At 39.4% G+C, this 61,790-nt stretch overlaps 3 long non-coding RNA genes across 3 annotated transcripts; all 3 read right to left on the reverse strand.

Annotated features, from left to right (window-relative positions):
- Window positions 1-2,084: 2,084 nt before the first annotated feature.
- Window positions 2,085-2,506, reverse strand: LOC145424506 (uncharacterized). Its single transcript, XR_013905592.1, has 2 exons — window positions 2,366-2,506; window positions 2,085-2,166 (listed from the first exon to the last, which is right to left on the reverse strand). It is a non-coding gene; the product is annotated as an uncharacterized LOC145424506 (long non-coding RNA).
- A 16,083-nt stretch (window positions 2,507-18,589) lies between these two features.
- On the reverse strand, window positions 18,590-19,539 carry LOC145424117 (uncharacterized). The gene is made up of 2 exons (XR_013905086.1): window positions 19,417-19,539; window positions 18,590-18,838 (listed from the first exon to the last, which is right to left on the reverse strand). It is a non-coding gene; the product is annotated as an uncharacterized LOC145424117 (long non-coding RNA).
- Window positions 19,540-35,014: 15,475 nt separating this feature from the next.
- LOC145424429 (uncharacterized) lies at window positions 35,015-40,595 on the reverse strand. Its single transcript, XR_013905511.1, has 3 exons — window positions 39,459-40,595; window positions 35,605-35,700; window positions 35,015-35,529 (listed from the first exon to the last, which is right to left on the reverse strand). It is a non-coding gene; the product is annotated as an uncharacterized LOC145424429 (long non-coding RNA).
- Window positions 40,596-61,790: the final 21,195 nt, after the last annotated feature.

Consider the following 61,790-nt stretch of genomic DNA (forward strand, 5'->3'; position numbering starts at 1 on the left):
TACGCCGGTCAAGCACATCCCGAACATGCTCAATGGGTGACATGTCCGGTGAGTATGCTGGCCATGCAAGAACTGGGACATTCTCAGCTGCCATCTGCCCTGAACAATGTGAACCATGATTCATCCGTGAAGCGCACACCTCTCCAACGTGCCAGACGCCATCGAATGTGAGCATTTGCCCACACAAGTCTGTTACGGCGACGAGCTGGAGTCAGGTCAAGACCCCGATGAGGACGACGGGCATGCAGTTGAGCGTCCCTGAGACGGTTTCTGACAGTTTGTGCAGAAATTGTTTGGTTGTGCAAACCAATTGTTCCAGCAGCTGTCTGGGTGGCTGGTCTCAGACGATCTTGGAGGTGAACCTGCTGGATGTGGAGGTCCTGGGCTGGTGTGGTTACACGAGGTCTGCGGTTGTGAGGCCGGTTGGATGTGCTGCCATATTCTCTGAAACGCCTGTGGAGACGGCTTATGGTTGAGAAATGAACATTCAATGCACGGGCGACAGATCTGGTTGACATTCCTGCTGTCAGCATGCCAATTGCACGCTCCCTCATTGCTTGTGGCATCTGTGGCATTTTGCTGTGAGACAAAACTGCACATTCCAGGGTGGCCTTTTGTTGTGGGCAGTCTGAGGTACACCTGTGCACCAGAGGCGGAGCCAGACATTTGAAACACCCGGGGCTTAGCCCAAAAGGATAGTATGCATGTGGGATTTTTTTTTCCCTTGGGGGGGGGGGGGGGGGGGGGGGTAGAAATGACTGAAAGATTAATTGGCTCTGTTTTGAGTTTTGTTCAAAAAAGAATGACTTCATATAGGGAAAAATATATATCACATGTGCAGAACACCTTAAGCTAGTTTCTTAATTAAGCAGCGAGGCAGAACAAAATCAGGGCTGTATCAAGACACGAGGACTAAACCCCAATTCAACCAGACCAAGAACTGATCCAGAATTAAAACAGGACTACAACAGTTCAAAATCAGGACTACTTGGGACTTAACCAAGACAGAACCAGAATCAGAACTAGATGATAGTAGCACTAAAAATCATCATAGACCTGCACTACATTTATTTTTTAATTTTACCAAAGTACAATATTTAGATTGAGAAAGGTTTATATAATTATTTAGCCTTGTTGTGCAAACAAGCCTTCATAACTTAATAAATATAGAATTTGAAAAATAACAAACCTAAAAAGAAACACTAGGTATGAGATACATGAGTACCTATGATACGGTGATACTTTTGGTAAACAACCATTTGACTAACATGTGTGTCTCACCTGCTCTTGTTCATCTCTGTTCTGTCCTCATTCTCCATCTCCCTCTCTGTTCCTCTCTCTCTCCCTCTCTGTTCCTCTCTCCCTCTTTGTGCTGACAATCATCAAATATACAGTTGAAACCAGATATTTACAAACTCTTCAGATAAAAACACAAACACTTTTAAATTGTAACATCAAATCAGACTAAATGTTTATTTTTTTAGATTGATAAATATAAAAAACATATTTGTTGACTTTAAGAGTAAAGAGAGAAATCGTCTGTATTTCTTAATTGTAAATGGCACCAAATTGTATTCAAAATTGAGCCACACTTATGGAGCTCCACAGTTCTTTTCCTGGTGTTTTGTTGACATCTCCTGATGTTCCCATGTCACAGAAACAGGCTCTGTGTTTTGCCTTATATGCATCCACAGCTGTGCCACCAGTTTACTCACATGGACTCTACTAACCTATCAGAAGCTTCTTCAGCTCAGGATGGAATCGTCTGGAGTTTCTTATTAATTAACAATAAACTTAGTGTACATGTACTCCTAAATTTGATGAAAGTGATAAAAAACAGAAAGCTCTGTCTCTCTTTATTCTGACATTTAACTAATTCAAAAGATATTTCAATATTTATCTAAAACAAAAGTTTACTCTAAATTGATGTTGTACAGTAAAAATGTTTTATGTTTTCTCCCTAAAGTGTAAATATCTGGTTACAAATGTGAATATCCTGCTGTGTACTGAAATTCCTCTTGTTTTGCATACAAATATACTGAACAACATACAAAGCACAATATATAAAATAACATTTACCTGAGTTTTTCTTTGAAAGAACCCTCTAGTGTCCATTCTTATATTTCAGTACATAACTGAAACCGATTTAGTCGGGGAGGGTAAGAACTGAAAATATGAAATAAACACACGTAAGCTAAGACTCTAAAAAAGATAGCATTTGTTCGGCTTTTCATTTCGCCATTTGTTGACTCACTTGAAGAGCAAGTAACGTAATATTGGTCAAGTGATCAGTTTGATATCAATCTTTCGTGATGCACCGTCATATTTACATTATTTGTACAGTACGAAGGATTTTCTTTGGTACCTGGTCAAACTTAAGCTCTCCTTAGTATGGCTGGCTCCGTCTCTCCAACAGCGCACTGACGGGCAGCAGCTGCCCCGCCCCCTCGCTCAGTCGCTTAGTGCCTGAGCTTGGATCATACCAATATCAGGGGGGGATTCACGCACAGTCGTAAATTCCCACAGTGTGCACTATGTGCTTCGAATATTGTGTGTACTTTTTGTTTTATACAGTTGTCAGCCAGACATCTATGAAAAAATTACACTCCAAAAGACCCCGGGCTTCTGACAAAACAACCCGGGCTTAAGCCCAGTAAGCCACCCCCACGCTCCGCCCCTGCTGTGCACTACTCATGATGTCAGATCAGCATCCTGATGTGGCACACCTGTGAGGTGGGATGGATTATCTCAATATAGCAGATGTGCCCACTACCACACATTTGGACTGATTTGTGACCACTGTTTGGGAGGGATGGTTATATTGTGTATCTGGAATGAATTTTAGGTCTCTACGTCCATCCCATGGGGAATGGGAGCAGTAACAAAGGTGTTGCGTTTATATTTTTGTTCAGTGTATGTGGATGAACTTCTGTTTCAGTGAGGTTCTGGTTGGACTCTGAACGTGAGCAGTTAATATGATTTCATTTTAATTTAAATGCTTAGTGTGAAGAACCCACGGCAGACCCACCGACATTTCAGTGCTTTTCAGCATTATTTATTACAATGGCAGACACGGTTGCTGTACAAACCACAGCTGCAGCTCCCCTCTCACAGCTCAAAACTACAACAACAACACCACCGGACCAAGTTCAGTCTTTTAATCCAGTGAGGCGTGATTGCGGATGCCCTGCAGGTGCATTCGCCTACCCTGCAGCGGCATCACTAACCACACCCCACCACACTGTGAAACTGCAATTTTCGCTGATTCATCATATAATTACCAGTTTGATTCTGTTCAGTCTCAAACTGATAGCAGACCATTTTATATTGCTCTTATCACTTTATCACTTTGGCGACGGCATCTGACTGTGAGTGATCGCACACCTGATCCCCAACTTCGAAGCAACTGTTGCAAAGGCAACAACATCATATGTTCGTCCCACGGTGTCTCAATTATTTTTGATTGTATTACAATTTCCGACCAATGTTTTCCCTAGTGTGGCTATAGCATAATGGACTATGGAGGGAAGCTGGAGAACCCAGAGAGCACCCATGCAGACACATTAATTGGCCAGCTGGCTGTCAGGTAGGGAAAAAAAAAGGCGGTATCTGTGGTTTGGGACAGTTTTTAGGTGAGCTGAAAACTTCACCTTCACTCCCCTGGAAATGAAGAGGGAACGCGAGCATAGAAAGCTAACTGAGTAAACACTGAGCTCACTGTGTGGTCAAAGCTATAGAGCCCAGCGTACAGTAAAGAGGCAGTTTTCAATGAGCTTTTCCATAATTAGTCTTGTTCAGTTGTCCAGTTAAACTTGATCAATGCGATTGATAATTCCCATGTCGGAGTGGTCCTTCTGGCTGCTGTTCCCATGGCAACCATATTTCTAGCCAGTCATTAATGTCTGAGCTTATTAAAATCTTTGAAATGATGTGGACATTTACACATCAGAGGAACATAGCCAGAGAGAACCTGTTGCAGGTTCTTTTGTTCTGCTTTGTTTTGACAGTCCACAATGCTGGCTTAGTGATCCATGTCAGTGTGGGCATTTTGGGTTTGTCATGCTCTGTGCTCTCTAGCAATCTTTGTTCCTCTGACTCCTCTGACTGAAACAATATCTGTTTTTATATCTGGATATCTGCAAAATGTGAGTCATAATAGCTTTACAAAACTATTTAAGATCTTAAAAAAATAATCTGCTTTATAGTCTGTCCACATTTGGTTGAAATCACCTGGGTCCCATCAAAGATAAGCTGGTAAAGAATGGATGAATAAATAAAACGTGTCTCCTCTGAACTAGATGAAACAGGAATCAATAAAAAAGCTGATATAGAAAGGTGACAGCGTGCTGTGCCTGCCATGAAGAATGAATTCACATCATGTCCATCCTCTGACGGCTCCTCTTCCTCCATCAGTGATTTACACAAGCGCAACATGGATAAGCTGAAGAGGAGCACGGGCCGGGAACAGCAGCATAACAGTTTGACAGTCACTTGCTCCCTCCCTCCTCCTCTGCACCCATCCCGCCTCCCCTACACCCCCCTCCTCCACTCTGGTCATTCTCGGAGGAGTTGTCCCCTGCCCAGTGGCATGTGGATGTGTATAATGGAGATGGATGGTGGCTGGCTCTGCCACACCGTGGAACAGACGGACTCCTCCCTAAACGCCTGTCTGCCAGCCTCCATCAGTCTCCCTCCGACAGCCCACCGGAATAGAGCCCAGGCTTGATATTGGCCTGCTCAGGTGTGGGCGGCCACGAGTCTGTGCACTATTTCGGAAGACTGCCTTACTTCAAAAGTGCGCTATTAACATATTTAGTGGGAAAAGTTGTCTCCAAACATGGCTGACAATTACAGCTACTTTAGGAGAATGCTGTCAAGAATTTACAGAGTGTGTTTGGACGTTTTTGGCTCTTTCTGTACCGACTTCTTGTAAACATTTTCGAAGGGAAATCGAGTTACAAAATCAACAAGAAGTACTGCAGAAAAGCAACACACAGGTAAAAACTGGGTAGGCAGGTTACAGAGAACAGATTCCATAATTGTTTAGGGGGGTTGTAAAGCTATTGTCACTCCCCCTCCTGTGCCTTGCTTCTCCCTCTTCAGGTTCTCTCCTGGGCTTATAGCTGCGTAAGTGCTTAAACTGTGTGTGCATATGTGTGTGTGTATATGATTATGGGTGTCAAGAAAGGTTTTATTATGTCCTGGTTCCTTATATGTTTCCGCCTTTGTGTTCTGTCACTAAGTTAAGGTTCATGCCAGGTGCTGTGAAGCTGAGTCATGATATGGGCCAAGTACTGAGGCCCAGTCTTGTTTAATTAAGCTGCTGGATCAATAAACTCTTTGATTTCTCCTCTTTTTTTCCTGCCTGGGATACCATCTGTTCACTGTGACTCAAGCAAGACCAGTACAACCTTTCCTCGATCCTCTGAAATACCTATTAAAAATCCATTAAGGCAGCACTGGAAGATTTTAGAGTGTAAAATAAAGCATTTCAACCACAAGATAGACAAGGCCTAAAAACGCAACAATGATTGATTATCTTATCCAGCTATTAACCAGTATTGATCAGATACCACAAGAAGATGTAGACTTCTTCCAAAAAATTTAAGTTTCTCTTTGCAAAGTCTGCACTGACTCGTACTTAAATGTTCAACAGAACTGGCTTCAACAGTACAGACTGCTGCATTGTCTTAATTGCAGTTCACACTTGGCCCTGCTGTCCTAGAAGCCTTACTGCTAATAGTCACAGAACATGTTGTGCAACTCTTTACAGGAACTGAGAGTTCTGGTTATCGTCAAGAGTGAACAATAATATTGTTCATGTTGCTGAATGGAGTCTGTCAGAAAAGTCTTTTAATGTCTTTATTCAACGATGACTGTTTCACAGGTTGTGAAACATTTGGGATGTGGGAAAACAGCTGCTGTTTATTACTGGATTGTTCTATTTCTCTTGCAATGGGAACAACTTGACAATAAAACGAGGTACATTCTGTGACTTCCTTGTTTCCTGTTTGATTTGGCACAGATTTTATGCTGGATGCAACCTTCCTGTTTATCTGGGCTTGCTTGGGACTGGCACTTGGAGTATGCCAGATTGCGACCCCTTAACCCTGTGTCCTTTTGGTCTTGATCTTTTTCACAGGCAATTGTGTTAACCATTACACCAGTGAGGCTGACTTTTCTCTGCATCTGCAGTGGTGACAGGCATGGCTGGAGGCATTTTTGTTCCTAGTTTCTCATGAACTAAATATCTGAGTACCAACTAGAAGGAATTTTGTAATATTTCCACCAACATCTCCTTGGGTTGCAATCAGATAGTCAAAAGACAGTAAAAAAAACAAACAACCTTTGTCTTTTCCAAAACACTTTTCATCGACCTCGATGGAAAACATCATGGCATCAAGGAAAGTAGAAATTTGAAAGGGAGAGTGCAAGGTGCACTAGTCTACTTTATTATGCAGCCACAGATATTGCTGACATGTTTCCCATTTTGAGATACAAAAAGATGGACCACTAAAAGTGCCTATTTGACCCTATGTGGCTGAATGGTGTGTTCTTTTCAATGTTGTTGAAAGGAGAAACTGCATTATCTCCTATTTCGCGTTCTGTTGTCAACAATCCCTGTGAAAAGCTTTCAGCATGTTCAGTTCACTCCGTTTCTTAATCTTCTCGACCTCTTTGCACTCCCTGTGACTCTCAGATGCAACCACATTTGTTCTTGTAACAACATGCGTACATTTGAGAAATGCTAAGAATTTGGCATTATCTACTTGGTTACGAAGGAGAAAATATAGCATATTATTAACATTTCGTTATGCGTCATTGACAGTGACTCTAAAAATATTGTCTGTATGCATGAGTGTGGGTATGGACAGTTCCAGCTAAAGTACAGATAAAACATTTGTATATCGCTGTATATTTCATGCCTATTTAAGGAGGTTAATGTTAGCTTTCTTGTTATTAATGGTGTCAGTTTGCTCTTAAGAGGCATGTTAGTTTCCATGTCCACAAGTCCATGGGGGAAATTTGGGTCCAGATAACCCAAATTTCCTTATCAAGCAGTGCGCAGATGACCATGTGACTCCACTGACTAGTTCACGGAGACATGACACTAGTGCACGAACTACCCATGAGACTTTCAAACGAACTTTCTTTGAACATAGAGTGTATAATAACAGATCACTAAAGAATGAAGGTGTCTGTATTCATGCTATAGCAGAGCATAACCCCTGCTTAAGTGCTGACTCATGTAGTGTACATAAGAAAAACCAAAACCCTGTTGTGGACAAAAAAAAAAAGGATGCAATAGTGGATTGAGAGTTATTAAAAAGACTACTGCAGGCTGGAAACCTAAAAAGTCAGCTCAAAATTCTGTAAAGTCATTTAGAGTTGAGGGAAGCTGTCGAACTGGGTGATCATTTGCTGCAGGTTAACTCCTGTCACGCTGGTTCCACTTAGTTATTTGTCAGTATATTGATTATGACCTTTTTAAGGGAACAGACCTGTTTTTTTAAAGATCCCGTTCAGCTGCAAACTGTTCAGTTCATTCATTAGATTCTTTGTCACCCACACTGCTGACTCCATGAAACAGTCACCAGAGAGGGAGAGAGCAATATTCCACTGTATCAGCCACAAAAGGTTTGTCGGATTGCTTATTGCTGTCGAGCACTTACCTGCCATTTACACGCTGATTCTGTTCATGTAATGAGATGTGAAGGTGGGTGGTGATCACTGGTGCTCCAGGTACGTGCTGCCTGTGCTTTAGCTACTAACTGACTGGCTAATTAGTCAACATTAGCTGCGAATGAAAGTACCAGCTGTTAAACATTATGAAGTCCAATTTGCATGTGTTTAGCTCATTGGAAAATCAGGCATGTTTGCGCGTTTCTTTTCGACATTGAAAAGGTTTTCAGACCTTTGTGGAGGAAAGACAGCAAGCAGATCTCTTTCAGCTGGACCACAGGGTACCGAATAAATGCTTTCACATATACTGAGCACCGGGGTGGGGGCAGGTTGAAAGGCATACTTGGCAATATAAGCTGTTGCTAACTGACATGCTTTAAAATAGAGATGGTTGAAGGCAAGTTTGAGCATGAAAAAGTGGATTATAACCCTTTGAATGCATTTGACAGCACAGATTGACAACATTTTTCTTAATAATATAATGAAAGGCCCTTGTGAGGATATTATGCATCTACTACTTTTTAAATGAGAGCTGCAGGAGGCTGAGGGGCTAATATATGTTGTGCCACCGTCTTTCATCAGCCTTGGACAAAAAAGACTTCATTTCATAGAAAACTTTCTATGAAAGTTTCTACATGAGGTCAGAAAAAAAGGAGAGCTGTAAGTGAAAGTAGGCCTCAAATCTGGAGAGAAAAAAAGGAGGCATCACTGACTTATTAGACTGCTGGTCTTGGCACTGGAGTGAGACACAGGCCAATAAAAATGCCGTCTCTTCTGTGGGATTAACCCGGCGCTGATGGACCTGACAGGCTGTCTCTCGCTCTGGGATTCCCATTTTGGAGTAAAGCGAACTGGTTTCTGTGGCTATATTCAACCATCCTGGCTTATCACTCTTGGATACTCTCTACCCAAATAGGCCCTGCAGTGTTCACTGGTTGATGAGCAGACTCCCTGAAACAAAGAGCTGCTGCAGAGCAACCTGAGAAACTGTGACACTAATACAAACATTACAACCAAATGCTGTCACCCAGTTTAGTCAAGAGAACAGACTCAATGCAGTGGATTGCTTTGCTTTTGATGCTGTCGGTGTTTTAGTTCTTGGACAGGACATCTTTAAAAAATATCTTTTCTTTTTCAAATATATGGACCTGGATTAGTCTTAAACCTGCATAAATATATATATTTATAGATATATATATATATTTGGATTCTGGCTAACTTAGGGTTAGCATGCTGTCTGTGCAGATGCTCAGCTGCGCCTTTCGCTCACCTGACTTCCCTTGCTGTTACAGGTAAGAGTCACAGACATGTTTTGATTTTGTGCCATACATTTGTTACTTTACTTGGTAGCAAACATTGTGTTTATAGCTCCAGGTGCAGAAGCCTCCTTTGGCCCCTTTGTTATGATTTGTTATGATCTTAGCATTGCCTCTGTCATAATCTTTTTGCTGTAAATGCTAATTTTTTGATGCATTACAGGGAATCTTGGCCTGAGTGATAGCTTTAAAGTTGGGCCATTACTGCTTTTTGGGCTGCGTTTACAGAAGTGCTGCTGCTTTGCCTTTTTTGCATCTTTTTGTGTCCATTTTGCATTGACTTTTTGTGACCTTCCGTGTGCTGTGATTATTTATGCACCCCTGGTTTAAGTTGCACAACAGTGTGAGTGTGTGTGACAGTGAATTGCACATGTGTACTGGTTTTTCAGGCCCTGTCCTCATCTGGCTTCCCATTCACTCACTGGTAAGCCACAGCTCTGACTTTTACAGTATGTGTACAATCGATTGTTCTTTTATGTGATATATTTTAAAAGGTTGTCAATAAATTGTTTGTTTTACACTGAACCTCTGTCTCAAGTACAACGGGCCTAAGTGCCTTCTTGACAATTGTTTCAAACTCGATATTCTCTGGGTGAAATTCCCAGGGTGCTGCTGTCAGGTTTGAGTGTGACATCATTGGTTTCTTGCACTTTTCCTTATTACTCTCCACCACCTCGTGCTGCCACAAAAGGAACTGAACTGCTGGAGCTGGTTCTCTACAGGGCCTGGTTACTGATTACCTGATCGAGCCCTAAATACACACTTTGTGAAAAAGAAAAGTTTTAAACCTCATCTGAAAAGTGCAGAGAGGTTTCTGTCTGCTCCCACTGAAGAGAGGCCTGAAAGCTGAATTCTCTGCCTCCCATCCTACTTTCAGAAACTGCAGGCCCCACAAGTAAACCAGCAGCCTGAGAGTGAAGTGCCTGATGATTCAACACTTTGTTGACTGCAGAAATGAATTTAAAATCCTTCTAATCACTTACAAAGAGCCAAAGAGGAGAAGCTAATATGGGAGAAATGTCAATGTCACTACTCTCATTGCAGCATTTTGGATTAAGTGAAGCTTTTCAGAGAGATTTTAAAGCAGCCTGGTAATGAATTACAATGAATTAGAAGGAACAAATGCATGAACTCCTTTTTCAGCATCACTCTGACACGGGATGTTTCACATTTTAGTGATATAAGTAAGCAGTCTGACATATTAGTTTACTGTGTGCACTGAAGGACATATCCTGGTCAAAAATGTTAATGGAGGCCAAGGTAATACCGGTATCTGGTTAGACACTATGTTTCTAAGATTTTAAGGACGAAATGTATTAACCCTGATTTTTTTTTTTAATTTAGTAGTTAATTGGATAATCCAAATTGTCACTAGGTGTGAATGTGCGAATGAATGTGAGTGCGAATGGTTGTCTGTCCCTGTGTGTTGGCCCTGTGACAGACTGGCGACCTGTCCAGGGTGTACCCTGCCTCTCGCCCTATAGGCTCCAGCGCCCCTCGCGACCCTGAAAAGGATAAGCGGAAGCGAATGGATGGATGGATGGATTAATTTAGTAGTACGAAGCTAGAGGTTATCCACGTGTTTAAGGCATCCTGTAGTTTGACTAGTTGATTTGTGCCATTTGGCTTCATCGATATACCTGAATAATGAAAATGTACATACAACTTTTGTTCCTTTATCCAATTCAGCGTTCTGGGGAGGGGGGGGGGGGGGGGGGGGGGGGCGTCCTGGAAAAATGAATCATGATCATTGTTAGAGTCAGACAAGCGCATTATGCAGAGTATGCTCATTGGTCAGCATTTAGTTACCTGGAAACTAAACCAATGAACATTTCCTTAATTTCACTGTCATAGCCACATCCCGGCTGTCACAAGGCTTGCCCAAGCCTGCCCAAGGCTTTAGAAGAGGACTTCAATAACCTGTGGGTGAGGTCACAGTGGCTGCATCCATCTTTTATACTGTCTATAATTACAACAGTGTCGGGACTGCCTGCTGCACATGTAGCAGAGTAGTACCACATGTGAGCAGAAAGAGGTGCGAATGAGCGTCTGTATGATAAGCTGCTGAGTAGTTTGTCAGATATGTCGCTGAAAAGTTGTCAAAGCATGACTGCATCATTTTTACTTTTTTATCCACCCACCCACCCACGTCTTCCACTTACCCACTTCAGGGTCACATGGACTGTTGCAGCTGCCTTAGGATGAGAGGCAGGGCTCACCCTAGACAGCTCACCCAGAGCCTTCTTGCAGCTTGCTAACCACTGCACTGCCCGTTTGATACAGAATTTAAATGTATAGAATATCAATATGGGCTATTATATTATTTTATTTACTTCCTTCATCTTCTGCTGAAAGGCATTCTGAACTAAATACTAACTTATTTACAGTAATTTAAATATATTTCCGTTAGTTGTACATTTAGTGCACTTTTAACCTGCTACACCAGCTCTATCTTCGTACCACAGCAGTTGTGTAACTTTCTTTGTTTCCGTGCTGTGTGCTTGTGCAGCTGAGCTTTTAATTTCACGTTTTAGCACAGAATAAGGGATGAATCCATTTTCCAGTCTGCGAATGCATATTAACCTGTTCGTGGGCTAATGCATTAAACCTTGTTAATGCAAACATTGCTCAGCATTTCTGCCTCACGGATTTAACTCCCTTGCGCAAGTGGAGCGCGTCAGCTGCCGGAGGCCATGCGGGGACCGTGGTGTTTTAAGTTGTACCTCTCTGTCACACAGCCTCTGGATTGTATTGGAGTTCATACTGTGATCTCAATGTCAAAGCTCTTGTGGAAAATTGGCTTCACACAGTAATGGTCCTTAACTGGTGTTTCTGTATCATCCATCAAGAGCACAGAAACCGGCCTCAAAATGCATCATCATTTCTGCGGGGCACTGCTTTTCAACCAAATATGTGGCTTCCATGTTGCCTGTAGTTCACAGTGATAATGTGTCCCCTAAATGACACAGCCTTACAGTGAGTCATATTTTTTTCATGCTTACCAGGGGCTTAAATCCAGTGATATTGTTAATAGACAGCTGGATGCAGTATCATGGGTGTGTGGACTTCTGTTAGGAAAGTAGTTTTTGAGCTAAAAACATTATCGCCAATAAGCTGCCTGATCATTTAGACCTCAGCAGGAATTTCCAATCGTGTTTTTGGTTAAAAAACACATTCAGAGGGATCTATAAGATCAGGCTGCAACACTTTAAATGCCTCCCACGTGACTCCTGTGATTGGTTTGCATACTAAAATGTCCTCCATCAGGACTTAATGAACTTGCAGTAGCCAATCTGTTATTTTGACTGCATTTAATTCAGACTTGTGCTGTGTGGGAAGTGTTAGAGATCTGGCAACGTGTCTGTAAACATGACTTGTTCAGCCATACAATTCTGCTTATTTAGTGAATCTTAATTGAGTTTGTTAAATTAAAATCACCTAAATGGCATTTAAGTAGAGTGAAATGCCACAGAGTGCTTTAGCCTTTTTCTTTCATGGCTCTAAGAAACAGAGGTGTCAACATTTCAGGGGGGGGGGGGGGGGGGGGGGGGACTCAACTACCTCCACTCTGAGCTCTTTAATACCTCTTCAAATTATGCATATTAAAACTTATATTTCAGACCCACGCAGCTACTTGATCACACTTTATTATTATGCTTCCACACTTGACAAATCAAGCTGTAGTTACATTTTTCTCTATATTTAACCTCTCACTCTTGTTTGCATTATACTGTATATAAAAACAACAACAACAACTTTCTTCGATTTTTCTTTCCTAATTGTGTAAAAATTTACAGTTTGAACCTTTGCGGCTCTAAACTTGTTAACTGATCTGTCACATTTCAGACAGCTTTGATGGGTTTCTCTTAAAAATCTTAAACTGTTAATTAAATTTGCTGTCCTATTTTTTTGTCATTTATTTTTAGTCTTATTCGTTGCAATGAGACAAACACATGCAACGTGAACATAAAACACTCAGTGCTATTACATGCGATTTCTATCCAGAACTCACTGTTATAGTCTTTTAGGAGACTCCCAGTTCTGTCAGGAGAAAGCAAAAACAAACTAGATGGAAAACTGCCACAAAATAGAAAAATAACACCGTCAATGCAGAGGACAGGTTCCAAAGTAGAGATATACAGTACAAAAATATAAAAATATACTGTATTATATGCATAAGACAAGCTCGTTAGTGCTGCAGACTTTTAGCTGCACATTCATGATATGACTCTCCACAACATCTAAAAAGTGCTCTGTTTGATTGAAATCTGGTCAAGGTGGAGGTCATTTAAGTAAAGTCCTATTCAAGAAACCAATTGTTTGGAGCTTTGTTTCACTGTATGTTATCCTGCTGGAAATAGTCAGCAGAAGATGGGTATGCTGTGATGATAAAGTGAGGAACATGTTCCAAAAGAAAAAAAATACTCAGGTAGGCTGTGGTGTTTAAACAATGCTCAGTTGGTACTAAGAAGCACAAAGTGTGGCAAGAAAAATATCCCTCACACCATTCCACCACTATGACCAGTCTGCACCATTCATACAAGGTAGGATGGATGCTTTCACTTTTTTAAATACATGTTTCTGTCCCCACCATGTGAACACTGCAGCAGAAATCAAGACTGGAGTGGCACCTGGTGTGGTCTTCTGCTGCTGTACCCCATCTGATTGGCACAGTGTGCATTCAGAGATGCTCTTCTGCATATCTTAAATGTAGCAAGTGGTTATTTTAGTTACTTTTGCCTTACTATCAGCTCTCCTTTGACCTCTGACATTAACTAGATAATTTCTTCCAGAAAAATGCCACTCGGTGGAGATTTTCTCTTTTCTGAGTGGATAAGACGTTTCTTAGATACTAAGACCACCCCGTGTGACCTCAACAACCATGCCAGATTTCAAGTCACTTAAAGCCACCTTTCTTCCACATTCTGATGCTTGGTTTGAACTTAAACAGGTCATCTTGGCCATGTTTACATGTCTACATGCACTGAGTTGCTGCCATGTGATTTGGTGATTAAATATTTTCATTAATGAGCAACCAAACAGGTGTACCTAATGCAATTGCTTTTGAGTGTAGATATTCAATCAATCAATCAATCAATCAATCAATCTTTATTTATAAAGCACTTTTCATACAAAAAAAAAAAATGTAGCACAAAGTGCTTTACATAGTTAAAAGCAGCCCACCCCACCCCCCAACTCACTCCCCACACTCTCATTAACATAAATGATGTGAATACACACATATCCCCCCCCCCCCCCACACACACACACACACACACACATACACACACGCGCACACTTAAAGAGTAAAAATTGGGCTGGGCTCGCATGAGCCAAGTGAGGAAACACTATAACAGGGAGCCGTCTGCACCGGGAGCCGGTCACAGACCGCAGCCTCCAGGCTGGGCACACAGCAGGAGGGAGGCCAAGGAGCCCCCCAGCCAGGCTGAGAGGACCCCCAGAGACCCAGCAGCCACAGTCGATCACAGCCCCGGTGCAGAGAGCGCCCTCTGAGGAAACACTGGAGATATGACACAATAGGATATATACAGGGTAAAATGATAAAATAAATAAGAACAGGATACAATATAAATATAAATAGAGTAAGAAGATTAAAAAATGAATAAGAATAAAATCAACAAATATTAGGTAAAGTCTAAATTAATAATAGAATAACAGGATAGAATAAATAAGCATAAAATAAATAAACGCTAAGTAAAAGCTAAATTAAAAAGGTGGGTCTTGAGCCTGTTCTTAAAAACATGTACGTTCTCTGCAGCCCTGAGCTCCTCCGGCAGGCTGTTCCACAGACGAGGACCATACCACTGAAAAGCTGCCTCTCCGTGAGTATGTGTCCTGACTTTAGGGACAATTAAAAGGCCAGCACCAGAGGACCTCAGGGTCCGCGAGGGTTCGTATGGTAAAAGCAGATCTGAGAGATAAGAAGGCCCAAGACCATTAAGACATTTAAAAACCAATAAAAGAACTTTAAAATCGATCCTGAAACACACGGGGAGCCAATGCAGCGATTCTAAAACCGGTGTAATGTGGGCCCGCCCTCTGGTCTTCGTCAGCACACAAGCTGCCGAGTTTTGCAAAAGTTGTAAAGTTGAAATATTCTTCTTAGGAAGACCAGAGAGCAGGGCATTACAGTAATCAATGCGACTGGTAATAAAAGCATGCATCAGCATCTCCGTGTTGGCCCGAGAGAGAATAGGGCGGACTCTGGCTATATTTTTTAGATGATAAAATCCAATTTTGGTTACATGTTTAACATGTGGGATAAAACCAAGCTCAGAGTCAAAAATAACACCCAGGTTTTTCACTTGTAGCGAAGGACATAGTGAAAATGCCTGTAATTTAGACAAGAGTTTCTCTCTCTGAGCCTCGGGACCGACGATTAAAACTTCAGTTTTGTCCTGGTTAAGCTGTAAAAAGTTTTCTGCCATCCAAGATCTTATATCTAAGATACAGTTAAAAAGGGCATCCATTGGTCTGGTGTCATCAGGAGACACGGAGATGTACAGCTGCGTGTCATCAGCGTAACTGTGGAAGTTCACTCCATGCCTCCTGATGACACTGCCGAGAGGGAGCATATACAAATTAAACAGTACAGGGCCTAGAACCGACCCTTGAGGCACACCACATGTCATTTTATGGATCTTAGAGGAGCATGTATCCATACTCACCATAAAAGTTCTGTCAGAGAGATAGGAAGTGAACCAGTTATGTACAGCACCAGAGAGGCCCACCATGTGTTTCAGTCTGTTTAAAAGAATAGCGTGGTCTACTGTATCAAAGGCTGCGCTTAGATCCAGTAGCACCAGGACTAAGAGCTTTTGGGAGTCCCAGTTACATCTAAGATCATTTAAAACCTTTAGGAGAGCCGTCTCTGTGCTGTGGTTCACCCTAATGTTAATGTCAATATTAGATATTGATATAATTAGACTTATGAACAAATTCTAGATTCACATACAAGTCTGTGAAATTGTGCTATTAAACAGAGCAGGAGTGGTTATTGACATTTAGTTGGTCATGTTGAACAGTAAATGAAGACAGCGTACACAAAACAACTGCAAAACCTAAGAACAAAAAATGCTGGCAATGCTGGTTTAGGTTTGACTTTGGCCTAAAATAATGCACTATTGACATGCCTACTTTATAGATATATGTATTTACAGATGTATTTGACAGAATAGGGTAACTTAAAAAACACAGGACAGATTTAAAGGGTCAAACATCAACGTGAATGAAGGTTGCTCTGAAATCTGTGAGTTTTTTGGATAGTTGTTAACATGTGCCTCTGCCTCACTGTGTTGATTAGGGATGGGTATCGTTTAGGTTTTATCCGATACCGGTGCCAAATCGGTACTTTTGAAACGGTGCCGGTGCTCAAACGGTGCTCAAACCGGTGCTTAAAGAATGGAGAACACAAAATTGGTCCAAAAACCTCTCATGTTCAGCTGTTTTTTGTAAAAATATAACAATGTTAGCCTTTTCTGCAGCTATGGGGCATATATGGTATCACTCTTGGCTGGAAGCAGTGCTTAAACAATGGAAAAAACACAAACTTTGTCCTAAACCTCTCATGTTTAACTGTTTTCCACTTTTTCTTTGGTCATTTTAGCCTTTTTAGCCAGGGTGAAGGGAGTATCTGCCATCAAACAAGAAGACAGCCGCATGTAGCTATGATGATGTTTGCTAGTTCACCTTACATGCATTAATGTAATAACGTGGTTAGCCTACTCAACGTAAATTAGCTACTCACGCAGAGAAGAACGGCTGCTGCTGCATCATCATCCGTCATCATTTCTGCTACACTGGCAGGGCTAGGGGCCAGGACTCTCCTCTTCGTGTTTTTGGGGGATGTTGCATAACAGGCAACCCACCCGCAGTAGATGTGCTCGGTGTGAGGTCTCGCAGCAAGCTATCAAATACGGCGCATTTCTGGGCTTTTAAAAAAAACGCTATGCGTTGCCAGGTGTTTCATCGGATTTGAGGTGTTACCTCCTTTGACAGTATCACAGTATCAGCTTAAAGCACTTGTTGCAGGCTGCTGAGTTTGCATATTTTGCTATGAAGTACAGCCAGACTTTTGACCGTTTCGCCTTGGACATTTTTAATCTGTAGCTCTGCTCTAACAGAACATACGTACCTGGCCCCGCCTACTATCCTCGGAAACGTAAAATGATTGGCTAGAATCTAAAGTATATCACAGCTCAGGAAAAAAAAGCACCGAAATAAAGCACCGAAATGTGCGCTGCTTTTCGGTCTGGTTACTACCGTTTATGTCAGAACCGGTGCCATCATGGCACCGGACACCGGTACCCATCCCTAGTGTTGATTAGACATACAAGTGCACCGTGATTCACAAAAAAACCCTTTTTTCTCTTTCATTGCAACAGTGCTGCAATGACCAAAATGCAGCCAGAGGCCAGATATGACAAACGGAACTTGTGAGCAAGTAGGGGAGATTACACTGGTTTCTAAACTCTCCATGGGGACAACGTTAAGCAGATCCAATGGATGAAGTAATTCAATTTGAGCCCCTGAATAATAGCATCATTTGCAATAGAATTAGCATCTGCCACTATCAATCAGCATGGCAAAAGACTAACACAAGCTGCACCCACCAAGGACACAGGCTTTCTGTAAAATTCACCTCCTTTATTAAGTTAACTTGGCATGAGTCACCTGACATAACAGAAGCAATGTGCAAGAATTTATGTGGATTTAAAAAGATGAATGTGTTTTTCAGACTTTTGTATGTATGTATGTATATAAATTTTTAGAATTGATGTTGGTTGTTGTTTAAGTTGTGTATAAAACCCCGAAGCCTCAGCCTATGATTGCATGAAGCCCTGAGCTGTAAATTTAGAATAAAAGAAACACGGGCCTAATGCTGGGGGGTCCCAAGTAGCATGCTTCGGTACTCTTTGGCCAGTGCTTGGTGTGTCCACTACTAAAGATTGAATTATAGTTTGGGCCAGGCACAAAGACAAGCTGAGCTACAGTCCTGGAAGATAAGCTGATCTCACTGCAAGCCCATTTCAGCCAGTGCCTAAGGTACTCTTTCACACTTTCAATGGATAAATCTCTTATATGGTTGTTAAGCTGTTTTAGCCTGCCCATATATTTACTGTGGATATGCAAGCCACTTTGAAACGCATCTCCAAGTCTGTACTTGTGACATTCCTGGGTCTGTTGACCCAGCGTTTTGAGTTTTAGTTTATTTGGATGTTATGTTTAAGTTCTTTAGGGTACACAGCAAATCCAGCATGTCCAAATTAACACTGTCGGATTTGATTTCAACACTATTAAAGTGTCTATATGGGTCCACACCAGAGAGTGTTAATTTAACTCTTTTTGGAGAGTTGGTACATTAACTCTGATTTAGTGTTAAACACCAAATCTGTCTGGAGTTGATAATTTAACACTTGGTGTTAAGAGTTTATATATTAACTCTCAAAGAGTATTTTAGTTTAACTACGTAAGAGTTATCTTCTAATTCATTCTAAAAAGCAGGAATTTTACTGTTCTGAACTTCTAGAAATTTCTTTTGGAAATAAACATTTACTAAAAAGATGCAATGGTTTTTGAAAAACATTTATTCTGAACTGTGCACCACAATTTCAAAACATTTTCTGAAAGATGTAACAGTATACATGTTCTCACTTTCATTAGAATTTTGTTTATCAAAAGGTCTGACATAGTAAATGCAAATAACAGCATTCTCAACACTTATTTCTTCAATACAATATGCATGTCCTTCATTCATCACTTTGTGGAACTTCAGCGCACTTCTGCTCTCCCCCATATTCCATCTTCACAAGCATATCCTGTGCAGAGATTGAATAAAAATTAGTTGACACTAATTAATGGCACAAATAATCCAGTAAACAATTGCAGCACAGTAAAAAAAAGGAATCCTCTTTGAGCCATTACTTGTGTAAAGTATTTTCCCAAAAGACAAAGACACAGGCAACAGGTAATACTGAACTAAATGTAAAACGTCAACCTTTTTCATTTTTACCTAAACCGTGTGCACAAATCTCTGAAGGGATCTATGCTAACGTAGAATCGAGTCAGGACATCAGTTATTGCTGTTTGCTCGTTTTTTTTTATGGGCGATCGTTTTCAGGCTTCAAGTAGCACCATTATACCAACATTTCACATTATAGACATTGTTTTAGGTGTATTTGACCAAAAGTTTGACTGAAAATTCACATGCAAGCTTTTTTTCAAGGCTGTGGTATTTGCCCGCAAACAATACCTTTCAGCTAGCTAAAACAGATTATTATGCTATCACCGAGCAACACGGCTAATGCCTTTCACACAGCTTTGTCTCAACTCCAAAGAGCCACAGAAGTAAAAGCTCATAATAATAATTGAAACAATCTTTGAAAAAATGACTTACCAAGCATGGCAAACAACTCAAATATGTAGAGCAAAATGTTCTGAAACGGCTTCACTTCAGCTTCGATTGGAGCCGTGCTGGGGGCGGAGTCTGTGAATTCACTCTATTGGTGTCATAGCCCCTCTAGGAGTTCAGAGTTAAGAGGTCAGGAGTTAATGTTTCCATTGTAACACCTCCAGATTTGACAGAGAAACACTCATTTTTAACACTCGATTTTAACTACTATCATTTTACACCTCAGAGTTACATTAAAAGAATGTGACTCTGCTTAGAGTAAAATTAACTCTACTTTTGCAAGGAGACTATTAACACCAAAAAATTTAACACTTTTGAATTTGCTGTGTAGCTAAGTTAATTTGTTTATTAGTTTCTCTTTGTGTTTTCTACCCCTGTATTTAAGTTTCCCTCTCCCTGTCAAGTTTATATTGCCTTGTCTACGTCTCATGTTTCCTGTTTTATTTTGAAGGTCAGTGTCCTATGTCAGTGTAGTCAGCTTTAGGTCGGCCCCCCGAACTAATGAACTGTGGACTTTTGTGCCGTCACCCTTCGGGTCGGCCCCCTGAAAGGTTTAAGAACTGTCTCCTGAGCTTCAGTGCCTTTCATAGACTTTTGTTTTGCACTTTTTTGTTAGACTTTTGCTCTGGCTTTGGTCAGTTTCAGAAAATTCTTCTTTTTAACTTTGTACTTTTTCTAACATTTTTAACAATCTATCAATTATTTTTAAACTTTATTGAGTGTTTAATGCTCACATTCCCACACTAGCTGCAAAGAGGTGCGACAGCTTTGACTTTATTCTGCTGCATGTTCTGCAAATGACACACTGACACATGGAAGGACACACAGTACAGTGAGATGACCAAAGTTTAGCTGGATTGACACAGACAAATTCTAATCAGTGCAAAATACTTTTAGACTTCTGCTTTCTTGGTTTCATTGGTTGACTCTCTTGTCATGATGTGTTGTAAATCTGACTTTCCTAATGGCCTGTGCATAGATGCTGGTTTTCAAATCATCTGGCTTGACAGCTAAATAACAGTGTGGGTTTATCGTCGGTATTTATTGTGTAAAATTTGGTTTTTCTTTAAAGCAGTGCACCACTGTGGAAGAGTATGTGTGCAGACTATGAAGCTGAAACTTATTTTTGTGGACTATAATGACAAATTAAACCAGAATTAAATCTGATCTAGAAATATGTAGATCCATATGCTGTGGCGACCTCTTGGGAAATATGGGTCTAGTTAAAAGTACCTTCAGTTTATATGAATCTTTTTCATATGGGTGTGTAGTGTACTGCATTCACCTCATGACTTCTTCCATTTTTTCTTGGTAATTTTGAACATAATTAGCAAAACAAGAAGAAAAAAGAATTAAAATGCACATTTCCACCTGAGATTTATCAGTATATAATTAATTTACATATATTATTTATGACAGGGAAGTGCAAAAACAAAAAAAATGGTGGCGGTCACTGTCCTGGGTGCTTTATTTGTTTCTGGGTTTTTTTGTTTTTTTTCAACAATAAATTATGATGGGTCATTAAACATTTCCTATTTTCCAAATTAACCTTATCAAAAATAGTCAGTAATTACTGTCAGCAATGCCAACATCAGTTACACATGCCGCATAAATGAATCATTTAGCTCTTGATTCATTTTATTGCTGCGACTAATTATATACATACAGAAAAAGTAAAAAGTAGATAAACATGTCAAATTAAAAAGTGTTGGCACCCACTAACCTGAGAATACACATTTCTTCCTACTGAGTGATGGTTGATTGTTGAAGGGTTTTGCTGACCGATCTCTAGGCCTGTGTGACTGTGGGCAAACTCATTAAACCTGATGAATTTAAACTCTAAGATATTAATTACTAACCATGCTTTCTACTCCCATAACTCTTAAATCCCTAACAATTTACCTCCAACCCATCCCGTTGGGTTTGCCTTGGCAAGCATTGGTGTCTTATTCAGCACATCATTTCATGCTGCTTTTTTAATGGTTGCTTTGTGGAAAAGGGTTGTAGTAACAGTCCTGACATTGATGTTGTCAGTGACTGTCTTTGGTAATACTGTAGACCACCATGTTTTGGAGGCAGAGCCAAAGGTCTGCCTTGGAAGAGGGGTTTTTGCTCAGTTGTCATTGGCTAGAAGGAAATGAGTCACGTGACAACAGTGAGCCCCAAATACTTTATTCATTTGTCTTGATCAAGAATAAACTTTAAAGTCAGTACAGGAGAACAAACTTACACAGCAGTCAGCTCAGTATTAATTACTCCACTGACTGTGCTGTCACTTTCAAGCAACGATGGCCCATTTTTCCTACAGTGCTTCCATGATCTGTTTCACATGCCTCTGTGAGTGTCACGGTTTGCCGGGGCAAGCCGTGTGGAATATGAATTAGGACCCAAAATGCGGCAGCTCTGGTGCAGATGAGTGTTTGACAACCGAAAATACAAACAGCAATGGTGTGGGTACCATGAAACAGGAAAACCTAAACTGGGTAGAACTAATAACACAAACCAGAAACGAGGATGCAGGGAGGTCCGGGGGAAATACATACGGGAAGACGCAGGGAGACCGAGGGGAAACAACACAGACGAACCAGCGATTACTAAGACAGAAAATACAACTTAAATACACTCAGAACACAGGGAGATTACACACAGGTGGGAGACACAGCTGGGAGTGATTAACATGACGAGACCAGGGAGGCAAACTGAAAACACTCACATAAGACGCAGACCTTCACAATAAAACAGGAACACACGGGGGGGAACAGGGTAAACACCAATTAGAGGAGAACAGAACCAAAATCTCGAAGAGAAAACACAAAACGCTGGGTCAAAAGGACCCAGGATCATGACAGTGAGGATGCTATCATCTGTTCAGCATTTTTAGAGGGTTGAGTTTCCTGTCCCTCGGGCGAAGTCTCAATGTGATTTCAGCTAAATTGAAAATTCCTCACCCGGCTCTATAAATTGGTACCCTTTCAGTGGTAAAAATTGGACAAATTAGATGGTGCTGGCTGCATTCAAAAAAGCAGGAGACATGTTTCTTTGTACAGAACTTATTTCATTGCGGAGAATGCAGAGTTGACAGACGTCGCTGCACAAGGCCATTATTAGTGTCACTTGCCAAGAGAATGTACTGCTGAGCATTGAAAGCTTGTGTTTTCTCTGCTTGCCTTTGAATTAAATAAAAACTAAAAGCAAGTAACCCACGCTCTGGTTTTTGTCTGAGCCATTGAGATTTCACATTTTTCTCAGCATACTAACTCTCAAAATGACTATGTAAACTGGACCAAATTGCTGGACAACTGGTTATAAAATCTTAGTGCTGGAGCAAAGATGGTTATTTGTAATTTCTAATTTAATAAAGGAAGAAATAAGACAAAGGAGGGGAGATGAGAAATGCTGGTGCACACCTTTTCTGTCTGAGCTCAAGTATTGTTTGCTGTGAAGTGTCACAATGTGATTTTCTGAGGCTTAACATCTTCTTTGATCTATTATCAGTAGCTTTTATAGCTGCTACAAAGAGAAGCCACACAGCGCCTTTTAAAAAAATCTACTGCACTGTCAGAAATGAAGTGAAAATCAAGACATGCTTGGGGAAAAAAAAGGGTTTCATATTCTTCTTCTTTTGTGCAGTTGCTGTCACAAGACAGGACTGTGCTTGCCTGTGTGAGGGCATCCATTAAGGGCAGGCTGTGTTGTCTTATTCTCTGAAGAAAAGACAGTGTTGTGCAGAAGCTTGCTGTGAGATGACCGGGTCAACCTTATCACTGACCGAAGCTGGCAAAACGTCAAAACATCCCCCTGCAATCCGCTTAGGAGAAGGAGGATCAGCACTTGTAAAATGACTGGCACTGCCTTTAGCAAGGTTTTTTAGGACTCAGCAAAAGGCAGCTTACTAAAAACAACTGATGTTCAAAGGAGTTAATCAGCCCTGACAGAGGTTTGAAGATTTCTAAATTCATTAACTGTTTTCAGTAGAGTACATGTAGAAAGTTTCCACTTTCTGTAAAAAAAATTTCTAAAAGCCAAAATTGCGAGCAAATTCAAAAATGGACAGATTGTGGAGCCCAGTGGGGAGTCCAAAGGCTTGTTGAGTGGTCTATCTAACGGTGACCTCTTCTTGACTGGCCTCTTGTGTCAAAGGAAAAAAAAAATGCTTACAAAGTGCCTCATGGCTAAAACTTCTCCAGCCTTGTATGAATAATTCAGAGTTTTCTGGGAGTGAAATAGTAAAATACTTCTTTCTTGCTTTTACCTCATCATTTTGTTCCACCTGCCAGTCAAAACTCATCCTGGCTGACACCTTTTCAGCCTTTTGCTATGGCACGAATTAGATCAACCATGAACAGAGGCATGGCTAAATAAAAAAAGTACAGCCTCTGGGTGAAACACTTGCCAGGTCTCTTGGAGAGCGATCTGACAATGAGGCTTCCAAATCCAGAGGGCTGTTATTTATTTATTTGCTGAGGACGTACGCAGACTATGTGAACAGGAGAAGCTCTTAGCTTTGTATTTCAATTTGTGGTAATACAGATTGGACAATTTGCTGTCACAGAACAACATGTTGAGTTGGTTGTCTGAAAGAGTTCTGCTCCTTTTCACCTTTGAGGTGTTTGAATAGTTTATTTTCTTTCATGTTTAGAGCTCCTTCAATAGGAATCCTTGCTGAATACATATTTCATATTTCTGATATTATGGAGGAAAAAGAAGTCCTTCATACTCATAAATGAAAAGATCAAAGAAACTTTTCATTCATTCATTCAAATGAAAGACAAAAGATGGGCAGGCCTCACACTGAGGCACTAATCACAGGGGTGTAACATGCATGTGTTCACAGTGAGCCTGACGAAGCAAAACAAAACAGACACATGACAATCTGTTTCTGTGCTGATTGTCAACAAAGCTGTGCCGTGTTGTTCCCCAAAGTCTTCCCTCTAGTTGCACTGCTTACTGATGACTCCCTGGAGTGCAAAGTTTGGTCTGTGTTACTCTGGAGCAATATGGCTCGTGGCAAAAAACACTGCAAGTGTTACAAGCTGGGGTTTGGGTACAAAAAATGAGCTTGTGTAACTAAATACCAAAATCCCATCAAAATCAAATTTGTCAAATCTGAAAATAGACATAATTAAAAAAGCACCACAAAGTAAAGTGATCTCGTTCCTTTCATCATACAGACAGCTATTTCCATCCATCCTTTATATTGCCATGTCGTAGCCACAGTCTGCCATTGTTGCTGAAAGCTGCACTTGTTTCATATTCATTGGAAACTATAGCTGTCTATTTTATGGGAGTGGCAATTTCCCTTTAACAGGAGTGGTTTGTGGATGTACATTGTAGAAACTGATAGGAGACAGCATGTGAGGTAAGCTGCTACTTGTAGAAAAACTAACACAAAAACCGTCCACGTTTTGATAATGCAAATTGAAGGCAATTGTGTGTTAATGAATAATTAGCTACAACAAACTCAAGGCTCAAGGACCTGCACTTTTTTAAACCTCCCAAATACTCCAAGTAGTTATATCAACCTCCCATTGCATAAACCACTCTGAGGAGTTAATAGGACTCAAGCTAATTGCTTGAACATGGATACTTGTTGAATGTTATTTCATTAATGTTTTAGCTGCATTTCAGTGGCAGCTTAAAAATGTCTGTGACCCTAATGTTCAGGTCTGTTGCCTACACCCTTAAAGGGGTTTATTTGACTTTTGTAAATGTTTTATTAAAATTGAATTCGTTTTTGTGGGCTGATAAATAAATCTTTTGTCAGAGTCCTTGAGTTATTTCAGAACTCGTTTTGGCCAACAGAGAAGAACTGGTTACCTCCATAATTCTGATATGAAATGACTTGCTGTGCAAAAGCTGCTAGAAATGTTGTTTATGCATAAATATGTTATGGTCTGAGTCTTGTCTGTCTGGGTGGGTTATATCCTGTAGTACTTCAGTTCAGAGGATTCAAGAGCTTTCATAATCCAGCAATGATTTTGTGAAAGTAGCAGACTGATTAGTATGCTAGTGGCACAGCTTCAGGGACGGTAATGTAGGTTTTAGTCAGTTATCCAACCACTTTGGTCCAGGCTGAAATTTCCCAGCAACTATTAATGTTTTTGTTTTTTTTAAATGTCCTTTAATAGCTGCCTTTCTTGAGATGTACTAGAGATATTTAAGCGAACATCAGAATGAACTGTTGCACTTTGTTGATTGTCTGAATTGCAATCTAGTCCCACCATTATGTAAGAATTTCATTTTGTGTAATGCGATCACAGCAGTCATTTGTTTCCACTGTATTAAAAACCATAGTACAGAAGTGTTCCTGAAACAAAGCAGCTCACAGGAGTGGGAGCAAAAAGGTTTAAGAGAAGTCATAAACAAACAGAAGCAGAAAGCTAGAGTTCAGCACTCATCTTAGACTAAATTTGAATCCTACTTTTACTCATTGTTTGCTTTCTCAAATCATATTAAGTATAACTGGATCCTCAACATATCCGAAAGCTCAGTTTTTGAGGCTTAAAAAAAGAAAAAGAAAACAAAAAAACAAAATGATTAAAAAACAAACTATTTATGAGTTCCTTTTTTGTAGGTTACTGTACTTAACTATTCACTGGTTAGTGCTAATTAGAAAAAGGCAGTAAGCTAACATACGAAACTAAGATAATAAAAGAAGTATAAATTATTCTTACTATGTGCCCATAGTCATTTTTTCCCCATATTTCCATACAAAACTTTTATGGTGAACATGCTTAACATTAAGTAGCACTAACGTGCTAAACATCAACACCTTAGCAAAAAAGGTTTTGAGCAAGTAAAGACAAAACAAGGAGATACAAGTGCTACCTTTCTCCAAATAATGTTGCACTGATCAGATAGCAAACTATTTGCTGAATCATTATTTGCTGGTCTGGAGCATTCAAGTTTGTGTTAGCTCAATGCCACAAGCTTCCCAGGAATGAGAAATTCAGTTTAAAGTCAGACTGTATAATACTCACAGGAGTGAATCCCAGAGTTACATCTCAGGATCTACAGGCTTCAGTTAGGATGTTAAAAGTTAAAATTCATGACGGTACATTTAGAAAAAGACAGAACAATTGTGGCTTGTATTTAAAAAGTTCTCTGGAGAAAATCTCATCTCTCTGAAAATGCTTTGGTTTCCAAAGTTGCATTTGAACAAATCAGAAGATAAAGGGGACAACACCAAAGTGGAGAAAACACCTCAAACCAACTGTGAAGCACGGTGGTGATCTGGGCTTTTTGCACTCACAGGACCTCGACACTTTGCATTCGTTGAATTTACCATGAACTCCTCTGTACACCAAAGTCATTTAGAGTCAAATGTGAGGCTGTTTGTCAAATAACTAAATCTTGGCTGAAACTAAATCATTGAGCAGGACAATGATCTCAAGCACAGCAGCAAATCTACAACAGAATAGCTGAAAAAAAAAAGGATCAAAGTGTTGCAACAGCCCAGTCAAAGTCTAGACCTCAACCTGACTGAAATGCTGTGCATAAATGAATGATCGGAAACCTCACTGAACTGAAGGAACACTGGGAAGAGAAAAAGAATGTGCGACAAAGGCTCCACAGTGATATGAGAGGCCGATAAAGTCTTACAGAAAACCATTACTTCCAGTTATTGCTGCTAAAAGTGGTTCTACTAGCTGCTGAGTGGAGCATACTTAGTTTTTCAAATGACTATATCATAATAGGTTTCATTTAAACATATTCTGAAACAAATTCGCATCTATACAAATATAGATATAAATTTGTAAGGGCTTAATATAGAACGTGTCCATATTTTGGCATTTATTCCCTAAGATGCAAAATGTATTCAGTACATTTCAGCGTACTGCTTTTAGCAGATGACTTTGCCCAGTGTAAAAAGTGCTTGCTTTTCCTTGGATGTTCATATTATTCAGAAAAATTCCAATTTTGCATTTGTAACAGGAAAATTGAAATTGGTAATTATGGTAGCTCCAATAGGACTGCTGTGGCCAAAGTGCAGGTACACAGAGTTGCTAGCATGGCTGCAGACTCTCTTATTTTCTGTGCTTTATCTATAAAACTCTCTGAGGACATGCCTGTACGAACCAGCTGTAGCACAGAATGACAAATCAGTGTTAATACAAAAAGTATTTACTGTGGCAGGTGTTCTTGTTGTCTTTTCAGCAAGCCGTTTTTTTTTTTCTTTTCTGTGTGAGGAAAATCTTCAAACATGACTCAAAGGAAGATGTAAAAAGCAGATCAGCACTAATATCATATTTCTCTGCCTCTAAATAAAAGCTTGAAAGCAGTTCTCAGCAACAGTGCAGAGATACTTGGATGACGCTTTCTTGTAAAATGAGGTTTGTAATTACCAGTGTCGCTGTGCCCTGGGGCACAAATGACACGCTAATTATAAATAATTGGAGCTATGCAGATTGAATAACTTGGCAAAAACAAGTGCCCTTGTTTATAGTAACAATATGAGAGTCAACCGTCCATCTCATTACATTGCCAGTCAACTTGGGGAAATTGGCCAGGTATTGTGGAACCTGTGATGGTGTGCAAATGCATTTTCATTACCAGTTTTGACCTGTGCAGACTGGGGTCATGGATGAGCACCGTTGTGATTTGGTGCTTTTTGCTCAAGGACATTGAAGCATCATGTTTGTTAAAAAGAGTAATCAAACTCCGCTTTCCTGCACAACCTTGATTAGCTACGTTGTTTATTTTCTCTCAGCATTTTTTTTTAAATATTAAATGGAAAAAAGCTCTAGATAATGCGTGTTTTAAATCCAAAATGTGAGTTTGGCTTTAAGTTAGAGCTGCAGGTAAATGTCAAAACACCAGATTAATATTAAAACTACTCTCTAAAAAGAAATCGGCACATTTCACATCTGAATCAAAATAAATGCCCATATGCATTTATTTTGGCACTTATGGGAGTGAAAGGAAATCCATCTGTAGCAGAATTAATGTGTTATTTTTGTAATCTTAGCCTAGATTTGCGAACATGAGCACCAGAGCCAAGAAATCATCAAAAGGAAAAAACTGGAGCTCCTCTTCTGTGCTGTCAGAGGAAGGAAGGCAGACCAACTTTTGTGGATACAGTGAATTCGCCAGAGGAGATCTTACAGGGATGCAAGCACACTTTCTGTCTTAAAAAAAGAAGAGGTGGTGGTATAATTAAAGAAAGCTCATTTGAATGAGAAGAGTTCAAAACATTCAGGGGGTTCATAAAGTCAATCTGTGACTCATCGGCTCTCATGGATGAAGCTCAGATTTTTCTTTTTTCCAAGGAAAAGAATGCAGATTCAGCTTTGCAAAACAGAAGCTTTTTTCACAGGTCAAATAACAGAAAATTAAAAAAGACATCTGAGTTTTTGGGCCATGCTGATGTTTCTCCCTTTGAAGGATATCGTTGAGCTGTTACATAATTGATTCTGAGTGTTTCCTATATTAAAAAATGCCATCCTTTGTAAGTGGCGCAACTTTGAGAGCATCAAACCTTATTTTCAAATCAGTGTTAAAGTTCATTATTCCCAACTGTACCATCATATGATCATTATAAGGTGTATATAATATATGCTCGCCAGACACTTTATTGGGTATGCCTTGCTAGTACTGGGTTGGACCCCTATTTTTGCCATCAAAGCTGCTTTAATACTTCATGGCACAGATTCAACAAGGTGCTGGAAACATTCCTCAGAGATTTTGTTCCATATTGATATGACAGCATCTCAAAGTTTTGCAGATTCGTCTGCTGCACATCCAGCATGAGAATCTCCTGTTCCACCACATTCCAAGGGTGCTTCTTTGGATTAAGATCATGTGACTGTGGAGGACATGAGACCACAGTAAAAGGTTCAAGAAAGCCGTTTGAGATGATCTGAGCTTGGTGACGTGGCGATCCCCTGGAGTCAGAAGATGGGTACATCTACTAAGGGTCCCACAATGTGTCAAGAAAATATCACCCACACCATTACACCACCACCATCAGCCTGAAGCACAGTTTCACGTTGTTGGGTTTTTTTTTTTACACCAGATTCTCGCCCTACTATCTGATTGTTGTAGGAGAAATTAGAGACATCACCCCAGGCATCACCTTTCCAATTGTCTGTTATCCCATTTTGCTGAGCCCATGTGATGCTCTTCTGTATTCCTTGGTTGTAATGAATGGTTATTTTAGTTACTGTTGCTGTCCTATCAGCTCTTGTCTGACCTTTGGCATCAACGAGGTATTTTCCTCCAGAATCACACTGGTATTTTCCCTTTTTCCAGAAAATTCCAATACATTTGCAGTTTCTGGAATAGAAATTTCTGTCAGATCCAGCCCATCTGTCACTAACAACCATGCAACCTTCAAATCTCTTACATAACCTTTTTTCCCCACTGTAGGATTGTGATTGTATGTTAAACTTGGACTTGATTTATCAGAGAATGTGTAACAGTATAAAGGAAATGTTTTCAGAAACCTGTGACTTTCATTCAGTGCACACTATGTGTCTTCCTTTAAGATATGTGTTAATCGTATGTTCCTACATCTAAAACTTAAATCACATTAAAGTTAATTATACCGACTCAGAAAAGTGGGTTGTTTCTTATCTCATGAAAAGCTGACTTTTTGGAGTTGCATGCATAGCTAAACAGGACTTTTTGACCTTGTAGGCACAGCACCCTTTGAATGATTAGTTGCCTGAAGTTATGTTAAAAGCATTTAAGTTCATTTATAAAAAAGCTTACACTTTTTACTGAGTTTCATTAATTGCTTACAAGTTGTCTCATGTGGTAGTCTCTATTCTCCAGGCTGGTGCCGTCTGTGGTTTGTGAAGTCCCTGAAAACTTAGAGCCATTAGTATTTTTCTAATTTAAATATTCATGACTAAACAAGCAAGAAAGTTAAAGGTCGCAAGCAAAACTTTTTTGGCATAGGTGTTATTTATCAGACTTTAGCACTCACCTCATAATCTACCTTACTAGGACTGTGTGATTCTGATTAGATCATATTTCACGGCTCTTGCTGGCTTGATCCTGGCTGATATATTAGCTGGCAGTTATTATCAGCTGATATTGGCTTATAACAGATATATTGCAATGCATTGCAGAATGATATGATAATGAGGCAAAGTGGCTCCACAGGCATTTAAATACTCTGTTCAGTATCAACAACATAAGCACATAACTAACACTGCAGTGGGCCTCATTCACAAAGTGTATATGGACGAAACTGTGCATAAAAAGTATGAATTTTTCTCACAGCTGTGAGAAAATTTGTTCAGTGTTTGTGAACAACTTTAGGACTTTCTCAGACCATTTAGTATTATATTATTGGATGTTATCACTTAGCCTACACTCCAAAGTTTGTCCATTAACACATATTGCATTGAGTCTCATCTTGAGCTGACAGATCAAGTGCTCCTTGCCCTCCATCTTCGTTTTCTACTTTTTCTTATGGTCTTTGTCTTTTTTCATATCAAATTTGACTTTTTTTCCCCCGCGGTGGCTGTTTCAGGTTAAATGATTTTCAGCAAGGCCATTATTTCACCCTGAGCCACACTTTACAAAAATGCATTGATAGACAGCTTGAGTCTTCTTCCAGATCTTGGTTAAATATTGACACAACCTAATAACTTCTATTTATGTACAGTTGTTTACACTGATGATCTTGGAGTCTGAAATTCTCTCATTCTTAGATCTTCAGTTTCTTGAACTTTCCTATTCCCAGTATTAGTCAATCCAGTGAGCGATGTCTAATAAATCCTTTTTACACTGAAAAGAGAAACTACCAGTTTTATTCAGTCATGATCACATTAGAAGTTATTAGGCCTTGTTAAGTTAAGACAATAAAGACATTGTAGATCATTTCAGCACCACTTATTAAAAGATTTAGGTGAGCATATGTATAGATTTGGGCCTGCATGAATAATTGTGCACCCAATTCTTGTTTTTTAAAGTCATTAAAGATGTATGCTGTACAATCATTCAACCTTGGAGAAAGGCAAGTTTAAATGAATCATTAAAAGGCTAAAATGACCATGATAGTCATGCCCATCACAAGTGTATGTATGATTATTTCAAGTCTACATCTATGCAGTCCATGTTTTGCTTCAGTACTTCAATACTTGGACTAAACTTCAAAGTGAAAACATTCTGCATATTTATATGAATATATACTTTTTATAGAGATTAAAAGGAGCCTAAACAGCAAACTCACAATTTTATCTAAAGAGTTGTTATTCATCTTTCAGTCTTTTATGGTTATTCTTTAACTGGCCTGCACTGTGTTCATCATATAGGCAGATTATTTTAATTATTAGTTGTAAAAGGAATGTTAAATTGCTGGATCCTCATGTTCACTGGTTGTACACGTAATCTCCGGACTTTCAGACGACATTGATACATATTAGCTTTTACTGCAATGACACCTCTGCCCTCTTTTTCCAACCACCAACCTTTTTTTGTGACAGCTCATATTAAGAACAGGCCACAATGATATGCAACAATGTCAGAGGTATTTCATCTGTATCCTAATTAAATGTGATCTAATATGCTGCCAGGTGGGATTTGATATTTGAACCTGTGTATAACTCTTCTTACCCTTCTACTAGGGATACCCCCCTCACATAAAATTGCCTGGGGGGATTATAGCAATCATTCATTAATAATTTGCCCAGATACACCCAATCCTAGCCTTGACGCCATTATCTACATCTATGAATAGCACAGCTTTGCCTGGCAGTCCTGCTGTCCTTTTTTGGTGACATTTATAAAAGTTTCATTGCAGCAATATAAAACATTACATGTCACGCTCTCATGAATCATTTGTGTCATGGATCATTGCTTCAGAGCCAGTCCAGCGCGTTAACGGGGAGGACATTAATAGAAAGCAAGTCTCCGTCTTCAGCGAGGGCCTGTTTCCATTTGTGACACACACACACCAAGTGGAAAAGCTGATAAAATGGGCAATATGTCTTGTAGAATTAGTGTGTTTAAAATTAATGGTCATGATTTGCTTGCGTGTTCCTCTGTGGCTATGAAATCTAACAATTTACAGGGTCCAAATGAGAACAAATATTCTGCAAATGTGGCCACGTGTGTGGAATTTCTTTTTCCTTTTTTGATGGATTTCTAGTTTTCACAGAAAAAGAAAAGGTTATACGAGGTTATGCGGGAGAATGGGGTTCAAAGTTCAGAAAAAGAAGAAATGTCCTCTCAGTTTGAACCTCAGAGGGAACTGACTGTTTAATGGGGGCACGTTTGGAAAATGAGTAAGACTCGCATTTGTTTTTTTCTTTGCAATAACAAACGACACATTATTGATAGTTTCATTGTTTATTCAATGCATTTCTTGAATGCCAAATAAACAACTTGAAATATTCTAATGTAAAATAATATTAAGGTTCCATTTGTAAATCCAAACAGCCTCTAGCCACAGACAGATTATGAGACAAAGGCACTCCCCCACCCTTCTCGCTTTTGTTCCCACATCCACTGTTTTGCGGTCATTTTTGCATCACTTTGTGTTTGTTATTTGTTTTTTTATTTTGCTCCCTTTTTGCATTTCTTTGAGAACTACTTTGTCTTTTAAATAGTTACATGGTAATGGTAACAGCTTTGTCTTTAACATCTTTGAATGATTATTTTAAATTCATTTTCAGGTTGTTGTTGGTCTCTTTGTGCTTGTTTTTGCTACTTTGTCCTTCTCTTTTACAGAGGTTTGCCTGACTATGATTTTTTTTACATATCTCTGTAATTTTTCTAGCCTTTGTAGTTGTTTCGCATGTATTTGTAGTTCATTTTGGTCTCTTGTGGCAATTTAGCATACTTTTGTGCTTATTGTGGTTTTCTTTTGACTTTTTTGTTGTGTTGAACTTGTTTGTGGTTATTTTCTGGCTTATGGAGATAAATTCCTCATGTTTTACATAACTGTTTTGCATTTTTTAAATTATAGTTCTTTTTTTTTTGAGGGGGGGGGGGCATTTGGTGACTCTTTGTGGTTGTTTTATATATTTTGTTTTATACTGTTTGTGGTCTACATAGCTTGTAGTTTTTGGCCTCTAGTCATTTTAGATTTCATGATTGTCATTGTTATTACTTTAGGGTCATTTGTATGTATGTTGTATTTTTTCAGTTTTGTGATTGCTTTTGTCTGTTTTTGGTCATTTCTGCCTCTTTCTGGTCTCTTTGTGGGCCTGCTTCTTGCATCCAATGGGCCTTCACATACCCTATGACTTACCACTTGCTTTTCTTAGAGGACCTCAGGGCTCTGCAAATCAGCAATATCGCCCCCTTGTTCACTACTATTTTGTAGTACATCATTCACATTGGAGCCTTGAATGATGCTTTGTCATCATTCAAAACCACATTTTGTTTTTAATCAAATGTGACAAGAGAACACAAAAAACAAATACAGTGATGGGTAAAATGATACTCAAGGCTCTAACCCTTCATACAGCAGCTGCAGTATTTAAGTATTGGATTTGTTAGCACTTAAATGAAAGAAAATTACATCAAATCGGTTAGCTTGAAAAGTCCAAGTTTCACTAATCTAAAGATAAAACTTTATACTCTCTTGTTACTTCAACAGAGTAACAAGACAGTAACATGAGCATGTAAATGGCAGCCTACCATGTATTAAAAAAATCACCATCAGCTGTGAATTCCCTCATTGCTGAACTTTATCCTCTTCAGTTCTGTCTGATCTGTATCAGCCTCTCCGTGGAACTTAAGGCCTGTGAGGAAAACATTTAAAGGGAAACTATGAGATTCCATTTAGATTGTTGGCCTCCGAACTGCATCCCCCGTGCCTTTATTACCCGAATGTAATGGAGTGAACTTTACACGCAATTGCTTTTCCATTTGAGTGTTTGATGATCTAAAATGCATTGACGTAGGATTAACTTCAGCATGTAATTACATGAAAAGCAGCTGATTCTCATTTATTTCCCATGGTCCCAGGTGAAATAAGCATGGCTACATTTTTATTTTCTCCTATAGAGTGAATTCATTTGAGACACTGCTGCTGGTGCAGTGTATTTTTTTTTTATTTAGTTGGAAAGGAATGTGATTAGGGAAGACTGAATGATACTGAATCTAAGGATGGTAACAAAAAATAGACTTGCTGAGAAAAAAAAGTTAAAAAATCGAGTTATTTCATTTGAACAGGAGTTGGCATCACTGCAGTCTCCCAGGAATAGTGTCCTGTTCATGTATGGTCAGAAAAAGCAAAAAACCCCTTAAAACTGTAAATAATCATGATCTGAGTTAATATGATTCACTGTACTCGACCTCTCTGCTGCGTTTGTTCACTGTAAAAAAACTAAAAATGTTGCAAAAAATTAAAAACTCAAGGCACTGCATTTATGTTTTTAGGTTCTGATGGATAACTTATAATTTCAAGTTTAGGAGAAAAGTTGCTTCAACTAATGTTTTTGTGTTTACAAGATTAATAACTGCTTTTTCTTAACTCATATTTTATTGTTTCAGCAATGTAATTCCTAAAGTTTACACAACATATTTTTTTTGTTTTGCCAAATTCCTTAAGTTTAGAAAAAGTATCCTTTATAGTTTTCATAAGGTGCTCCCTGTTGTATTAATGAAGGTTTACACAATGTTGATTTTCAAATAACTTTATTGTGTTCAAACACAACTGCCCATTGACAATGTTTTGAGATGAGCCATTTTTAACACACTGAAAACATTCAGCCACAAAGTCCTTTTCCAAAAACAAAACAAAAATGTCACATTTTTGTAATAAGTGTTACTCATCCAATTTTAAAGGTGTGGTATTGTCAGACAGAATATCAAACCTATCTTGATTGATAGTCACTAACAAACAGATTCAAAACATCGGATGGCAGGATGTGAACTCTTCTATCTGGTTTCCATACAGCAAACAAATGTGTACTTGAGTTCTTTGGGAAACTCCATGTTGAGCCCATAAAGTAGGCCAAACAGGTAGGCAAAGGCAGTGGGAAGGTCTGGCAGATCATCAAGAATAATGTCCTCTTCGAAAACAATGGCAGTGTTGACCCCTGTGGACTGCGAGTTGGGTCCTACGCAGTCCTCCAGAACAGTGAGGATGCCCACTTTAACACCTTGGGTTGCCCTCTCAACTGGATCTGTATCCTATGCAAAATTAACAACAGTACATATAAGTCTCTGTAAACCAAAACTGAAGATTGAGTAGATTTGCATACTCACCAGACATGTTAAGAAGAGTTTGGTCTCGTTGTCACGAACAAATATCGGTAACCCTTCCAAACTGATGGTTCATCGATGCTGGACTATGTTTGAGACCTAAAACATGGAAATCAAATAAGACTCAGTCTCATTTATAAACCTACCATTTTGTTTTTAAAACAAAATTGTGTTGTTAAAAAAAGTGTTGTTGCTAAAAATACAGCCTTAAGAAAGAAGATGTTAAAATTAGTTATTCCAGATAATTTCTCATGGTTTTGTCAGATTTCTTTTAAGTAATTTTGATACACAACCAATGTAGCACACTTATGACAACATTTATAACAAAAAGTGGCACGAGTGGGATGAGAGTTGAACTGTCCATCATGACCTGCCATCTGCCAAACACACAGCGCTGCTTGTTAGCTTATAATCCCATTCAGGAGGACACACTTTTTGAAAACTAACAATTTTTATATCAATTTGGGAACTTCAGGTTCATGCACAAGTTTTGCAAACAAAGTTATTTGGTACTATTTACCTAAAAATGCAGCCGTTAGGCGTTTTTTATATAACCATTTAAATCTATTTACAGAACAATCAGGTGTTCTGCATCAAATAAGAAGGCATACAAAGTATTTGTGCCAGTCACAAAAAATAGTTTGTGTTCAGTATAAGACAGAAGAGAACAGCACAGGCCTAAACCCTGCAGGTCTGACAAAAGGAGGTGTATCACTCCTGTTTTCCATATGGGAACAGCGTTTACACTGGAATCTGCCTTTGATGGCTTTTTTGGAGCAAATGTGACATTCAGCTGCATAAGTGACACACAATACAAAACAATAACTACACAACACACTAGCTCTAGCCTCCAAACACGCTAAACACAGCAATGTGGGATACTGTTTGTCCGTGATTTACACAGGGGGAACAAATTGTGGCAGGATAAGCCTGATATTATTTGTATCCCACTATAACTTCGTTGTATAAGGAGCTAACATCTCAAAAAATTCAGGAGTAGTTAGTCATTATAAGAAGTGTTTGTAAACTAAAAATCAACAACGTGGGATACTGTTTGTCCGTGATTTGGAAAGTCCAGCGTGTGCTCCCGACGCAGGGGAAACTAATTCTGTCGGGGATACCTAGTTTGGCATGACACCGGCGCGTGCGCCCCCGAAATTAATTTTTTTTTTAAAGCACCGGGGGTTTGCCGCCCATGGTCGTCAGTCATGAGCGAGCTAGTTGGTATACGTATGATTTCTATACATTTTACATCAGATAAAAACTTTGGTTGTACGATTCAAATAATTATTTAATAAAAGTTAGACATTTTAAATGAGAATAAGCAAGAAAAGTATTTCTTTGTCCCCTCCTTTCCCTGTTAATGCCCTACATGGACCCCTGGCAACACTTTGCTAGACCCGCCCCTGCACAGTTACCAGCTGTCAGCTACTTAGAAAAGGATCCTGGTGTTATTTGTCTCTCAGAAACAGTTCATAACTTCCCTTCAACTCAGTCATGTCACCTAAAAGGTAAACCTGTTTCTCCATCACAGCTCTGATGATTCAGTAAAGACATCTCCTGGTTTCATCTTCATGTTTCCCTCTCACCACATATCCAAACTGATATCATGACCAGCAGCTTTACAGCTGTGGCTCCAGCAAACATCAGCTGATACTAGAAATTAATATGAAATAACTTCTAACAACAGCTGATCAAGCTTAAAAGTGCTGCTGTTGTTTACCGCGACATCCGCTGGTTTCCTCTTTCTGGCGCAAAGTGGGCGATAAACAAACAAGAGAGAAAAGCCGATCAGCTGATCATTGATCAGTTTCATGATTGAAGTGGCAACAGGAGAGAGAGAATGAGAGAAGAAGAGGCAGCTGTGCAGCGTAAACACAGCTTTGTGTCTTTTTCCATTGTAGCTGAAGTCCGGGACAAACTGTGTTCCTTTTCAGCTCAAACGCGTAATATTGTCTCTGAATATGGGACGATTCCGTTTTTTACGGGACGGTTGGCAACTCTACTAACTAACCTTATGAATAAAATAAAGTTCACTATCAGTAACATCATAGCACCCACCCAGCTGTATAGAAACTCTGTCATAGTAGCTAGTACGCAGTACGAGATATTCTAACTGTGAAAAGTCAGCACAACGAAAATAAACTACACCTAAACTACACCAGTTTCAGAGCTCATCACAGCACAGAAACAGCTTTAGTGAAGGTTACAAATGATCTTCTTATGGCCTCTGACAGTGGACTCATCTCTGTGCTTGTCCTGCTAGACCTTAGTGCAGCGTTCGATACTGTCGACCATAATATCCTATTAGAGCGATTAGAACATGCTGTAGGTATTACAGGTACTTCACTGCAGTGGTTTGTATCATATCTATCTAATAGACTCCAATTTGTGCATGTAAATGGAGAGTCCTCTTCACACACTGAGGTTAATTATGGAGTTCCACAGGGTTCAGTGCTAGGACCAATTCTATTTACATTATACATGCTTCCCCTAGGCAGCATCATTAGAAGACATAGCATACATTTTCACTGCTATGCAGATGACACCCAGCTCTATCTGTCCATGAAGCCAGATAACACACACCAATTAGTTAAACTGCAGGAATTTTTTAAAGACATAAAGACCTGGATGGCCGCTAACTTTCTGCTTCTTAATTCAGATAAAACTGAGGTTATTGTACTCGGCCCTGAAAAGCCTAGAAATATGGTATCTAAGCAGATTCTTACTCTGGATGGCATTACCTTGGCCTCCAGTAACGCTGTGAGGAACCTTGGAGTCATTTTTGACGAGGACATGTCCTTCAATGCACATATTAAACAAATATGTAAGACTGCGTTCTTCCATTTGCGCAACATCTCTAAAATTAGAAATATCCTGTCTCAGAGTGACGCTGAAAAACTAGTTCATGCATTTATTACTTCCAGGCTGGACTACTGTAATTCATTATTATCAGGATGTCCAAAAAACTCACTGAAAAGCCTTCAGCTAATCCAAAATGCTGCAGCAAGAGTGCTGACAGGGACTAGAAAGAGAGAGCATATTTCTCCTGTTTTTGCTTCCCTTCATTGGCTTCCTGTTAAATCCAGAATTGAATTCAAAATCCTGCTCCTCACATACAAGGTCTTAAATAATCAGGCCCCATCTTATCTTAATGACCTTGTAGTACCATATCACCCTATTAGAGCACTTCGCTCTCGCTCTGCAGGCCTACTTGTTGTTCATAGAGTATTTAAAAGTAGAATGGGAGGGAGAGCCTTCAGTTTTCAGGCCCCTCTTCTGTGGAACCAGCTTCCAGTTTGGATTCAGGAGACAGACACTATCTCTACTTTCAAGATTAGGCTTAAAACTTTCCTTTTTGCTAAAGCATATAGTTAGGGCTGGATCAGGTGACCCTGAATCCTCCCTTAGTTATGCTGCAATAGACATAGGCTGCGGGGGGATTCCCATGATGCATTGAGTTTTTCCTTTCCAGTCACCTTTCTCACTCACTATGTATTAACAGACCTCTCTGCATTGAATCATATCTGTTATTAACCTCTGTCTCTTTTCCACAGCATGTCTTTTATCCTGTCTTCCTTCTCTCACCCCAACCGGTCGCAGCAGATGGCCCCGCCCCTCCCTGAGCCTGGTTCTGCCGGAGGTTTCTTCCTGTTAAAAGGGAGTTTTTCCTTCCCACTGTCGCCAAAGTGCTTGCTCATAGGGGGTCATATGATTGTTGGGTTTTTCTCTGTATCTATAAAGCGCCTTGAGGCGACTTATGTTGTGATTTGGCGCTATATAAATAAAATTGAATTGAATTGAATTAAACTTGGTCTATTTCTGACCCAGATAGACTGCAGGTCATAACTTCTTACCTGAAGTTCAGTTCACCTGACACTTGGGCCGGCGGCCTCCTCGGGTCTCTCCTCCTCCTGCCTCCCCTTCCCTCATCCACCTGCTGGCCTCTGTGGAAGCTCCGCCATAGCCACCACCAAACAACTGAGTTATTTTTACACATTGGCCAACATCTGGCATATCCACCAACTCACATTGTTCATGCCGTTACAAAAAAAAAAAATCATCGGCCCACCTGGCAAATGCCTGATGGCCAGTCCAGCTATGAATGAGCGGTAGTTTTCTGTGAAGAGATCTTGTTGATGTCAAAGGTCAGCGGAGAATGGCCAAACTGCTTCGAGCTGAATGTAAGGTAACGGGAAATCGAATAGGCTTGTTACAAACAAGGTAGGCATAAGAGCATCTCTGAACACAGCAGCACAAGATCACACTGAGCACCACTCTTGTCAGCTAAGAACAGTAATCTGATGTTATAATTTACACAACTCACCAAAAGATTGGAAAGAGCAATTTCAGCAAAAAAGCATTTAGTATACCTTTTTGAGGTATACCTCAACTATGAGAGACAAAATAAGAAAAAACATCCAGAAAATTACATTGTCTGGTTTTTAACCCTTTAAAGCCGGTCGGAGCGGGGATGCTCCATTTTGCTTAACTATTTTTAATTCCAGGTAGCACTGCAACCACGTAAGCTAGCGCAATAATTTTTTTTGCACATGAAACCGGAGGAGTTGTACTTACATCTTATGCCATCAGCTTGTCCTAGGTCAGCTTCCTTCCATATATATCTTTGCAAAAATTGCATAAAAGCACTTGCAGCAACAAAAACATAATATTCCAGAAACATGCTTTGCCAATCTGATCAGCTGTTCATAACACTTCCTACGTCCATCAGCGCGAACTATCGCATGTCCTCCATGTCCTGCCTGAAACCAAAAGTGACGTCATTTTGCGGAACTGTAGTTTTTACCATCAGGGCCTTATGAGCCTATACTGGTGTTTTTAAAAGTTATGTTTGACTTTATGACTTTCTGTGTCATTTCTGGGATGCTTAGGACTCAAATTGCACTGCTGGAAATAGTTAATTTTGATACATATGCTGTTTTTTTTTGCAAATTTGCATTATAATATTTATTTTCGTTTTTCCTGCAGTATATAAAAATTGGTGTATTTCAAAAATAAAACTATGAAGACACTCAAAATATATTTCCTGTGGTGGGAAACTATTTTGTGCAACTTTTTTGTATTTACAGTTTGCCTCTTAAATTTCTCTAACTAGAAATATATGTTAAAAAAACAAAAACGATTTTCAATTTTTTGGTAGTTTATTGCACTTTTTTTGCAATTTATGTAATTACTATGCACTTAATGCATACATATTATTAAAATTTGGGCTTTACAGAACCAGTCATCCACCCATCCATCCACACATTCACACACTCGAGCTGAAATATATTGATGTATATCAGCTTGAAATGCTCCCAAAAATGGTACTATAGCAAGTAAAAATATAACATAAGCTCTGGTGGACTTGGGTTCTATGGTAGGTCTTAAAGGGTTAAAGAATTTATTTGCAAATTATGGTGGAAAAATAATCTCAATGCTAATCTCAATTCTTTGTTATACACCCTTTGTTGGCAATGACAGAGGTCAAACATTTTCTGTAAGTCTTCACAAGGTGCTGGTATTTTGACCTATTCCTCCATGAAGATCTCCTCTAGCCCTCCAGTTGTGTGCACCCTCACCTCTTTACTTTAGTGTTCCAATCACAATTGACCGGTCAGTATTAACAGCTTTTACCACCCACTGAATGGAACACCAAATTCCGTTCAGTGGATGGTTCAATGGGTGGTTCAGTGGGTCATTCAGTGGATATTGAGTGGTCCATTCAGGGGGTCACAGGCCAGGTGTATTTCCATTCATTTCCTATATTGGTCACATTTGACCCGAAACACGACATATGTAACAAAGTTGATTAAAACACTCAAAATTCAATGAAAGAGGTGCTCATCACTTTTCTATGTTCAAGTTCATAGTGTGGAGGATGTCATAAGGTCTTGAGGCAATCAGATGTAAAACACAATATTTATTGGTGTTTTAAGTTGTAAATTGGTCAGATTTGATCCGAACATGACAGGAGGGCCAGAGCAGTGATGTTTTGGGTCTGTTGCTGGGCAACACGGACTTTCAATTCCCTCCAAAGATTTTTTATGGGGTCGAGATCTGGAGACTGGCTAGGCCACTCCAGGACTTTGAAATGCTTCTTATGAAGCCACTCCTTCGTTACCCGGGCGATGTGTTTGTGATCATTGCCATGCTGAAAGACCCAGCCATGATTGATCTTCATTGCCCTTGCTGATTGAAAGGAGGTTTTCCCTCAAAATGGCCCCATTCACTCTTTCCTTCACACGGATCAGTCTTCCTGGTCCCTTTGCAAAAAAAGAGCCCCAAAGCATGATGTTTGCACCCCCATGCTTCACAGTAGGTATGGTGTTCTTTGGATGCAAGTCAGCATTCTTTCTCCTCTAAACACAAGTAGAGTAGAGTTTTTACCAAAAAGTTCTATTTTGGTTTCATCTGACCATATGACATTCTCCCAATTCTCTTCTGGATCATCCAAATACTCTCTAGCAAACTTCAGATGAGCCCGGACATGTACTAACTTAAATCCTGCAGTGCTAGGCGTGTCCCCCTGCTTGAGTCCCTGGCGGCATAGTGTGTTACTGATGGTAGTCTTTGTTGCTTTGGTCCCAGCTCTCTGCAGGTCATTCACTAGGTCCCCCGTGTGGTTCTGGGATTTTTGCTCACTGTTGTTGTGATCATTTTGACCCCACAGGGTGAGATTTTAGCATGGAGCCCCAGATCAATGGAGATTTGCATCTACAGTTTTGTTTTTGGTGTCCCCCAGCGTGTGGGGCTAGATGGCGCTAACGCGTTAACGAGCTAAACGCGCTAATGCTTTGACGCCGTGCAGCCCTACGCATGGGGCAGGCCGCGATAACTCGCTAACGGAGATTTACCGCATTAATGCGGTTATGCCGTTAACGTCATTTTAATGACTCAAACTCAATATTAGTGACAGCACTAATATTATTTTGTTCTGTCTAGGGTAGTGGTCCCCAATCCCAGTCCATGAGGGCTGGTGTCCCTGCAGGTTTTAGATCTCACCTTGGTCAACACACCTGAATCAAATGATTAGCTCATTACCAGGCCTCTGGAGAACTTCAAGAATTGTTGAGAAGGTAATTTATCTATTTACATCAGCTGTGATGGATCAGGGACACTGGCCCTCGTGGACTGGGATTGGGGACCCCTGGTCTAGGGTTTAGTTCAGCATGTTATCAGGCTGTTATTCATTTTGTTGGTGCAAATTAAGATAGTGCTAGACAATTGTATTCACATGATAGTGAATGTAAGCCTGATGCTGGCACAAGAGTAAAAATTTTAAAATTAGGAGACTAACAGTCCCAGAAAGGTGGACTGTGTGGGAATTATAAACCTTTTGATAGAATTTTTTCTTTTTCTTTTTTTTTAGATATTTCAGTCTGAACCCAACATTGCTCTTCCCTGTAGTGCCATGCTCCTAGGATAGGTATAAAAATTGCATCAAACAAGCCAGACTATGAATGACATGGAAGCTTTGGTTATTACAGTGATTCACCCACTGATCCCATAAGCTCTTTCAAAGACAGGGAGACCTTGGTTACATTAGAGTTTTGTGTGGTGATAAATTACATCCAGTTCTGGCAGCAGGCTGAAGGATGAGACCCTGACCTCTCACCACAACTCCAGCCTTCTCTGTCAGCTGATATCTGCTCAGCTGTGGTGTCCTTACACCACCAAATGAGTGGCAAGCTGACCGTGACCTCTGATCCTAACTTTCTTTGCAGGTATCAGGTGAGAACAGCAGATTACTACTTTACTGTCAGTGTGTGCTCCTTGAAAGGATTATGTCTTCCTAATCTGCAACAGCAAACATAAGGGGAGATTCACCAATATTAATAAAATAATTATGAACCATGTTGTGGCCATCTCTAATTGGACAACAAAGGATACGGGTGCAAAATTACTGGTATTTTTGTGCACTCAGCAAAAGAGTGCAACTTACAAGTCCAATTAAAAATGAATGAGACTTGGACCTCAGGGAACAGACTGTGGAAAAATGTGAATTTCAGGTAATTGGGCACAGAGGTACCTGGTAGCAACCAAAACTTATTTCCTGTAAGTTTTTTATTGACAAGCAACTGATGTAATTACACGGTCATAATGCGAATCACATTCACGCCTCACCCACAGTGCTGAAAGAGTCCCAGCATGTTCTGGAGCTTGCGGCTCATTTTTCACAGCTACTGCAGGTTTGAGTTGCTGCCATAACTTGGTTTTTATGATCTCACTTTTTGTGCCAAATCAGACTTTCTGAAATTAAGATTCTTTATATTGCTAAGAGATTACTGAGATTATCTCACAGCGGGTACGACTGTGAATTAATTAAATTCCTACTGTATAGACAAACTGTAATAATAATCCTAAAGGATGGCTAAAAGAGGACACAGGAAACAAAAAGGATGTCAAAGATCCCATTAATCTGCTACCTATCAAAATGTATTTTACTCTCAGTTTAGATTGTGCTCTCTTCAGTTTTTGTGTTGGCTGCAGTCGTGAGATGTGTGTTTTGGCTCTGCTGTACAGCAGTGGCAAGGAAAGCTGGTTGGCTGAGAAAGCCTTGGGCAACTCTTAGGCACCCTCTGGCTGCTTACAAAGCTTGGCTCGAGTAGCTGATAAGCAGAGTCGACTTCACTTCAGATGTCAGAGTTTGGATCTTACATCTCAGATATTTGTTTGTGGCCTGACAAAATTTCACAATAACAGCAAGAATGTCTACACTGCAGCAATTAACCTCTGTAAATATTGAAAAAAGATGTGTTAGGATTAAATAACAGGTGACACAAAAGAGGATGAGCGTAAAAATAAAATGCAAAGATATATGGTACCAAAAATGCTACAAATGAGTGGAAAAGAGTTTTTGCATGAATTAAAGTCTGAAAAATTAAGTACACCCTTACTGCTTCCATTGGAATTAAGATGGGACATAAGGGTAACTGATCACCATCAAGTGTGAGCACATCTATAAAACCTTTACTGAAGTTCTGGCAGTTTGCTGCTGTGGAGCATTCGAGGCCCTTAACACAAAGTCAGGAGCGGACAACCCAGCAAATTGATGCTTAGGTCAGACCGTGCAGTGCCCAGAGAAACTGCAAAAAACCCAAGAGCTACATCTCAAACTCAACAGGCCTCAGTTAGCATGTTAGATGTTGAAGTTAGTGACAGAAAAATTAGAAGACAAGCAAGCAAGGTTTGTTTGGAAGGGTTGCCAGGTGAAAGCCCTTTCTCTTGAATTAGGCTTGCAAAGCTGCATCTGAACAAGCCACAAGACTTCTGGAACAATGGTCACTGGACAGAGGAAACCAAAACAAAGAAAACCAAACACAGCATATCAGCACAAACACCTCATACTAACTGTCAACAAGAGCACGGTGGTGGAGGTGGATGATTTGGTCTTGTTTTGCAGCCATGGGACCTTGACACCTTGCAGGCACTCAGTCAACCACGAACTCCTCTGTAGACCAAAGAGTCAAATGTGAGACCATCTATTTGAAAGGCAGTTAGGACAGCACAATCATCCAACGAGTTGGAACAGATCTGTAGCAGAATGACTGAAAAAATAAAGAACCAAAGTGTTGTATCCAACTAGAGAAAGTACAATACAATTTTGACAAATATGAAAATCTTAGCAGGCTACCAGTTTCCCCTCAACATGCTGAGAAGCAATGCAGAGAGAAAATGGAGAGTCTGAAACGGGATTAGATAAAAATAATAGCTCACAACAAGATGCTGCATTACCAGCTTGTGTCTGGCTTTTTCCACCTCTTCAGTGTTCCTGTTGGCAGTGAAAATGCAAAGAGAAAAAAACGCTTGGAAGCTATCTTGCTCCTGGGGGGACTTCCTCACTGGGGACTTACCCCCAGGTTGTCCCCAGTCCTATTTGCTCCAAAAAGTGACTAATGATCCACCACCCCCTGCTGTGAAATAAACCATTTTCTTCTCCACTTCAAAGTCAGTGCCTTCATATAATATTTTTTAAGTGAATATTGACTTTGCATTGCTTTTCCACATCTCCACATTTCCAGTCTCGGTTGACCATCTTTTTTTTTTTGCTTTTTCTCACATTTGACAATTTGATTGATGACTTATCTTTACGGTTTGATCTAAGTGTTTAAAAATAACATCAGAAATAATAATAATACAAAAAAGTACCTTTTAGAAATGTCTCACAGATGACTTATTGAAATGTTTAAACTGGATACATTTTCAAGGCTATCACGTCAAGATATAAGAAACACATCAAAAATAACAGCGGCTGTCTGATATTAAAGGAGTGTTAAGTTGTCTGTGACTCTCTGGTTGAAAGTGTTTAAAAATGCAATCTTATACCAGCCTAGGACGCCGGACTTCTTTGTCAAAACTGCAGTATTTGTGTCATCTTCCTGTGACACGTATCTCCAGAAGAAGTAGTGCGTAGTGTAAAGAAACCTGTGGCTTAATAAAGGTCACTTCGGATAAGCCTCTTAACACCTCTAAAAAAGTCTTTTTCCCCTCTAAGGTTATTTTGCATGTAAGTAATGTGAATTCAGAATTATTTCAAGCAGCCATATTGCGTCCTGGGTTTTGTTAAATATCCCAATTCTTTGATCTTTGGGCTGAAGGAAGAACAACACTCGGTGTATAAATGCTCAATCAATAATCTCATTATTCCATACAATTCTCATTATTTCATACAACACTTTGAGCATAAACGTCCAGACAGGAGATGTGGACAGGAGGGTGTCTGCCAGATGTCGAAGTGTCTGACGGTTTCTCACATACTTATAGCTTCAGCACCCCTCCATAAAACCTAAACATCCACATTCTTTCTCTCTCAGTGAGCTTCCTGTGCGGTATGCTCTGTTCTTTCTAATCAGACAAATAAGGCCATGATTCTCTGAAAACAGTATTTCTTATAAACCAGCAGTATAATGCATCATAAAACAGTGCAATGATTTCACAATATTTAATCCAAGGCATAATGTGGCCTATAGCCGTATAATGATTCAACAATTCTTTGATTAGAAGTATAAGGTGGCATAAGATAGTATAATAATCTCACAATTCTCCCTTTGATCTCTTTTTAAAGAGATCACTTACATCTTACAATCCAGCGTTGCAAGGTCTATTTCTTCTTGCCCCTGAGGCCCTCTGTCCCCCTTTAACGGGTGGACCATATGTGGGATAACCGCTGTATTTGGGTAATTCAAATGCCAGAAAAATAATGGTTACAACAACAACAGTAGTTACAGATAACGCTCCCATCACTCTCCAGTTCTCCCACAGCTTTACTTTGGTGCTCCAGTTTCCCCCCAACCTCATCATGGTGCTACCTAAACCTTCAAACGTACTCAGACTAGAACCTCTGTCCGAGGAGCTTTTGACCTTTATTTTATTTCTGCAGCTACCAGTGTCTTCCAGTAGGGTGATTCTTACTATAATTACTGCTATCACTCTCATAATTAGACTTCCTTTGGATTATATGGCAATGGCATGTGTGTGTATCTATCTATCTATCTATCTATCTATCTGCATGCCATTGCCATATACACACACATATATATGCATTTGTATTTACTCACACGCACCAACATTAGTAGTATTTCATCATTACAATTGGAGGAAAAGTTGAAGTTAACTTTCTTAACATTGTTTTTAATTTGGCTCCGTAAATCACATTTGCAGTCAACATTCAGCCAATAATAAAATCATCCAATGCGTTCTCATATCTTGTGCCAAATTTAGCAGGGTCATTGAATGAAAAAAAAAAAAAATGATGCGCTCTTCAGAATTTTTCCCTTCGTTGCCTGTTCGGCTTGTGACAGTTTCTTTGGGCATGAAATGGCACATCCCTTTTACTGACTTTACCAAACTCTAGATGGGTAAAGTCCAATTTCTGTTACCCTTGTTTTCATGGCTATGCAGTAATCCCACCCCCACACATCTGTCACTCCCATCCCCCACCTCACCACTGAGTCATTTTTCTCTCATATGTCCTGCACCACCCTCATATATTTCCTTGCCACTTTTAACTTCCAATAAATATAGACAATGAAGTCTCTTATTTTATTTCTTATTTATTGCTGCTGTCTACGTAAAGTCTGCTGAGTAAGCTTCAGCTAAATACGTTCAGATATTAAATGTAACGACTGCATTTGCAGTAACATTTAAATGCTTTTAAATGCTTTTAATTAATATGAGAAATATCCACAGTCTCATGGTTTGTCCTTTCCTCTTGCAGAAGGATGCAATCACATGGGGGTCAAAGTTTAAAGGCTGTTTTAACATGCCAGAAATAAATCCCTCTTTCACATAGTGCCATTTGGCCAGACATCCCAACTTCAATATTTAACAAGAGGTTATCTCAAAATCCAACAGCACGAAGTGCTATCAACCAGAAAACTGTATAAAAATAAATAGTACGGCACTTTTGTAACTAAAGTTCGAATCTGTGAATATCTGTCCAGCTTTACTGAAGTAGAAATCGACTGCTACACACAAAGCCGATCTGCTTTAATGGGGAAGCTTTTCCCTTTTTTTTCAGCTTTCCTGTGGAGGGGTCATATGCAGCACGTCGTCCTTTTTTACCCTGCTTGGACCACAAGTTCTAACTTGTGATTGATGCAGTAAATGGCGATCAGGTTAGGATTGATCTTTCCATGTAAAAGTGTCTCTCCTCCGCTGTATCAGCCCATCCCAGCAGCTGCAGGGGCAAAGCTAGCAAAGAAAGACTATATGGGATGGATGGGTCGGGGGGTAGGTGGTGTTTTTAAATTAGAAACCATTTAAAACAATTATCTAGACATATGACTATAAATCATTGCAAAGAAAACCAAAAAGCAAAATGTAGTTAAAAAATGAGCCAGCTAGGTGATTTAGTGGAACCCCTTAAAGCCAAATTGTCCACTTATTTGAATTTTGCTACACGTGTAGCAGCCGCAATGTCAGCCGCTGTACGTTGGATGCTACCACTGAAATCTGCCCTCAGACAGTATTGTTTTGGTGGTTGTGGACCCAAGATGTTGAGGTTGTCCATTAATTACATGGTTTAATGTTCAGTCAGGTCTCTTCTTCATGCCCACAATGATTGTTGTCTTCATGGCCGGCACAGAAAATCCTGGAACTGGAAATCGGGCGCGCTATCCACAAAAGGATTTAATTTTCTCGGTGAAGCATCCATCCATTTGTTAACTGTTCCAACATGCATCTGGCTACTGAAAGGCAAGGGCTATGTGTCTTACACAGCACACCCTCCAGTGTATGCTTTACTTCAGTCAGCCCCTTTTGCGCTCTTTGCTCTGCATACACGAGTCAAAACATCAAGTGCATTTGGGATTGCAAAAAAACCCTGTTTATCTGTAAAAAAATAATCCGAGCAGCTGTTAAATTTATCATCAATTAAGACAAATGACTGTAACAGCGGTGCGCAGTGACTTTTACAGAAAGGTAAGCAGAGTTGATGAACCAAGTTTTACATACAGTATCCAAAGTAAAAGTAGTTATACTGCAGAAAAACGGTTCCCTGTCAGTGGGCTGCTGTTATATATGTTGTTTATGGGGTAATATTACTCATGCATTATGTTGGATTTTACCACTGCTGATGTTTAAGGTTGAGCTCATTTGTAATACTTTGTATTCTGTTTGGTAGTTTAATCTTCAGCAATTCATCACATTCTACAAGATGTTTGTGGCATTGCTGGAGCATGCACATGATGAACTTTTTGTTTGTTGAATCAAATTATAAGATGAGTGAAAACAGACAATAGAGATCCTTCATGGGAGAGAAGGCTTTGTAGAGATATATTAAAATGAGTCATATTATTTTTAGATTTAACTGGTCAAGCTCTTCTTGAGTAGGCTGTCCTTATTCTAGCTTGATGCAGTAATATATATATAAATGCTCAGAGACAAGGTCAGTGTTTGAATGGATTAATGAGAGACAAGTGCTTTGTTTGGAAAAGCACAAGATAGGTCTTGATCATTTAAGGCTGGATGTTGCTTCCAAGCACTACCAAAGCCTGGATTATAAGGCAAAAAGCACTAACAACACCAGAATGTAGAGTCGACTTTACTGCAAATGGAGAGCTATGACAGCAGAGTTTGATAAGTTAGACGTGGAGGTGGATTTTTGCCTCCTGAGAATCCTCACCTGCCCTAAAGCAAGACATCAGAGCACAAATGGTGACAACATTGTGCAGCATGTAGGAGGAACAGCAGTTCCAGTACTGGTGAACATTTCAAATCCTGCCTTTGTGTTTTTTCCCCCCACATATTTTCTTTCATCAGGCAAGCTGTAAAGTACATGTATGCTTTTATATGATCACTGTGAATTGCATAATCTAAAATCGCCTTGTTTGTATAAAATCCATTTATGTGTACTGCTTTTTGAGCCATTAACTATATCCTAGGATGTGATAAGAATGTCATTTTAGCTTTTTTCCAAGACAGTACTAAATGCATTTTTTTTTTCAAATCATTACCTGATTTTTGTTTAACTGAAAGTAGGTCGTACAGGCTCAATATGTTATTAGTTCAACCCATTACCTTGCCAATACTTGCTAGAACTGGGTTGGACACCTTTTTCCTTCAGAGCTGCTTTAAAAAATTTATGACATACATTTGACAAGGTGCTGGAAACATTCCTCAGAGATTTTGGTCCATATTAACATGACAGCAACAAACAATTACTGCAGATTTTTCGAATGCACATCCATGATGTAAATCTCCTATATCCTACAGGTGCTCTACTGGACTGGTGAGGCCGTCTGAGTACAGTGGTGAACTCGCTGTCAGGGTGTGTTATCCTGCTGGAAGCAGCCTTTAGAAGACAGGCGCACTGTGGTCATAAAGGGATGGACAAAACTCGGGCAGGCTGTGGTGTTTAAACAATGCTCAATTGATACTAAGGAGCCCAAAGTGTGCCAAGAAAATATCTCCCACACCCTTGCATACCAACACCAGCCTGAACTGCAATATGGAGTCATGTGTTCATACTGTATACCAAATTCTGACCCTACCATCTGAATGTTGCAGCAGAAATCAAGACTCATCAAACCAGGCAAGATTTTTTCAATCTTCCATCATCTAATTTTGGTAAGCCCGTGTAAACTGTAGCCTGAGATTCCTCTTCTTCACTGACAGGAGTGGTGCCTGGTATATTCGTATGCTGCTGTAGCCCATCTGCTTCAAGGTTTAACAGAGATGCTCTTCTGCATACATGACTGTAACAAATGGTTCTTTGAGAAACTGCTGCATCAGCTGTAAGCAGTCTGGCCTCCAGCATCAACAAGGTGCTTTCACCCAGACAACTGGTACGACTGGATTTTCCTACACGTGTGATTGACTCATTAGATATTTCTGAAGAAGGAGCTGAATAACTTTAACAAATGAAGTATCACGTTAGTGTATACACCTTTCCCTGACAGTGCTTTTGCTTTATTTCTGAATATCAGTGAATAAGACACATTTTGTTAAATATAATAAAAACAGCCACAATGAATAATTTGGCTGTGATAAATATTAATTTATATCAAACAAAACAATGTGAAAATTTTTTAGTCGATCAAACAATAAATATAGCAGGCTCCAGAGTCATTTGTATTCGTTTTCAAGACTAATTTAAAAAAATGAATAAAAATCTTACCAAAAGCAGTAACCATAAAAAAACTCATGGCTCACTTACTGGCCTTTGCCGAAACTTTAAGACCTCATATCATCGTAAACCGCTGCTCCAAACTGTGAAATATGCTCATTTACTTCTTTGCCAAGAACTATATGGGCTCTGCCCATTTAAAAAAGGCATGCTGCACAGTGGCGTGTCTAGAAAATTTTTGTTGGGGGGGGCAGGTAGGGGCACAGATTTGGAGAAGGGTGGCAGATGTAATTGGCAGATAATGTTTAAAAAAAAAATTCTACCAACCATTAACCATAATTCAATAATCCTATAAACCTAATAACCGAATGAGCTTTTAACTCTTATTAGAATGAGATTTTAACCACTACGGTGCAAAGTTTTTAGATACTGCGTTGATAAAGTACAAGAGATACAATCAGTGCTTTGTCAGTGTTTAATCAGCATTCAAGGACAGCAATATTTGCATAGTATTTTTACTGACATGTAGTGCACATACGTATGTTTTGGGCAAAAACATTTTTGAATATTAAAATACGAACATTTGTAACAAACAATTGACAAATTAGCCAGTTCCAATGTAAAACTTTATCTGCCTGTTAAAAAAAGAAGATAATCTTCTCACAAACTGGTGTTTGATTTTGAAACAGGAAAAAAGTGGAGAAACAACTGAAAAGACTAATATTTGAATAAAACCTGAAAGCAAGTAAATACTTTCTATGCTGCCTTATGGTAAACTTTGGTAATATTGATAAAGAACAACACTGGCTGATGATGAAATACAGTCAGCTGGCATGGTGACACTGCCAGTATTAACCTGCAGGGCTGGACTGGGACAGAAAATCGGGCATTTTGACTACAGACCGGCCCACCAGGTATTAAAGCCATAAAGACTTTGAATGAAAACAAATGCTGTTGTGACAGTGATGTACAGTCTTGTTGGTATATGTATGATTTCTATACATTTTACATCAGATAAAAACTTTGGTTGTAAGATTTAGATAATTATTTAATAAAAGCGAGATATTTTAAATGAGAATAAGAAAGAAAAGTATTTCTTTGTGCCCCCTCTCCCTGTTAATTCCCTACCTGGCCCCCTGGCATAACTTTGCTAGACCCGCCCCTGCACAGTTACCAGCTGTCAGCTACGTAAAAAAGGATCCTGGTGTTATTTGTCTCTCAGAAACAGTTCATAACTTCCCTTCAACTCATTCATGTCACCTAAACCTGTTTCTCCATCACCTGTTCAGCTCTGATGATCCAGTAAGGACATCTCCTGGTTTCATCTTCATGTTTCCCTCTCACCACATATCCAAACTGACATCATGACCAGCAGCTTTACAGCTGTGGCTCCAGCAAACATCAGCTGATACTGGAAATTAATATTAAATAAATTCTAACAACAGCTGATCAAGCTTAAACGTGCTGCTGTTGTTTAGCGCGACATCTGCTGGTGTCCTCTTTCTGGCACAAAGTGGGCGATAAATAAACAAGAGAGAAAAGCTGATCAGCTGATCATTGATCAGTTTCATGATTGAAGTAGCAACAGAAGAGGGAGGGGGAGAGAATGAGAGAAGAGGCAGCTGTGCAGCGTAAACACACAGAATAAATCCAGCTTTGTCTTTTTCCATTCTAGCTAAAGTTCGGGACAAACTGCGTCTCTTCTCAGCTCAATACCAAACGCATAATATTTTCTCTGAATGAGGGACCATTCCATTTTTAAGGAGCCGTTGGCAACTCTACTAACTAACCTTATGAATAAAATAAAGTTCACTATCAGTAACATCATAGCAACTGAACAGCTGTACAGAAACTCCGTCATGCTAGCTCGGGCAGTATGAGTTATTGCAACTGACGGTAAAAAGTCAGCACAACAAAAATAAACTCCACCTAAACTTAGTTTATATCTGACCCAGATAGACTGCAGGTCATAACTTCTTACCTGAAGTTCAGTTCACCTGACACTCGGACTGGCGGCTGCCTCGGGGCTCTCCTCCTGCCTCCCCTTCCCTCATCCACCTGTTGCCTCTGTGGAAGCCCCGCCATAGCCACCACCAAACAACGGAGTTATTTTTACACATCGACCTGCATCTGGCCAATCCACCACCTCTCATTGTTCATGCCCTTACAAAATAAAAATAAAAAATAAGTCACTGGGGATATGCCCGGTATGCCCGATGGCCAGTCCAGCTATGTTAACCTGCAACCAAATCTGCAGCTCCATACAGCAATGTTACGACTTAGATGATATCTTATAACTCATGACTCTTATGTTAGCTCCCCTCAGTAGCATACTGTCAGAAATATTCGAGGGCTGCAATAATTCTTTAAGTGTTATTTTTTTCCTTGGTATTCTAATTTCACCGAAGTTTACTAAACTCAACAAACTTAATATTACTTACCGGGACAATTATTCTGTCCTCATTTTCTTTCACCGAAAAATTGTTTCCTGCGGTGCCGTCTTTCTTGCTTGGCTCTCCTACCTTTGCTAACGTGATGCACATAGCGCAGAAGCCGATGCTGCATTCACTTACACTCGGATATCTGAGCTTCACCGTGAAAACATAATCGGACATTTGATATTTGATTGAATTGTATTGTTTTGCCTTTGGGGTGGCACCTGGGGTGGCCAGTCTGGTTGGGGGGGTGGCCTGTGCCCCCCCAGGCCACCCCGCTGGACACGCCATTGATGCTGCATAAGTGATGTGCTAATTGTGGTGGTAGACAGATTTTCTTGTCTTTGGACATAGTCGGACTAAGTTTAGCCACATTTTTTGGTTTTTATTCAACACTAACTTGCTTGAAGGTTGTAGCTACAGTATTTACCCAACAAATGCTCAAACAATCACATTTGTTCCTTACATCTGATACAAACCATGTAAATATTTCCTAAACAACATATTGGAATGTCTTCACTTGCACTTTAAAATTAGGGTAAAAAATAGAAAACAAACAAACAAGAAACGTATATACGAAGTGTATGTGTGCTCTTGGAAAACATTTAAAGCTGCAGTACAGAATCTTTGAAACAAGCTTAAAACATAAATATAAACAGAGCATCTGCTTCTCTTTACAGCTCCTCACTCCACCAGGGCTGCTTGGCACTTTCTGATAGTGTGCAAATGTGATGTACGTAATGCAGCAGACATACAGACAACTAGATGGTCCAAAAGTTGGCCTACCCATTACTGGCTGAGGTTTTAGTAGAGTTGTGGCTGAACCATATAAAAATATATCATTAATTTTAATCTCCTCAGTCAATGATAATGTTATGTTGGAATGTTGTTAAAGAGGGTCAAAATGTTTCAACCCAGTTTGTTTTGCAGATTCTGTATAGCAGCTTTAATATAGGGAGGACACAACCTCCAGATTGTGTGAGTAAAATCAGGTTTTTTCTCTTTGTCAGTTTAACAGTTTCTGTTTTGCCTGTCACTGTTCACTGTCACTGTCTGTTTTCTTACCTGGTTCTTCCTGACCTTGTACTTCCTCCTCACATTCCCCTCTTTCCTCTCTCCTTCTATGGCCTGACAATCATACACAAATAGATTGTATTCAATTAGATGAAAATTTGCATTAATATATAAAAAACACTATTAAGATCACTAACAAAAAGTCCTCTCTCAGTGTACTTTCAACCAAAAGGCAAATAACCAAACCACATGTACATCTAATAAAAGATATAAATATTGAAACACTGATCCAACATTATCCTTGATTAACGGAACATTTGATTTTACACTTTTACCTGAATGTGGCTCCTTTTTCTGAAAACACTTCCTCATATCCATTATGAACCTGGCTGTCTTTCTGTACGCACACACAACAGGAGTTATAAGGTTAATGGGCATTCAGTCAGTTAGCTAGTTAGTATCCATTTCAAACAGGACAGTGGTGACAACACTAGGCTACGGACACGGGGGGTATCTATACTTTTGTTGTTAAAATCCTACGTCTCAACCAAGTACTGAATGTTTTTTATATTTGTAGTAGTGTGTCACACAAACAGCAAATATTGTCAAAAAAAGGAAGAAATCTTTGGGGGTGCTTTGATTCATTTTGATTCATTTAAAAATGGGCTAAAATTGCCCCTGATGTTATGTTTGTGTAGGTTCTCAATCATCCTGGTCATGGTAATCTAAGGAGCTTGAAATGAAAAGCGACTGGTTTCTTAAAGTCGTTTCACCTCTCATCCGAGAAGCTTCTTCAGTTCTGAGACCAATTGGTGGAGAGTCCTAGATTTTAACCCCAACAGGAGTTGTTCCTCAAGACGGTCGTTGACCAACTATTGTGTAATCACATGAGCCAAAGTGTGGAAATGGGTGTGGGTCATTATCAGGTGAAATAATTGTGAGATTTTTTGAGATCGACTGATACACGATGTGAGTGGGCATTAGGATGTCTGCGAAGGGATCTCAAAACTGGATTATAGGTGGTAGACACAACCCCTCTGTTCAAGAATGATCATTCTCAGTGGACATAGATGACTTCTTTCACTCCTCTTTCAGTCAATCTGTCTTCTGTTTCTGAAGAACTGAAGAAGCTTCTCGGATGAGAGGTGAAACATCTTCAAAAATCTATAGAAGTCCAGTCGCTTTTCTTTTCAAGCTCCTTAGATTGTTTAGACCTTCTTATTCTTCAACGCAGCCTGAACTCTGGCTTTCTGAACAGGCAGCTTTCTCATCATTTCTTTAAGTAGTCTTCAGGAATAGTTTTTCAGGCTTCTTGAAGAGCATTCAAAGCTCTTCTTTGGATGTTTCTGCCTTTTGTTCAGTTCTCTGACAACATGATCCCACACTGCTTTGTGTGTTTTTCTATCCAGGTGTGGTTTTATGGCTTGGCAGTGTGTTTGGGATCATTATCATGCTGAAAAATGAAGCTGTTGATAATTAGATCATTTCCAGATGGTATTTCATGGCGGATCAAAACCTGATGGCACTTTTCTGTGTTTTGACAGATCTCCAACAGCACTGACTGACATGGAGCCCAAAACATGACAGAGCCTCCACTGTGTTTTACAGATGGCTGTAGACAATCACTGTTTATATTTTTCACCTGATCTCCTCTTTAATTTATATGCTGATGCTAATTTGAACCAGCACTTTCAAATTTGAATTCATTACTCCATCAGACCTGCTGTCACTGATTTTCATTCCAGTTCATGTATAATGTATAATCAGCCTTTTCCCCCTGTTTCCCTTCTTTAAGATTGGCTTCTTGATAGCCACCGTTCCACTGAGACCATTTCTGATGAGGCTTCAGATAGGTTTGTAGCTTGAACCTATCCGCTGGAACGTTGAAGACAATATAATTACACTGCAAAGCAAGACACAAGTAGGCAAAGTTCTTCATGTTACTCGTGCACGGGAGAGACCGGACAGAGTGCCGTTCCTTCACTTGACCCCAGTTGCTCTCGTCCGTTCTCCCGTACCACTGCCCTTTTATTGAGGTTACATGAATATGCATAGGTTCATTAACATATGACGTCTACATACAAACAAAGAGTACCTTGCCTGTGTGTGTGTGTGCGTATGTGGTGGATGTGTGTGTGTGGTGGATGTGTGTGTGTGTGTTGGATGTGTGTGTGTGTGTGTGTGTGTGTGTGTGTGTGTGTGTGTGTGTGTGTGTGTACTGCTGATCAAAGGGTCATAAAAGCACACAAGCAAACATCCTTGGTCAGGAAGAGGGTAGACCCCCCCTCATCCTAGATAACACCGTGAGGAAGTCCAGCAGTTCATTTATACACAAAAAGCACTTAGACTAGAACAGACATAACTACGTTAATCCTACCATAAAACAATTAAACAAGGTACGAACTTTCCCATGCTCCCAGGATGTAGGTGTGCATTCTAGTATGGAACACACACCCAGTCTCTGTAGCCTGTTAACGATCACCCAACTTATCACTACACAATTAATTATACACCTCTAAGCATCCATGGTTAAATATTTGTAAGCATAAATGACAATCAACAATACAAACTCTAACAGCTTCAGTTAACAGTAGATGGATCAGCTGATTTCAGATGCATTTCTCAGGTATTCTATAGAGTCTGCGTTTTAGGACTTCCACTTCTTCTTTTATCCTCCACTTGTCCAGTTTTCTCACATTTCTTAAGGACGCATTGCACACCATGGCAAAATATGCCAAGTGATAGTGAAGTTAGCTTTTAGCTCTTTGGGAATCTTCTTTATGACTAGTAACAAAGTTCTTAAAGATGCAATTAAAATCAGTGAAAAATAAAACAAGAAAAACTTTGAAAGACCATCAGAAACTCTGGAGAACTTTTGTTAAAGACGCATTTTAAATAATTACAAGAAAGTCTGGCTCATTGGAACCAAAATATCAAGAAATGAAGGGTGGCTCATAACTTTTGCACAGGACTGTATGTTACTGTAACATAATTCCAGCTATCAGTTGTGCTCCTCTTATTACTGTTGGTTTTTAGGGGCCAAATATTTGGGTTTTAATGCAGCTGTAATTATGTTAGGCGAAACTTCCATTTGTGTCTGACGTGAAGTCACCATGAGCCAGCCGAGTACTAAAACTGCTGCTTTCTCAATGAATATGTGGTCATTAAATCAGAAATTCTCAGCTAATGATATCTTCATTGCCTTAGTAGCAGGTGAAAACCTTGAAACCTTTTACGTGCAGTCATTTAAAAGCAGCAAAATTCACATTTGAGAAGCTTTAATGTGGGTTCAACTATAACAGGATCAGTTCTAAAAATATAGCTCCACCTAAAAGTTTATATTACATCTGTCTAAGAAGAGAAACCCCACACTTGAAAAGTAAACCAGAGGCAAAACAATGTTCAGCTTTTCCTAATTTTATATGTCACCCGTTTGTGCCTTGATCATAAGTAAGTATTCATGCTGTTGCCTCATTTACATAACATCATGCCGAGTTTTCCCCATTATACCTGGCAGAGCAGCAGTTTTTCAAATAGCTCTTGTTTTATGGTAATACAACTCATTACTCTGCACTGATTGGAAGAATAGTTTCAAAACTGTGAATCATAAGCGTGCCTTTCCTCTCAAGTGATTTATTAGGCACACTTTATCCTGACTTTACAATGTGCCACGTGATATTTTTACACGCTAATGTGGAATATAACCTGCAAACCATGTTTTCACTTAAACACACGTGCCACTATTCATGAATGAAAATGTAAGGTAAATGGGAGGAACAGATGGAAATGAAGTGGAAGTAATGCCGTCCCAAAGAGCAAAGAGGCACTGGAGCAGCTTCTCATGGAAATCGCATATATTTAGATCTTCAGTTATGACTGATGTTTTGCTTTATGCCTCTTGCTGGCCTGATATATGAGAAACTGAATTTTGCTGCAGGATAAAGGGTGAAAGCTTCACGTTTTTAAAGGAACAGACAAATTGGACAAAATGCTTATTTGTTTTTTCAAATGTCAAACAAGAAGGTTGATACCACTTGCGTGTCTTTTTTTTTTTTACCAGGTCAAATATTTACACCTACACCTGCACCGGCAGCACATGTTAAACCTATTAAAAAGCTTGTTCTGTGGGGATTACATGCTTTTCGTTTTCCATTCTTTATGCTAAAGTAAACTATTGGTATTCTGGTCACAGATCAATACTTAACACACAGGTATGAAAGCAGTATTGATCTTCTCATCCAACAATCTGACAAAAATCCAAAACGTCTAAATAATTTATTTCAAATGGAGCGATGGCCTCTTGATAGCATGGATACATGACAGAAGTGGGTGTTCAAATGCCTCTAAGTGACCAGTGATTCCAGTTCACAGACAGGCAATTGCTTGCTGTTGACAGCAAGGCTGTCCAAAAGGCTTGTCCAAAAATAATTGATTTTTATTTTTTTTAACTTTATTTTCTTTTTTTAAAATAGTGGCTTAACATTTGTGGAAAAAATAAGCTTCTTTTTCCGTCTGTGTGCCCCGGAAGGTGAAAAGGATGGCTGGGCCTACAGAGCTATGACCACAGGAATTTAGCCCATTTTAACCAAACTGTTTTAAATGAACTGAAATTAAATTTTAGCTAGCCTTTATGTCAAGTCCAGGAGTGTAAATTCTATTGGCCATCATAGTTCATGAACAACCTTTTTATTTCCTGACGAAAACATGACGATTACTCCATAAAAAATAAATGCACTAGGACAAAAGCCATGATGAAATGTATCAACACTTTTGTCAACAAATAAAAACGTGATAAATATATGCAGAGTATTTATAGTCAGACAAATAAAACCCTGACTTAACGTCAGAATAATATTAACATATAACAGTTACACACCCAGATGTGTAGATATTACATAGTCAATGTGCATAAAAACCTTGGAATAATTTGGTATGGCACTGCCAGTCAAAAACTTAACCTGTAACTTTAAGAGACCTTTAAGGCATGCAATGCTTAGTGTATTGAAGACTTTCATCAATAATTTAAAATCCCAATTTTAATACACGTTGTACCCTGTATTCATTCATTTTTGAATGTTGATCTAAATTAACTATCAGGCTATCAATTTACTATCATTTAGCCTCAAACTGCAGCCTTCATAGTAATTCATCCATCCCTCTGTCTGTCTTCTGTTTATAATATAGGAACGATTATACCCACAAAGCATTAAAAAGTTTTATATAAAATTTTGCAGTACTTGCTGTAAGGTTCATGCACTCCTGATGGTCATCGAAAACGTGCTCAGCTTTACCGCCATGAACTGCCGTCTGTTTCACTATCTGTGTGTGGTATCTAAAGACTTTTATTCTACTTCTTCATTCTGTATGTAATTGTGACTCAAACAAAATTCCCTTGTAGGTACAAGTTTTGGTGACCATTAATTTACGTACAGATGATGTGAAAGAAACAAAAACTGAAAACACAACATGGTATTATTGAATAATTAAAAAGATTAATAATAATTTAAAAATTGTTGTTATAAATGTAAATATAATAATAATTGTTATAAATGTAATGCTGTTCATCCAAAGTGTTCCAATTAGCAGAGGGTACATACAGGATAAAATCATGCAGACGTTATATCAAGTTCCTTTACATACTGCTTGATAGCTTCACAGATTGTTATATTGCATGATTTCTATCCTATACTCGAAGTGTGGCTACTGTCAGGCTGCAACGCTTTTTATGCTTTGCATAATCAGTTTATGAAATATTCACAAACTGATATTCCTAAACCTTTGCCCTGTTAGTTCCATGGCATTGGACCCCACCTCCCACTCTTTTGTTGTAGCTTCACGTGCTTACTTTAATGTGAAACAATTTGGCTGCAAGGGTGAAAATAGTGCTGCAATTACAAAAAAAAGATAATCTATCTGCATTTTAAGTGGTGATGTATCAACCCTGTTTCCAGGTCCAAGCATCTAACTTTGTTGATTGAGGCTGTCATCATTTTAATGAGTTGTAATGCTTAATGTTTTATACTTTTTCTTTAAACACTAATTATGTGCAGCACAACTATAAGGTCAGGCTTTAGTAGTGGTGTACCATAACACGGGCTGGATTTGATACCAAGTATATGCAGTATCACTCACACAACATACCAGTACAGATACTCTTAATATATTAAGGCAGTTTATGTAGGGGAGGGCTGTGTGTCATGATTTATGAAGTGAGTGCATCTTCAGTTTGCTTAATATGAAAACATTTTAATGACAACTAAATGACTGAATTTTGCCTTCCATTATTTTTCAAGGACTTTGGCTCAACTTCTGTTGTTTTAAATCAGCTATTTAGATAAGAAAATGGTGCTGGCATGGCTGGCAGCCTTAACCCAATTTCCCTCGGAATGAATAAAGTATGATCAATCAATCAATCAATCAATCAATCAATCAATCAATCAATCAATCAAAAACCTTATTAGACTGTTAACATAAAAGGATTACTATATTTAAACATTTTTGTACTTCAAGATTGAAGTACATTTTTTCAGCTCCAATAAAATAATTTATTTAACACAATTCGGTGAGCTAAATATATAATTTGAATGTCTGAATAGAGTCTACAGGTAATCAGTCTGCTGAAGTACCAATTACGACCAATAACATTTTGAAAATTAACAATAAGTAATGCTAAACCTAGACCATGAGTCATGACTGAAACATTACTTTCACCACTATATGAGTTACCTGGAAATTCGTTGCCTCTTGTGCCCAGGAGATATTTTATTTTGTATTTTCATGACCACAGTTATAATCAGAATTATCATTGATTAATCATTTACCATTGTTGAATCAGTTGACAGAATAATCTTTGAATCACATCTATGTTACTCTGAGCAAATATTAATGCACAGATTATCAGTACTCTAGTCAGTCTATTGTCGTTCTGTATGATTCTTTCTATTTGCCTAAGCAGTTAACCGCTCGGACTGCTGGGTCCTTTTGGACCCAGCCCTGTGTAACAGGCAGTTGGGCACGTACTCAGGCCTGTAACAACGTGCACACACTTATGTAAGACACGCACGTTCACACACACACTTAGTAAGAATAGGAAGGTTGTCTGAGGACAGTTTTTCTGATAGATATACTTTCACAAAATGCACAATATAATACACACTTGTTTTTCTCTA

Source organism: Astatotilapia calliptera, chromosome 23 (assembly GCF_964374335.1).
Source record: "Astatotilapia calliptera chromosome 23, fAstCal68.1, whole genome shotgun sequence".
Lineage (NCBI taxonomy): Eukaryota > Metazoa > Chordata > Actinopteri > Cichliformes > Cichlidae > Astatotilapia > Astatotilapia calliptera.